The following is a 60,948-nucleotide window of genomic DNA, read 5'->3' as shown; positions in this document are numbered from 1 at the left end:
CAACTTAAAGTAACTTAGCAACAAGGTAAAGGCTGGAGTGGGATGGTAGCCAACCAGAAGAGATCCTTGAACTGTTGGAGGATGGGATCTATAATGAAAGCCTGGAAAATCAACCACTTGCTGAAAACTTAAAGCGTTTGGGTTGTTTATCCCCCAAAAGACTAGATTGGAATGAAATGCAATTGAATGCAAGTATTTTATTTTGCAACAGGAGTCTGGGCCCAAGGTAGATCTTCCTAACAGTGACAAAGGAGGTAAAGAAGGTTGTGACATCCCTGTCCCTGGGAAGTTTAAAACTTAGCTGGCCAGCAAACGTCCCTAGTATGGCCTAGTCTGGGAGTAGGAGACAGAGAAACAAACTCCAGCTGTCCCTCTCAGGACCAGGGACTCTAGTTAGTCCTGGGTATTCTGGGCCAGCTGCAGAGCACTGATTAATTAGGCAGAGAGAACCATCTCTGATCTGCACTAAGCTTTTTATGTTCGGCCGTCACCACCACCAACCACAGCTTTAATTAAATCCGGGGCTTGATTACCACACGCGGTGCTGCCAACACTCTCTCCTGATGACTTTATCTTGGTTCCTGGATGGATGGTGGTGGTGACAGTGTCAAGAGGAGAGGAGAGTCTAAAGAAGCCTGAAGCATGGAATCTGGACACTGGTGATTTGATGGTATGTGAGTTGGTGGGTGGAGCGATCAGCTGTAGGACTCAGCATCTGACCTCAAAGAACTCACAATTTATTGCAGAGTTAAGACCTCTCACTTAGGAGATGGGACAGGATGGTGTGACATAAGCCCCCAAATGAAAGGTGCACACAAATATCCCAGCAACTGAGAGGGGGCAAGGTCCTTTGGGACTGGAGGGGAATCAAGAAAGCTTCATGGAGAGGGAGGATCTACAGGAATTTTAAAGGAAGAACAGGATTAGATAGGCCATCAGGCAGGGAAGAGTGGAGAGAAGAGCATGAATAAAAGTGTGGGGCTTCTCTGGTGGCGCAGTGGTTGAGAGTCCGCCTGCCAATGCAGGGGACATGGGTTCGTGCCCCGGTCCGGGAAGATCCACATGCCGCGGACAGGCTGGGCCCGTGAGCCACGGCCGCTGAGCCTGCGCGTCCGGAGCCTGTGCTCCGCAACGAGAGAGGCCACAACAGTGAGAGGCCCGCGTACCGCAAAAAACAAACCAACAAACCACAAGCTCAGACCTCCTCCTCACAGCCCTGAGAATAAAGCGAAGCCCAGATCATCTCCAGGCACGCCCAGGAATTATTTGAGGAACGGTGAGGCGGAGGGTTACTAACCGGGACTATAAGCAGTAACCCTCCGCTCAGGCTTTGTAATCGTGGTGGCGGCTCCTCGACCACCAGGGGGAGGAATCGCACCGCATTCCGGGCCTCGGGCGGTTTCACACCAAGACGAGGGGCCGTGTAGAGCTCTGAGAATTGTAGGCCTGGGGGGCGGGTCGTAATGTGCCATCTTGCGCGGTGCACCTCGGAAGTTATAGTTCTGGACAGAGAGGCGAGAAATGGTTTTAAGCGCTAATTTCGAGTTCTGGAAACTACAACTACCAAAGGGCCACTGGCTCCTGGGCAGTTTCTCGTTTCCGTAGAGTTGACCATTTGGGTTGCTTCTGAGAGGTCAACTTGACTGGGTAAGTTTGATTGGAGAAAGCTTCTATTCTGGACTGAGGGGGTCTGCAGACTTGCTCACGTTCCAGGCTGGTTTCGGGGAGTTTCTCGTCTTAATCCCAGACTAATCCACATTAGTCTTTTATCTTTTCTGTTTCCTACTGAGACACCCCCAATATCCGCTCTCACCCTTTATTCTCCCACTATCATCTTGCGCTTTCACTCCCGGCGCCCCTGGAATCCCACGGTGAGCTCTCTCGTTCGGAGCCCACAGCCTCACCCCGAGCCCACGGCATCACCTCTCTGAAACGTGGCCTTCTTTGTGCTCCACACTTTTTATGTGCTTCACTCTTACCCTCAGTTTCCTGGTTTTCATACTAGTGAAAGAAGGGCCACCATTCCTTCTTCACAATCCACGGAAGTGCCCAGGACCGGAAGTCAGCAGACCTGTGTTTTATTCCAGCTCTGCAGCTCTCTCGCTGTGTTACCCTAGGCAGATCATACAGCCTCTCTGGGACTCACTCTCTTCAGCTATTATTGAATTGGCCAAAAAGTTCGTTCGGATTTTTCCGTAAGATGGTACAGAAAACCTGAACGAACTTTTTGACCAACCCATAATACGAAATGGAGATGACGATTGCTCTCTCCGTCTTAGCTTGAGGCAGTGTTGTGGAGCCAATAAGCTAATACGTGTGAAAGTGCTTTATAAACTGTAAAGCCTCCACAAGCGAGAGATTATTTTTACTATAATTATTAATGCTCTGAAAAACTCTTATCTTGGCTCCTTTTAATAGCTCTGTCCCCTTGTTGCTCAAACCTGCCCCTTGAGCACTTGGTGTCTCCATTCTCTGAGAGCAGGATGTTAGTTCCTCACTTCCCCAGAGACCACAGACTAATGAGCTTTAAGACTCCAGAGAGCTTTGTCTGGAAGGAAACCCCAGAGAAGTGCTTGTCTTGGACTCTGTCCTGAAATAGCCCGTGATGAAAAGTCCACACAGCTGGCAGAAGGGTGATCCCTGAACACTGGAAACGGGGCCCCAGCAGGAGATGGACAGCTGCAGTGTAAGCCCTATGCGTTCCCTCTGGGCTCTTCTGGGCCTATTTAGTAGACGCTGGTTTTGGGAGGGGTGTCTCAGACTCGAAAAGGCCAGGAGGAAAGAAACCATTTTGTCAAAGGGTTTAATCCAGAAAACGACAAAAATCCCGGAAAAAAAAAAAAAGCTTACCTGGGTATGAGGAAGGAGAGACATAACACTGTTAATTAATTCCTAGCATTTTATGAGCACTTAAAATGTACCAGGCCCTAGGCAATATCACTTTTCTTATTAATTTTCACTTATGAAGTGTCCTCATTTTACTTATAGGGAACTTAGGCTGAGAGAGGTCATGTAGTTTGTTATGGTTATAGTGCCTTCTATATGTCAGGTGCTTTACATACATTCATTTAATCCTCATCAGCAGCTTCATGAGTGATTTATTATTTCTATCATGTGGAGAAGTTATCAGAGGCTTAGAATTGAAGGACCTTGCTCAAGGTCACACAGCCAATTAAGTGATGGAGGTGGAGTTCAGACTGTCACCAAAGCCTTTTTTTCCCCCACTATACCATATAGCCTATTTTTTCGATCAAAAAGACGGAGATTAAAGAATTGAGAGGGTTTAAATCAAAGCCAAATAAAGGAAGCGTTTTTGGGGTCCCTACTATGTGGAGAAAGCATGAGGATAGATGGTTTGGACTCCAAAGAAATGTAAAACACAGTCTACCTCTATAGTATATCTGAAGAGATAAGGCATACATGTGTAAAAAATTAAATAGCATTCATTGGATAAACTGACTGTTGAGACCAGTTATATGCAGGGCACTGCATTAAGCCTAGTAACTGGCAGGAACATGGCCATGGGGATTAAACCAAGTGGTATCACAGTCATTATCATTTCATTAATATGAAAATGGTGGACTGGAATACCATATACACTCAGTAAATATTTGCTGCATGCACACGTCTGAATAAAAGAAAAATCCTGGGTACCATCTGGACCAGAGGTTCTTGAACCTTGGGGATCAGAAAGCTTGGGAAGCTTTATAAACTAATTGACCTCTGGCAATGGGGGCCCTAAAACCTATATTTTTGAAAAGTTTTCCAGTTGATTGTGATAATAGATTCAGGAACTTCTGATCTAGACTCTATGTGGACCACTTATTGGAGGCAAGTTACTGCTTGAAAACTGCTAGAATACGTACTAATTCAAGAGCTGTCCTGAGGCAGCCTGTGATTGGTTATCAGGTGAGGGAGGCAGACAGTACTCAGAGTTGAGAGGAGGGAAGGTTGGAAGGACTTGGAAAGCTTCACAGAGGACCAGAGATTTCACTGGGCTTTGATGGTTGGGACAGGTTTGGATGGGTAGAGAGGCCTTTAGGCAGGCGCCACTGCAAATTGTTTAGATAAGGTGAGCCAAAGAAGGTAGAGACACCTGGGCTGATTTCCTTGGAGAATTCCATGGCGTTTATTAGAAATGACTCTGGATGCTCGGTGTGGGTGTTTCTTAGGCAAAATTTGCAAGTCAGATTGGATTTTCCCATCTTCCCATTCTACTTGTGCGTCAGTCAGTATGAGCCCAGGGAATGCAGATTCATTTTCATGTTAGCCTCACTCTGGCCAATTACCTTCTTTAGTTTTTATTTATTTCCAAATTTAATTTAGTTGATGACCTTCTTCCCAGAAGCTTTCTAGGACTCAGAGAGTTCTGCTTCCCTTCTGTTTGATTGTTCTCAAGTGCCCTCATCCTGATTCCTGTCTCACGTAGTGTTCTCTGTTTGGGTTAAGACCAACATCTCTTCCTATAAGAAGCTACTATCAGGCTTCCCTGGTGGTGCAGTGGTTGAGAGTCTGCCTGCCAATGCAGGGGACACGGGTTCGAGCCCTGGTCTGGGAAGATCCCACATGCTGTGGAGCAACTGGGCCCGTGAGCCACATCTACTGAGCCTGCGCGTCTGGAGCTTGTGCTCCGCAACAAGAGAGGCCACGACAGTGTGAGGCCCGCGCACCGCGATGAAGAGTGGCCCCTGCTCGCCGCAGCTAGAGAAAGCCCTCGCGCAGAAACGAAGGCCCAACACAGCCAAAAAAAACCCAAAAAACAAAAAAACCTTACTTCCTATTTCCCTCATTCTCCCAGTGTAGTAAGTGTAGTTATAGAAAAACAAACAAACAAACAAAAAAACTACTACCATTCTGGTCACCCAGTCTTGAAACCTGACTCATCTTTGGCTCTTCCCTCTCCCATAACTCCCCAGATCCACTTAGTTGCCAGATCCTATTGTTTGTACTTTTCACACAATCAACAAGTATTTCCTGGATACTTCCTAAGAGCCAGATACTACACTAGGTGCTTTCAATGCATTATTTCATTTTATCTCCATAGCAACCTTATGAGGATGGGTAGCATTCCCATTGTACAGATGGGGAATCAGGCTTAGAGTGATCAGGTAACTTGCCCAAGGTAAGAAAGCTAGGCAGCGAAGGAGCTGGGCCTCAAACTTGGGTCTTTCAGACTTTACATGTCTCATGTCTACGACCTCATTTCCAGAGTAGATTCCAACTCCTTAGCCTAGCACTTGAGGGACTGCTACCCTCCAACTCTGGTCACATCTTCCTTTCTCACCTTGCATCCATCACGAACTTCTCGAGGTTTCTCAAGTGTGCTTTCTCACCTCTGTGCCTTTGCTCATACATTCTTCTACTTGAAAGTCAATCTTCCCATCTTCCCCTGCCCTCCACTTCCAAGCTAAAGGAGCTCTCTTTCTTCTTGGAACTCCCACAGTATTTTGTCTGACTCACTTTTATGGCAGTGAGAACTTGCCGCTGCTTCATTGTCATGTGGGTGACGTGTCCTGTGCCCCCTCCCCACCCGCTGTGGGTCCTCTGTACATTTGCCCTCAAGGGGGAAAGGTCAGGGTCTGAGACTAAGCAGCACACATTCAGCTTCCTTTTGGTTGAATAGTCCACTGACTGCATCAGTGGCTTAGCTTCTTTTTAAAATGAATTAGGTTTATTTTTAAATTTGCTTCAGAGAAACAAAATGAAGGAGTCTGTAGTAGAAAGAATATCACTTATTATCTTCCAAATTTAAATAGAATGACAGTAGTATTATTGGTTGTCTGGGGTTTTCCATTAGATCAGATAATTGGAAGTTGGCAGTGAGGAGATCTATGTGTGATAATAGTTCTGGTGACCTCGAGCAGCTCACTTAACCTCTTGAGCAGCTCTCATAACCTCTTAACCTTGATTTCTTCATCAGTAAAGCTCATTTATATACTGGGCTGAGGGGCGTGGTGGTGCAGAGGATGATTGTGAGGAGAAATGATATCTAAGTTCTCTTCTTGCCCAGGCATGCTTTGACCTGAACTTTCTGATCCATCCCAGAGCATCTTAAAGAAAGCAGAATAATGTAATGACTGAAAATGTGGCTCAGGACTCAGTGTATCTGTTTAGGTGCTTTTGGTTCAAGCAATAGAATCTAAACCCAGTTGGTTTAAATAAAAAAGGGGATTTATTGGCTCTTGTAACTAGAAGGTCTAGGACTGGGTCAGGTTTCAGGTACAATCTAATCCAGAGATTCTTAAAGTCTTCACAAATATGACTGTATTTCTCTATGATTCTCTTAGCTCTGCCATCCTCCACAAGTAGCTTCATCCACAAGGTAGCAGAGTGGCTGCAACAGTTCAAGGCTTCATATCCGCACATCACTCTAGCTCAAAACAAGAAAGAACTTTTCCACCCTCAACCATCAAACCAAAGTCCTGGGCTTTACTCTGGTTGGACCAGCTTATGTCATGAGCCCACTCTTCATCCGGATACTGACGGGGATACCAAGGGATGATTGGCCCAACTCTAGAAGTTAGTGAGGCATCAGCCCCACCGAAATCACAAGGCTTCTGTGTAGGAGGGCAGGATAGAGTGGATATCAAGAAGTTTGATCACATTCTCCACTGTCACAGCCACACTGCCCATGATCAAATTCTGGCTCTGCTAGCTATATGTTCTTGGGTAAATTACCTAACTTTATTAAGCATCAGTTTCCTTATCTGTAAGATGAGATAATAATACATATCCCAGAGGATTGTTGTAAGGATTTAATTAAATAATATATGTATGTGAAGCATTTGGTGTAGTTCCTGGCACAGAGTAAGTGTGATGCTGCTGTGATGATGTGATTGAAGAGGGACGGAGAGCAGTGGCATTAACCCCAATTTAAGAAGCAGCCAGGTTACAGGAATGTTTTCTAGTCAGAGTATGCACACCTACCATGTTGAAGGCTCCTGTTTGGTCTCCTGCCCACATTATACTCTTCCGTATCTCTGCCCCTTTCTGCTCTTATATTATGTCCTTTCTAGAAATGCTTTCCTTCTTCTCCCCTGCCTCTAAAATCTTCCTTATATTTCAAGGCCCAGCATAAGTGCCTTTATAGTTAATAGTTTTGGTCAGTGATTTTGTATATATGTAACTGAGTCTCCCCATGAACAGGATCAGTGAGGGTTAGGAGCTCAGGTCTGGATTAGACAGACCCGAGTTTGCCACCTAGAAGCAGTGTGACTTGGGAAAGTTATTCAACCTCTTCATGCCTTAGTTTCCTCATCTGTAAAACAGGGTCTAACCCTCAGACAGTTATTGAGAGATTGAAATGATGCAACGTATGTAAAAAGCTTAGTTCAGTGCTGACACAGTAAATAATTGATGGTAGTAGTTATTGTTATTCTTAGCTTCATGAGGACAAGGTCTGTGTTATAGTCTATGCAGCAGTTACTGCTGTGCTGGGCACATAATCGGTGTTGAATAAACACTTGTTAGTGGGTTTTGAGGAGTATGGAGGCTCTCTTTCCTTTTCATGACCATCTCCTTACCTCTCCACCACCAACAACAGAAAAAGCAGCCCCTAAACCTTAGTAAAGGCAGTGCAGCAAAGTGGATGATGTGGAAGATTGACTGAGTCACCGGCAGGAAGGAGGGGTGATAAGGAGGGGTGGATAGGGGTGGCAGATGACACGAATAAGCAACAGGAAGCTGAGAGGAAACCAGCAAGAGGCTGTTCTCTGTTCCACCCTCCAGCCGTCAAGTTCAGCCACGGCCCAGGTCGTTGTTCAGTTCAACTGGCGATGAAATGGGGGTCAACCAGTCCGTGGGCTTTCCACCTGTCACGGGATCCCACCTCGTAGGCTGTGGGGATGTGATGGAGGGTCAGAGTCTCCAGGTAAGTGTCTCCAGCACGTCTCCGCTGCTTCTGTCTTCACAGGACTTATCGATAGTGAGTCTGATGCTGCAATTCCAGGTGGGGGGAAACTGAGTTAGAGCTGGTCTGGATTTGGTTGTAGAGCCCCTAGGTCTCTTTTCCCTGAACTTTTTCTTCCTCTTTCCAATTAGAAACATCTCAATAGACCAGAGATTATGGGTTCTTTTTCTGGCTCAGAGGAAAAGGGGCCTCTAGCTTCAAAGGTAGCTCTCAGATGTCTTGAGAGCCAATGCCTGATCCTGGGAAGGTTTTGGATCTCATCTTAATCTGAGTGTATGAGAGGAAGAGCAGTGGACCATGTGCCATTGACCTTTGACTCCCTGACCCGGGTAGGAAGACAGTCTCCTTTTTCTCCTCTCCTGCCTTCGTCTATTTCCCTCTGGTACTTTGGTTCGGGACTTTCCCTCCATCAGTTCCTAGGTTATTCTCTGCTGGCCCTTGAACTCCCCCCTCCCTTGTGAGAGGCACATACTTCCTGGTAACCTCTCACCTACTCCCATGTAAAATGAGTGTGCTGCTGTTGCTTCCCAGGGGTCAGCCTGGAGGATTGTCCTGGGTGACACACCAATCCCGCCCCATTCAGCATGAGGGCTAATCCCTCGCTCCTGGGACTCCTCCAGGCCTGGGCTCAGGGCCAGAGTTCAATCTTTTGCTATCTCAAGCATTGGGAATATTGTAGTACCCCTCAGATGTAATTCAAAATACAGTTGGCTGTTTGAAATGACATAAGCCTTACATGTATGCTAAACATAAAATTGCTTCTTTCTGGATTTTCTGAATACAAAATTCAGGTATATGAATTGAAGGTAAAGTTCCCCTGTTTTGGTGCTTTGCTGGTGCCCCAAACACCTGCTGAATGTGTCTGTTGGGAAATGTAGCCATGCTTCTTGCTCTGAGCAGCTGCTCTCTTTTCTTCCTTACAGGGGAGCTTCTTTCGACTCTTCTACCCCTGCCAAGAGGCAGAGGAGACCACAGAGCAGCCCCTGTGGATTCCCCGCTATGAGTACTGCACTGGCCTGGCTGATTACCTGAAGTTTAATAAGCGCTGGGGAGGTTTGCTGTTCAACCTGGCTGTGGGTAAGATTCTCTCCCAGCTGCTTGATTATGTTCCTAGGAGATCCCAAGGCAGACACAGTACATTACAGTTTGCATTGCCCAGCCCTTTTGTAGTGGGGCATCCATTAGCCAGTGTGGTATGGAGAGTTGGAGAGAATTATGTACATAAGAGCTTTGGTTATAGAGTTAGACTGTCTTGGATTCGAATCCAGACTTTATCATTTACTAACTGTGGGGCTTGGGCAAATTACTTAAAATGTGTCTGAATATCTGATACTTTTGCAGGGTTATAGTGTGGGATGTATGTAAAACATGTACTCTAGTGCAGTGCTTGGGATATAGAATGTGTTCCATGGATGGTGGCTATTACTCATTTATCCAACACGTATTAATTCCACTCTGTGCCAGCTATAGTATAGATCAAAGAAACGTTCTTAACTGCCAAGGAGCGTACTGGCTCCTGCACTGGCCTCTCTAGCTCCTCCCTCTTCTGGGTCAGATGACATTGAATCATCCCCTTTCCCCAAAGGCCCCACTGTTAGGAACTCTCCCCACTGCCTTGGCATCTCAGGGACTTACTCTGTAAGTTGTTTAGTACTTCCCCTTTGGATTTATCTGCCCATTTTCTGTTGTGTGTATGCTCCCTAGGGGAGAAAAGGGGAAAGAATAGGTGACTGATTGTCCTGGGCTGCTCGGGCAAAAGGTGGTTCTCCTGAGAGGAGATCCACATGTCCTCATCACACCTGTGCCCAGGCTGCCCTTCGCATTCAGCCGGAGATTCTATAGCCTTTGTCTCTGCTAGGATCTTGTCGCCTGCCTGTTAGCTGGAATGGCCCCTTTAAGACGAAGGACTCTGGATACCCCTTGATCATCTTCTCCCATGGCCTGGGAGCCTTCAGGTAAGAGCTGCTCTGCCCCAGACCTTGTCATATTCCTTGCCTGGTTGCAGCTGCTGAGTCTTAGCTTATTCTCAAAGGGCAGGGAAACGCATATTTCCATTTGCCAGTTTTCTTATCTACCATGTGCTTCATCCCAAGGCACTGGGTCCACCTTCTCTAGAAGGCCTTCCCCCAGGCCCCTTTCACCCAGTGGAGCCTTTTATATCCTTGGCTTCTCATGTTCCAGCATTTATATAAATACTTGCTTTTAGCTTTCTTCCTCTATAACAGCCCAGAAGTACTAGAAGGAGCTTGAGCTTTATGGTCAGAGAGTCATTTAGTCAACCTACACTGAGGACACCTCGGCCTGGGGCACTGGCGTAGTGACGAGGAAGACAGACTCGTTCCTGCTTCCGTGGAGCTCGCAGCCTCAGCTGTAAATCTCAGCCGTACCACTGCACTCTGTGAGCTCGGGACTGTGGTAGAACTCTCTGAGCCTACATTTCCTCATCTGTCAAATGGAATGCTGCTCCCACAGTGTGGGTTATGAGGACTCAGACAGGCACCTAATAGGTGCACACGCCTGCCAGTTTTCCCCTCTGTCTCTCTACGTGGAGGATCGAGGGGTGATGAACTGTAAGATCTCTTTCACCAGATTTCGGGAAACACTGGTCCAAGTTTTACAAGTCAGTACCCATTCAGAATTCTCCCCATGAATTCTGATTTTTACACCTTGGTGTGTTATATACATAGCTTAATAACTGTAGTACATGCGTTCTTATTTAAGCTTGTGAATATTCTCTCTGTATGTTAATTCATCAACATATAAGTCTAGTTTATGTCCCAGAGTGTTACACAAAGGCATCTATTTTTGCCTTTTCACACCTCCCACCCCTACCCAAACCATTGTCTACACTGTAGCCAGGCAGATCTATTTTAAAACCAAATATGATCTTGTCATTCCAGCACCTAGAACAGTGCCTGGCATATTGTAGATGTGCGATAAATATTTGTTGAATGAATGAATGAATGAATGTCACTTCCCTATCTAGATCTTTTTAATGGCCCTTTGAACTTAATTCAGCTCTTGTCATTGGCTTACCTGAATGCAGGTCCAGGACAAAGTTTCCAGCCTTGTTGCTTGCTACTTGCCCTACTCCAGCTCTCCAGACAAATAGCCCTAAAGGCACTATGTTACTTTCTGCATCAGGGATTTCATTTGTGCTGTGCTTTGTGGCTGTTCCCTTTGCCTGGAATACTTGCTGTTCTCCTCTCTTCCTCTTCCTCCTTTTCGTCTTTTGCCTGGCTAATTCCAAATTACCTTCAGGGTCCTAGTTTGGGTGTCACTTTCTTAGGGACACCCATCCTGACCCCTGTATTATATTAGGTTAAGTTTCCCGGTGGTGTGCTTTCATAAGACAATCTGTACCTCTCAGTACTTAACATAATTGTAATGAATTAATTACTTATGTGATTATTCTTTAATGTCTGTCTTTTTAACTGGATTGTAAGCTCCACAAAGGCAGAGACCATGTCTGTCTTCTATCTTTCCCAGTGCCTAGGGCATTACCTGGAAAATAGTAGTTTCCCAATGAATATTTATGTTTTGCTAGGTTCCATACATTCAGCAGGTATCTGTTGAGCACCTGCTCTGTGCCAGCTCCTTGGCATGAAAAGAAGGTGGGACATACAGAAATAAACAAATCAAGGAATTTGCATCCACTGGAGGAGACTGAATATGGATTCACATAACTGTAGCGCATGGCAGGAAGTGGAGAGCAGATGTGGAGATGAGGCTAGAAAGGCAGCAAGATGATTTTCTTTTTTTTTTTTTAATTAATTAATTTTTATTTTTGGCTGCGTTGGGTCTTCATGGCTGCACGTGGGCTTTCTCTAGTTGTGGCCAGCGGGCTTCTCATTGCGGTGGCTTCTCTTGTTGCGGAGCACGGGCTCTAGGTGCACGGGCTTCAGTAGTTGTGGCACATGGGCTCAGCAGTTGTGGCTTGCAGGCTCTAGAGCGCAGGCTCAGTAGTTGTGGTGCACGGACTTAGTTGCTCCGCGGCATGTGGGATCTTCCCAGACCAGGGCTTGAACCCATGACCCCTGCCTTGGCAGGCAGATTCTTAACCACTGCACCACCAGGGAAGTCCAAGATGGTTTTCAATGTTGATTTCTTATTCAGTAAATTTAGTACCTGCTATGTGCTATGCTGGGGTTGGGTATGCAGTAGGGAATAAAATGGAGACGCTGCTTTCAGATTGTAGTCTAGTGGGGAAAAGAAGCTAAGAAATATTATTTCCTAAGCTGACAGGTATTTTATAGAGAGAGCAGGTGAACACATGACTTTAGAGTGGTCTTTTTGGACTAAGAGTCTGTATTGAGGCTTCAGATCTCAATAAACTGGGGTGAATCAGTTATAAATACTCTTCATTAACCATAGTGAAATTCCAAGAAAAGGGGCAGGGAGGTAAAGGGACATGGTTTCCTCTTGTTGCATCTGTGGTTAATTCAGGACCTGAAATCCTTCCCATGAGTCACAGACCTCTGGCTTCCCATCCCAGGGAGGAGTATATATATTTAAACATTACCTAGCCATTTGTAATGTGCCTCTGTCTCCTTTGGTTCCCACACAGTCCTGTGAGGTACATGGGGAGGGGGATGCATATTTTACAGATGAGCAAACAGGCTCTGAAAGGCAGACTTGTCCAAAGTTACAGTTTAAAGTGGGAAGGGATCAGAAATCTCTGGCTCTCAAGTCCAGTTCTTTGCCTCCCTGAGAGAAGTGAGAAGGTGAAAAGAAACTTAAGACACTGACTTTCTGCATCAATTAGGATCTGAGTAAGTTGTATTTCACAGTAAAACCCCAAATAATAGTGACCTAAATAACATAAAATTTATTTTTTGCTCAGATAAAAAGAAAGCTAGGGGCTTTCCTGGTGGCGCAGTGGTTGAGAGTCCGCCTGCCGATGCAGGGGACGTGGGTTCATGCCCCGGTCCGGGAGGATCCCATGTGCTGCGGAGCGTCTGGGCCCGTGAGCCATGGCCTCTGGGCCTGCGCGTCCGGAGCCTGTGCTCTGTGACGGGAGAGGCCACAGCAATGAGAGGCCCGCGTACCGCAAAAAAAAAAAAAAAAAAAAAAAAAAAAGAAAAGAAAGCTAGAAGTACACAGAGCTGATATGATAGTTCTACAAAGCTGTCAGAAAACTAGATGTGTAGCTTCTATTTCTAAGGGTATCTCATGACCCAGGCTGCTTTAGGTCTAACCATTACATCCGCAGTCTATGCAATAGGAAGGGAGAACTCTCCTGAAAGTTCTATATAACACAACTGCTTACATCCCATTGACTAGAGCTGCTCTGTCCATTATCGGTAGCTTCTAACCACATGTGCATATTGAACATTTGAAATATGGCTGGTCCAAACTGAGATGTGCTATAAGTATAAAACACACATTGGATTTCAAAGACTTCATGTGAAAAAAAAAAGAGAATGTAATAAAATATTTCATTAATTAAAAAATTTTGATTTTATATTCAAATGATGATGTTTTGGCTATATTGGGTTAAATAAAAAATATTATTAAAATTAATTCTACCTGTTTCTTTTTACTTTTAAAAATATATCTACTAGAAAGTTTTAAATTACTTAGGAGGATAGCATTATATTTCTATTGCTGGGCTAGAACTTAATCACACAGACAAACCTGGCTGCAGAGAGGCTGGGAAATGTCATATTTTTTTGCATGACAGTGTCTTCAGCTGAAAATTAGGTTCTATTATTAAGGAGGAAGGGAAAAATAGGTGTTTGGAGTAGGCAATTAGCAGTGTCTGCCATATTTTTTCTGGAAAGTTGGAGGACAGACCAAAAAAACCCACATGCTAAATCTCAGATGCATATTTGAATATTAAAGAAATAGCCAGGGCTTCCCTGGTGGTGCAGTGGTTGAGAGTCCGCCTGCCGATGCAGGGGACGTGGGTTCGTGCCCCGGTCCGGGAGGATCCCACATGCCGCGGAGCGGCTGGGCCCGTGAGCCATGGCCGCTGAGCCTGCGCGTCCAGAGCCTGTGCTCCACGACGGGAGAGGCCACAGCAGTGAGAGGCCCGCGTACTGCAAAAAAAAGAAAAAAAAAAAAAAGAAATAGCCAGAGTCCCTGTCCTTAAGGAGCTTACCAACTAATTTGGGAGACATACAATATATAGACAATAAGAATGCAATTGTTTGAAGTAGCCAAACTATTGGGGTTGGGGGTGGAGGAGATGCATCAGTGTATGGGGTTGAAAAACACAGTGGATTGACTTGCACATGCTCCCTGGAGGAGGACACTGGAGCCTTGGTGAGAGCAGGGGTATGCTGGCTGGAAAAAGCTCCTGGGCAAGGGCTGCTGCAAATGAAACTTCCTCCATTCCATCTTTTGAGATGGCTACTAGCAGAGCATGGTTGGACTAGGGGCTAAGGGTAGGCCATTCTTTTGATCACTTCTCTCGGTTCCTTCCTGGATCTTTAGGACACTGTATTCAGCCTTCTGCATGGAGCTGGCCTCCCATGGCTTTGTGGTTGCTGTACCAGAGCACAGGTGAGGGATGACAGTCACAATGAACCATCAGGGGTTGGGTGCCTGCAGTGGGCTAGGGTATAGGCTAGTTCCCTATAGATATATTATTTCTAGTCCTCACAACACTATACAAGGTAGGGGTTATATTCATTTTAAAGGTGAGGAAACCAAGGTTCAAAGATGTTGAATAACTTGCTGAAAGTGACATAGCTGAATTGGGGTTCAAACGCAGGTCAGTCTTCAAAATCCACATTTTTTTCCACATTTTTTTCTACTCTCCTATGTGTGCCCCCGATCTTTTTCCCTATTAGCTAAAGGATAATCTAGAATGTCTTGGCTGAAAAGGAGGATTTGGTAAAGGGGAGAAATAAGTCCAAGTGTCTTCTGGTTTCTCTCTGGTGGCTCATGTGTTGCAGGGATGGGTCAGCTGCAGCAACCTGTTTCTGCAAGCAGCCCCCAGAGGAGAACCAGCCCAACAGCAAGTCACTGGAGGAGGAATGGATCCCCCACCGTCAAACTGAGGAAGGGGAGAAGGAATTCCATGTCCGGAATTGCCAGGTAGGCTTATGCCAGTGCGGAGGGAGAGTTACTAAGCCTGTCCTCCCTATAAAACACTCACTAAGAAGACTTTGAACTAACCTCTCTTAAAATCTTGGTCATAGTGGTTCTGAGCTTGTCACATTAGAGAAATGAGGTATTAATCAAGACTCTTAGAATTGCAAGTGACAGAAACCCAACTTAAGCTTGTTAGGCAAAAAGGAGAATTGGTTGGCTTATATAAGCAGACAAGGGAAGGGCAAGACTGCTAGAACCAGACTCAAATGCCATTGGGACTTGTTTTTCACTCTTATCTCTGTCCCTCTGCTGGTTGGTCTCATCTGCTGACTGGCTTTACCTTATGAGGTTGCACATGTTTGCCCTCACCATCTGAGAGAATAGGGCTGTTTTGGGGTTGTCCCCAGCTTCTACCCCAAGGTGCAAGATGAAAAATCCTGGATAGAGACTCCGAGGCTGGGGAGAAGTACCAAAATACGAAGTTCCCATCCGAAATACATTGCTAAATGTTTTGGGGGAGGGGCAATCCTCAAAAGTCAGGGTTAACAGGAGAAGTAGGGGCAGGTCAGTGCTAGGCAGACAAAAACAATAGACATGTGCTATAAGTGGGCAAGTGGAATCCAGTACTGGGTTGATGATAGGAACACATCTGTGTCCTTTTGTTGTCAAAGTGCTTTCATATGGCACACTGTATACCCATATTATACCCCTCTGTACCATGGGTAGGTAGGTAGAGTCTGAACAGCAGGGCTGACTTCGTTGTGCTTTTATATGGTGCTTACGTGTGTGGCTGTGAGGGAGCTAAGCCTTTCTCAGGGTGTGGGGACCACAGTGCTGGATGAGATGTGCGTGGGCACGTCATCTCTGCGTTCTTCCTTGGCTCTGTAGGGGAGTGAGATCCCCGCTGGATGGTTGTGCGGTATTCCAGCTCCCACGGGGACTGTCTATTGCAGGTGCATCAGAGGGTAAACGAGTGCCTGAGGGTGTTAACTGTCCTGCAAGAGGCCGCTGCTGGGCAGACTGTCCTCAACACCATGCCTGGCGGGTTGGATCTGATGACCTTGAAGGTATGGCAGCAGTTGGTATGACCTGGAGCACATTTTATTCATCAAGACTTTCTTGCTTGCAAATAACAGAAGCCTAACTCACTAGCTTAAACCAAAAGAGAATTTATTGGCCCAACTAAATAGGAAGACTAAAAGCAGATTGGCTTCAGGCCAGTATGGCTAGATCCAGGGTCTCAAACATTGTCATCAAAGCTCTGGCACTCTCTCCCTTCTCCCGGCTCAACTCCACTCTGTGTATATGGGCTTCATTCTCACCAGACTCTCTCCATTAGGCAAGAAAGGTGGTTGCTGGCATATTCCAAGCCTGCATCTCAACTCAGCTCCAGACCTAAAAGGAAAAGAAACTCTGGTAGCTTTCAGCAATCTGGAAAGGCCATGGCCTGCTTGGGTCACATGCCCCTTCCGGGCCAGTCACTGTGCCAGAGGGATAGGGTATTCTGGTTGGCCTGCCTACATTATACACCCACTTCCAGGTCAGGGGAACCTGAGCACCAGGACTGACAGCCCCATGGGGCCGCATGGGTGAGGGAGTGATATTTGTTCCGCAAAGGAAGAACTATGGAGCTGCATACAACGTGTGTTGTCTACTGCAGGCTCATTCCTGCCTTTAAAGGAATCCCAAGAACCCCCCAGGAGGAGAGAAACTGTCCCCCCCATGGAATTTGGTGCCTATGAAGGCACATTTTCCTCCCCTATCCAGTCCTTTCCTCCATAATTTCAAAAGTATCTCAGGCTTTATTTAGAGGACCAAGAAATCACACGAAAGCATGAAGGAAAAAGAAACGAAATTTTTGGATATTTTGATGTTTGTCCTTCCAGTTCTTTTAAGATGCATTTTTTTAAAAACAGTAATGTTACTATTTAATACAAGCTGTTTTGTGGCCTTATTCTTCATTTAGCAGAACAGTATGAATGTCACAGTATGAATGTCTTCTTATTCCAGTTAATATTTTTCTATGGCATGATTTTTTTTTTGAGTTTATTAATTAATTAATTTATTTTTGCTGTGTTGGGTCTTCGTTTCTGTGCGAGGTCTTTCTCTAGTTGTGGCAAGCAGGGGCCACTCTTCATCGCGGTGCGCGGGCCTCTCACTCTCGCGGCCTCTCTTGTTGTGGAGCACAGGCTCCAGACGCGCAGACTCAGTAGTTGTGGCTCATGGGCCTAGTTGCTCCGCGGTATGTGGGATCCTCCCAGACCAGGGCTCGAACCCGTGTCCCCTGCATTAGCAGGCAGATTCTCAACCACTGCACCACCAGGGAAGCCCCTATGGCATGATTTTTAATAGCCATGTAATATTCCATTGTATGAGTGAGAATGGTATATACATATATATATAAAAATATATAATAATTACTCCTTTATGAGGACTTCCTATGATAAGAGCTCTTTTCACAAACAGATGCATTGTTATCTCTTTACATAGAAAGAAACCAAGGATCTAAGAGGCTAAGTATCTGCCCAAGGTTACACAGCTAAGCAAGTGGTAGAGTCAAACTTTAATTTGGGGCTTTTTGCCTATGCAGTGTGCCCCAACGCCTCTTTAGAAAATATCTTTTAAAGGCTCTGGAAAAGTCTTCCAGGAAGAAACATCAGCCTGAATGGCCAAGAGGTAAGGCAGGACCTGAAATCTAGAGAGCTTTGCCCGCTGTATGGTGTATGTCATCAGTCCCCACCAGATAAGCAGGGCCAGGCACCGCAGTTCAGGCCTGTGGGCCTGTGGGCCTGAGACAGACATCGGGGGATGGCTGGCTACGTGTAGTTGGATTAGTTAAGAGGCAGTCTTTTGGAGAAATACAGAATGAAAAAAGCTAAGTGCATTTTCATCTATCAGATTGAGCAAGATCCAAAAATTGATTACTCACCCTGTCGGCAAAGCTGTGGGGAAGTATTCTCTGCTCCGTTGCCAGTGTGAGTGCAGATTGCCCCATGCAGGGCAGTTTGGCAATAGCTCTCAACAGCACGAATGCACGTAGTGTTTGACCCAGCAATGTCCAATTCTGGCAATTTATTTTACACGTCCCTACACACATGTTACATGATGTATGTACAAGGTTATTCATCCCAGTGTTGTTTGTAATAACAAAAGATTGATAGTATCCTAAATGTTCACCCATAAGTGACCACAGCTGGTTTAATAGATTATGGAACAATGGATGTATTATTTTGGATAATGCTAATTGCTATAACACGTAAGCTGCAAATCTCAGTGGCTTAACAAAGAGAAATTTATTTCTCTCCCACATGACGTCCAAAACGGGTGCTTCTATGCAAGCGCTGACTCAGGGATCCAGGCTCCCTTCTTCTAATCGCTCTACCCTCTTCCACCTGTGAAACCCAACTTCACCATGTACATTAAGCCAGGAATGGGAAAGAGCATGGAGGTTTGTATGGAAGAGTTTTTATAGACCATGCCTGTAAATGGAGATAATCACTTTCATATTCTATCACAAGACCACTATCACTCACATCAAGTCACAAGGCCACATCTAACTGCTGGGAAACAGAATCTAGCTTTGTGTCCAGGAAGAAGAACAGTTTTGGTGATCACTAGTTGTCTGTACCATGGTGAAATCACATGTAGCTGTAAAAAAGAATAAGGAAGCTCTTTATGTACTAATATTATTATGTAAAACAAGTAAGATACACTATCACTTGTGTAAAAGGGGGGAAAGTATATATTCATGTTTACCTGTGTAGGCATAAGTAAGCTCTGCAAAGACGCAAGCAACTTACCTGTCTGGGTAGGGAGTGGGCAACTGTGTGGACAGGGAATAGGGTAGGTAGGAGACTTCTCTATATGCTCCTGATTTTAGAGTTATGTAAATATATTAACTTATTAAAAAAGCTGAAGAGACCTTGACCAACCCAAAGGTACTGAGCAAAGAGGGGAGAATTTAGATACACAAACTTGGGATAGAAGTTGGGAAGAGCAAAGGAGAGCATAGGTTCAGGGCAGAGGCTGGGCAGCAAATCCTGGAGAGGTGTTTTGAGCCCCTTAGCAGGCAGCTGCAGTGGTTCTTTATATAACCATGTCCTGAAGGCTTCTGGGGACAACCAGAAATAGATGCTTGCAGAGCACGTTAGAGCCAGCAGGCTCACTTTGCTAGATAAAAGTCAGGACAGATGTCAGAGGAAGTAGAACCTGAGTTGGTTTTGGTACAAGCAGTCCTTGCTTCAGAGCAAAGTGGAGGGGCAGTAGGAGCGCCCCCATTGTGTCCTTGACTTGGTGCACGTGTCATCCATCCCTCTGGTTGGATTGGTTATAAGGCAAGGACCTAAATGAAGTGAGTTCTTATTCTTTTTTTTTTTTTTTTTGGCCGCGCCATGCAGCTTGCGGGATTTTAGTTTCCTGACCAGGAATCAAACCCTGGCCACCACAGTGAAGGCGCTGAGTCCTGACCACTGAACTGCCAGGGAATTCCTGAGAGTTCTTATTCTTAACGTGCTCTTATACTGATAGGTCATATAATTTCTGTTTATCCATTTATTCATAGATATTTGAATATCTACCTCATCCAGATATTATAGGTGGCAAGATTATTAAAATAAAGATGAAAAATGTGGTTTTCAGAATTCCTGCCTACAGAAGGCTGTTCAGTCCAGGGATGGCCTGACCCGTTGCTCTCCAGTGGGCAAGAGGCGCTTAATACCGTGGTTTTGGAGGTCTTGCCCACTGTATTGTGTTTCTGCATCATTGTCTCACTGTTTCTTCCTCTTGCCCTTGAAGAGTTCCTAAAAATGCACCCCTGTGTTTCTGACCTTTCTCAGGGCAGCATTGACACGAGCCGCGTGGCTGTAATGGGACATTCATTTGGAGGGGCCACGGCTATTCTGGCTTTGGCCAAGGAGACCCGATTTCGGTGAGTTTCCCAGTGATGCTGCTGTTAGCTCCACACACCGTACATTCATTCAGCAGGTATTTTGCGCTAGGTACTGTTTTGGGAGGTGGGGATTCAGTGGTGAAGAAGAAAGCAAGGTCTCTGATTTCATGGAATTATGTTTCTGTGGGAGGAGACTAGTAAACAAGTAATCAAATCCCTGGCACCCAAGTGCAACGAAGAAAGTAAAACAGGCTAATAAGCTGGATGGAGTATGTGGACGCTTCCTGGAGAAAGTGACATAAGCTAGACTCAAAGGCAAAGAAGCCAACCACATAAAGGTCTAGGAGAAGGTCATTCTAGGCAGAGGGAACAGCTAAAGGCCCTGAGGTGGAAAGAAACTTGCTGTTTCAGTGTGGGAGGACCATAGTGAGCGAGGGGGAAGCGATTCAAGGTGTGATCAGGGAGATAAACAGGGGCCCCGTCATGGGGCCTTTTGGCCAGTGTAAGGAAGTTAGATTTTATTCTAAGTATGACAGGAAACCATTGAAAGGTTTTAAGTATAGAAAAATCTTATTTACATTTAAAAACCACTATGTGAAGAGTGGGATGTAGCAGGATAAGACTGGAAGCAAGGAGGCTAAGTAGAAGGAGGCTATTTCCGAGTCAAGGTGAGAGATGAGGGATTTGCTTTAAGACGGAGGTAGTGGGATGGAGAGAAGTGAAGGGAGTCAGGATAGGTTTTAGAATTTTCAGGACTTAGTGATGTTTGAGGTGAAGGAAAGAGGAATCAAGGTTTTTCATCTGTGTGTCCATCATTTGAGTGGAAGATGATTGTCCTTTATTGAGATGGAGGACTGGAGGAGCATTGGGGGTGGAGGCCTTAGTTTTGCCCTTGGTGACAGAGATTTCTGCTGGACAAACTGGCCATGACTTTGAGTTGTGGCACCAAAGAGGCTTTCCCTGACGTTCCTGCCACGTATGCTCTGGGCTTACTTAGCAGCTTGTGCAATCAGGGCACTAAACTGTATTTTGCTACCTTGTGTGTTCTATCTCCACTGCTATTCTGGGAGCTCCAGGAGAGCAACAGCTGTGTCATTTATCTCTAGATCCACAGCACAAGGCTAAGCACATAGTAGGTACTTGATGAGGTGAACGAATGAATGAGTAAATGAAGGAAGTGCCATTCTGTGTGACTCAGGTCAGCTGCCTGAGTGTAGATCCAAGAGAAGGAGGAGGTCTGATCCTTGTTTTCAGAGAGTTTAAAAATCTAGAAGGATTTTTGCCGACAGGTAAAAGTGATCTCTATCCAAGATCCTAACTGAAGGGTATGGGCCCTGGTTCCCCTTCCTGGCTTTCTGAGCTTTTTACTCCATTGAAGGGAGAACTACCCTAATTGTTCTTGCTTGAGTTTCTACATGGCAGTTCCACATGTCTGGTCCTGTTCCAGGTGTGCTGTGGCTCTGGATGCTTGGATGTTTCCTCTGGAACATGACTTTTACCCCACGGCCCGAGGCCCTATATTTTTCATCAATGCTGAGAAATTCCAGACAATGGAGAGTGTCAACTTGATGAAGAAGATTTGTGCCCAGCATGACCAATCCAGGATCATAACTGTCCTGTGAGTAAACTCCAAGATCATGATCCCCAGTGTCCGCTGCATTTTCTACTCAGCTGTGGCTCCCGTAGTTTCCTCTAATTTATCCAGAAGTTCTACCCATTGATAGAATACATAAATACCTCCTGAATTTCAAAATCTTAATTCCTTTGGAATTTCATGTCTGTCCTTCTTTTCCACTTAGCTCCACCTACAGTGATTTATTCACAAGTTTATATGACTTTATGACAGGGTATCATGGGATTATGTGTTAGAGAGGAAGAGGTGTGGGTCTGGGTGGACTCCAGGAATCTCTAATCTCATTTGGGAATTTTATTGAGTCTTTTGAAGAGTATGGATGTAGTAGACCTTTGACACTCACGAGATGGATTTTTAGAGACCTTCATGAATACCTAAATTCAGGTATCTTCCATGAACCATCTATTCTCTGCCTGAGAGAAACCACATTCTCTTCACTTCCATCATCAACACTGTCAGATGGTTTGATTTTAGGAGGCATTTTTCACAGAGAGAAGATTTTGAGTGACTTTAAGAAATGAACTTTAGGGCTTCCCTGGTGGTGCAGTGCTTAAGAATCCGCCTGCCAATGCAGGAGACACTGGTTCAAGCCCTGGTCCAGGAAGATCCCACATGCCGCAGAGCGACTAAGCCCGTGCACCACACCTACTGAGCCTGCACCTAGAGCCTGTGGGCCACAACTACTGAGCCCGTGTGCCACAACGACTGAAGCCCACACGCCTAGAGCCCGTGCTCCACAACAAAAGAAGCCACCACAATGAGAAGCCTGCGCACTGCAACGAAGAGTAGCCCCTGCTCGCCACAACCAGAGAAAAGCCCATGTGCAGCAACGAAGACCCAACTCAGCCAAAAATAAAATAAATAAAATAAAATAAATTTATAAAAAAAAAGAAATGAACTTTACATAGGAAGTGGCTTAGAGCTACAGACACAGGACTAAAGTCTCACTGACAAGTCTCTGACTTGGTCCTGCCCTGTACTTGAGCCAAATAGCCCACATGGTTCAAGGATCCCAGGTCCTATTTCAGCAAAATGACAAGTAACTACACGTCATGGACCTATGGACTCATTCAGGTGGTTGAAATGCCAGATCCAAAGCCCGGACTGCTAGGGATCTGCTCAGTAGGCCATGGCTTCTTCCCTTGCCCACCTTGGCCCAGGCTGTCTTCCTTGGGGCCAGCCCCTCTCCTTTCATTTTGATTTCATGGCAGCAGAGGACTGCTTGACAGTTTCCCTAAGCCATTCAGATCCAGGATAACTGTGACCTCTAGAGGGGAGGGAGAGCATTTGGGAAGGGGTACACAAAAACTGCGGATTTAGCTCTTTTTTTTTTTTTTTTTTTTAGTAAATTTATTTTATTTATTTATTTTTGGCTGCATTGGGTCTTTGTTGCTGCACACAGGCTTTCTCTAGTTGTGGAGAGTGGGGACTATTCTTCGTTGCAGTGCACATGCTTCACGTTGCGGTGGCTTCTCTTGTTGTGGAGCACAGGCTCTAGGCATGTGGACTTCAGTAGTTGTGGCACGTGGGCTCAGTAGTTATGGCTCACAGGCTCTGGAGCGCAGGGTCAGTAGTTGTGGCTCATGGGCTTAGTTGCTCCGCGGCATGTGGGATCTTCCCAGACCAGGGATCGAACCCACGTCCCCTGCATTGGCAGGTGGATTCTTAACCACTGCGCCACCAGGGAAGTCCCTGGATTTAACTCATGACAATATATTATTTCTTAAACTGAGTGCTGGATACTCAAGTATCCATTATATTTTTCTTTATACTTTCATATGTGCCTTAGATAATCCCTCTTAAAGTCAGTTTTTCTGCATGATATCAAATAGAGTTTAACATTTAGATCTTCCTTCCCTCATTGAATTGACTAGTAAATTTAGTTATGAGTAATTTAGCTAGAAATGAACCTAGTGAGAATTTCACCTTCAAATTAAGTGCACTTGATGTCAAAGGACTTAAATTCTGATCCAGAAACACTCTTTTACAAGCACTTGCCCTAACTTTTCTGATTACTTAAAGGCAAGTTATTTCTTTTTCCTGTTTACTTTGTGTACAGTTCTGAGCTAAAGATGGAGCTGATAAGTTTTGTGAATGTTCAGAAGTCACTGGGTAAAAACCATGGGGTGATAGTTTATAATAACGTGTGAATGGCAGGTCTGTGATAGTTTATAATAACGTGGGAATGGCAGGTGCTGCAGACCTCGCCTCAATGCCCCATCCTCTCTCCAGCTGACTCCACCTTTTCCCTGCATACTCTGGCCTTATGGTCTAGGAATTGAAGCAGCTTTGAAGCCATGTATACCTCCTTTCAAATCCTAGCTCCATCCCTTACTAGCTGTGTGAACTTGGGCAGATCATTTCTCTCCTCTGGTCTGTCAAAGAGGAAAATACTTCCCTTACAAGATTGTTGTGAAAATTAAGTGAGATAATGCATGTAAAGCACCTTGCACATTGTAGGTGCTTAAATATTTATGTGCCCTAGCCTCCAGAGCCCTACCAGATACTTGTTTTTCTTTTCTTTTAGTGGTTCTGTTCATTGGAGTCAAACTGACTTTCCTTTTGTGGCTGGTAACTGGATTGCTAAATTCTTCTCCGCTCAAACCCATGGGAGCTTGGACCCCTATAAAGGTCAGGAGACTGTGGTGCGGGCCATGTTGGCCTTCCTGCAGAAGCACCTTGGTAAGCAGAGAACTGGGGCTTGTGGGGCAGCTGGGGGGGGGGTGTCTCTTAGATTTCCCTGCACAGTGGTCTATACTGACATGTCTCAGATCAGGGAGATTTATGGCAAAACGTGAATGAAGGAGGGAGTTACATAGAGTTCTAGAAAGAACAGTTAGCTGAAAGTTTGGAGATCCTGATTCTGTCTCTTACCACCTGAATGACCTTGGCCTAGTCATTTAACTTTTCTGAGCCTTGGTTTCCTCATTGCACATGGAACATTCACCTCTCTCTACTCCACTACCTCTGTTCTAACTCATTAGCACTCACCTTATCTGTGTTGTGGAGGAGGTTATGACGATAGATTGTGGAAGTGCTATTTAAAAAAAGAAAAAGCATAGAAGGATGATGACTAATGTCCTAAATCACAGGCCAGCAAATGGCAAGACCTGTAGAGGTCTTTGGTCCAGCCTCCCACCCAGAGAAGACATCCTCTCATATCTTCCCTGCTGTGTGGTCACGCAGCATGGAGCGTGCGCTGCTCTGAGGGTCAGCCCTCTCCGTCACAGGAAACTTCAATAGTTTTAAGAATTGATATTCTAGTTAGGCTTGTTTTGGTCACAAGGACTAGAGATCCACTAATTTACCTCGAGAAGAAAGGAGAGTTTGTTTATGAGAGTACACCTGGCCAGGCAGGGAAGGGAAAAGTTACAGGAGCCGAGGTAGCTTGTAGGACTGACTTCTCTCTGTCTCTCTCTTGGGCTCAGTCTCTCTGTCTCTTCCTCTCATGACATCTCTGTTTCTCTGCTCCGGGCTGCATTTTTCCTCTTTCCGCTCTGAACTTTTACTCTTGCTGAGAGCACCTGCGTATTCACTGTTTCTGCTTCCTTATCACTTCAGTTGGCTTGAACCCCTTGTGGTTTGTCCTCTCTCCCCGTGGCATCCTTTCATCTTCCGCTCCCTCTGTTCACCGCCATACTTCTGGGATTTCTTAGACCAGATTGCCAAGAGAAACAACTGGGTTGTACCAGCTCATGTTTACGGGCCAAAACACGTTGTAGGCCACTGCCCAACCCGGGCCCGGAGCTCTCTTGATCAGATGTCCCTTTCTGATCCAGTCAGAATGGAGTAGGCTACCATTATCTGTGCAAGGCTGGTCCCTAGCAGGTGCTGGGTGTAAGGCAGCTGCCTTCAGAAGGGAAGTTAGGTTTGACCTAACTCTAACCTAAGACCAAGATCTGATTCTTTGTAACTCCTTCCCACTTGCCCTGGGTATCCCCTCAAGAGCTACCCCGAGAAGCCTCAGACCCCTGTACATAGCAGCTCTTTAGATATTTGAAATCACCTGTGGTGTCCTCTCTGAGTTTTCTGTTCATTAAGCTAAATGTGCCTGGTACCTCCACCTGTTCCCTGTGCAGTTTCCCATGGGGCCATTTATTTCCCCCTTTGGATGTGCTGTTTGTTGGTGTGCCTTTTAACATGTGCTGCACTGACTTGAACACGACATGCCAGATGTGGTCTGGCCAGTGCCTGGTACAGCAGAACTGTCACCTCTGAGCTCTGGACCCTAGACTTCTAGTTGGATGGCCTGAGTGTATTAACCTTTCTACCAAGTGCCAAACAAATCTGATTTGGATTGAGTTTGCTTTTAAAATGTATCTGTCCTATTTCGAATGTATTGACTTTTTGAACGTAAATTTACATTTTAATATTTATGCCTGTTCATTTCATCTTGCTCATCATGAGCCGTTGTGCCAGCATGGGTTTAGAGCCTTTAGGGTTAATAGAGACCTTGGAGCATCATTCTTTTTTTTTTTTTTTTGTGGTACGCGGGCCTCTCACTGTTGTGGCCTCTCCCGTTGCGGAGCACAGGCTCTGGACGTGCAGGCTCAGTGGCCATGGCTCACGGGCCCAGCTGCTCCACGGCATGTGGGATCCTCCTGGACCAGGGCATGAACCTGTGTCCCCTGCATCGGCAGGCGGACTCTCAAACACTGCGCCACCAGGGAAGCCCTAGAGCATCATTCTTATCACTTGGTAGGAGAGGAATGGATCCATGTCTCAAGACTTTAACGGGGCCTGATTACATGGTGCTCAGCCCACTTTCCCTGTTTCCTCTTAGGCATCATATCATTAGGGAAGAACTAAAGATGACAGGGGAGCCCACCATGGCATGATTGCTCTCCCTTGAGTAGCAATGTCCATTGAGCTAAGATACTCACTATTGGAGACCAGCAGAAGATTAGGAGAGTCTTAGATTGTAGGAAGATTGTCGAGGACGTGCTTTATGCCAGGCCTTCTGCTAAGTACTTTAGTTACATTAGCATGTATAATCCTGCAGATGGCCCTTTCTGATGGGTGCTTTTATTATTAACTCCATTTTACAGACGAGGATACTAAAGCTTAGAAAATTTAAGTAATTCACCCAAGGTTATCTGGTTAGTAAGTGGCAAAGCCCGAATGCCCCCTAGGCTGTCTGATTCGAAAGCCCAGGTGCTTCATTGCTGCACTGTTCTGGCAGTGGCTCTGCGGACCCAGGGATGCACTGAGTCTTCGGGAGACACAGAGGACAGACCCTAACTCTGACGGAAGGGAAAGGACGGCTAGGAAAGAGGCTCCCTAGACAAAACGATGCTTGTCTTTAATGTTAGAGATGAGTAACGCCCACTAGGCAGGGAGGGGCCAAGGGTCTTCTAAACAGAGGCACAAAGACTAGTGTGGGCTTGGTCAGTTTTGAGAAGCTGTGTTTTGTGTATCTGGAGTTCAGGATAGTGAATTGTTGGAAGATAAAGGTAGAGAAGTGGGCAGAAACCAGATCTAGAAGCCCATGTATTTGCTGAAATAAGTTTGAATTAAAAAAAAATTATTTAATTTATTTTTTATTTATTTTTGGCTGCATTGGGTCTTCATTGCTGCATGTGGGCTTCCTCTAGCTGCCGAGAGCGGGGGCTACTCTTTGTTGCGGTGCACGTGCTTCTCATTGCGGTGACTTTTCTTGTTGTGGAGCAGGGGCTCTAGGTGCACAGGCTTCAGTAGTTGTGGCTCGCGGGCTCTAGAGCGCAGGCTCAGTAGTTGTGGTGCACGGGCTTAGTTGCTCCATGGCATGTGGGATCTTCCCAGACCAGGGATCGAACCCATGTCCCCTACATTGGCAGGCGGATTCTTAACCACTGCACCACCAGGGAAGTCCCATAAGTTTGAATTGGGCTGTGAGTGTCCTTGGTGGGTTCTAAGCAAGGGATTGTCATGATTAGACTTGTGTTTGTAGTCTGGGTGCATCATGGAGGATGGGTGAAATGGGGCAGGTTGAGAGCCTGCCCAGCAAAGAGCCCAGCTAGGAGGCTCTTGCAATATCCAAGTGATTAAGAGATAAGACAGTGAAAAAAGGCAAAGGCTCTCAGCTTGGGGTAATTAGTTTTGCAAAGAGAGAAAAGCTTTTTGGTGGCCATTTCCCACAGTACATTGTCATGTGGGAAACTAAAATAGGTTGTAGGTGGCTCAGGTGAACTTCTCACCACTTCTAAAAAATACCTGTGATCCTAAAAACTACCTCTGAGAGCACATGTTCCGCTGACACAGGGATTGTGTTACCTTCTGTTAAGAAGATTGGCGTTTCTTTCCTATGAACTACATGCAGCTCCTGTCTCCAGCTACTCATCCTCCCTCCCACTCTCCTGGATACCATTTCACACCTTCTTCTTTCTCTTCAAAACTCTAACACCTCCCCCCCATCCTGTCTCTCAGCCGCTTAACTTTGTCTCCCACTTCACTAAGAAAATGGAAGCAGTCAGTACCTCCTCAAAATCCCAACACTGCATCTACCTGCCTTCTTCTTGCACATACTCAGCTTTCCGTCTGCTTCCTAGAGGTTCCTACTCAAGTTGTCTAACTGGGCCAACCCCTCCACCTGCACAGTGGATGTCACCCTCTTTGGTCTGCTCAGGATGATTGTGCCAGCCATTTTTTCCTCTTTACCTTAGATCATCAATTTTTCCCCTCTGCTGGTTTATTTCATGCTGAAATTTCTCTTGAAAAGAATCTGTCTTGACCCACACTTTGCCCCCCAGTTACCACCCTGTTTCCCTGTTCCTCATGATAGCGAACTCCTCACAAGAATGTCTTCACTTTCTCCGATTCTTCTCTTCCCATTCTCTCTTGAACCTACTCCAGTCAGCCTTTTGCATCCCAGTCCTCCATGAAAACTGCCTTTGTCAAGGTCACCGGTGACCTTCACAGCACTAAATCCAGCAATCACTTCTCATTCCTCATCTCACTGGAACCTCAGCAGCTGCTGACAGAGTTGGTGACGCCCTCCTCTGTGAAGCCCTGTCTTTACTTCCAAGACGTCCCCCTGTGATTTCCTCCCCTCTCAGTGTCTGCTCCTCCTCCATCTGCTTTGCTGCTTCCAGGACTCAGGGCTTGGACCGCTTCTCTACCTGTATCTCCTCATGTCATCTAGTCTCATGGCTTTAAATGCCATGTCTGTGCTGACAACTCTCCAGTTTATGTCTCCAGTTTGATCTCGCCCATGAACATCAGATTTATATAACCCACTACGCAACATCTCGACTTCTTAGGGACGTCACACACAAGAATGGCTTTCAACTGCAGTCTTTCCCTCCTCAGTGAATAGTAACTCCATCCTTCTAGTTACTCAAACCAAAGTCCCCATTCTTTTCTCTTACACCTCCCATCTAATCCCTCAGAGAATCCTATTGGCTCTACCTTCAAAATACAAATGGAAAGTAATCACTTGGGTCTTCCCTGGTGGTGCAGTGGTTAAGAATCCGCCTGCCAATGCAGGGGACACAGGTTTGAGCCCCGGTCCGGGAAGATCCCACATGCCGCAGAGCAACTAAGCCCGCACGCCACAACTACTGAGCCTGTTCTCTAGAGCCCGTGAGCCACAACTACTGAGCCTGTGCTCTAGCTCCCACGAGCCACAACTACTGAGCCCACGTGCCACAACTACTGAAGCCTGCGTGCCTAGAGCCCATGCTCCGCAACAAGAGAAGCCACCGCAATGAGAAGCCCGCGCACCACAGCGAAGAGTAGCCCCCACTTGCCACAGGTAGAGAAAGCGCACGCGCAGCAACGAAGACCCAATGCAGCCAAAAATAAATAAATGAATAAATAAATTTATTAAAAAAAAAGAAAGTAATCATTGGTCACCACCCCAACTACCATCCTGTCCAACTCTTCTCGCACTTAAATCACTCTAAGAGTTTCCTAACTGATCTCCCTACCGCCACCCTACACAGTCCTTTCTCAATCAAGCAGCCAGAGTGATTGTTTCAGAAAGGAAACCAGATCTTGTCACTCCACTGTTCAGGATCCTCCAGTGGCTCCCATTTCTCTGAGAGACAAAGCCAACACCCAGCGTCCCTCCTGCGGCTGCTCCCCGGGCCTACTTCGCCGTCGCTGCACAAGCCTCCACACTCCAGGCACACTCTCGCTTCACACCTTTGCACTGCTGTTCCCGCTGCCTCAAATGTTCTTCCCGTGTAGTCTCATGGCTCACTCCCACCTCCACATTTTTGCTCAAATCTCACCTTCCTAGTGAGACTCATGTTGACAACCCTCTTTAAAATATTGTACTGGGACTTCCCTGGTGGCGCAGTGGTTAAGAATCTGCCTGCCAATGAAAGGGACACGGGTTCGAGCCCTGGTCCAGGAAGATCCCACATGCTGCGGAGCAACTAAACCCATGCGCCACAACTACTGAGCCTGTGCTCTAGAGCCTGCGAGCCACAACTACTGAGCCTGCGTGCCACAACTACTGAAGCCCACACACCTAGAGCCCATGCTCTGCAACAAGAGAAGCCACTGCAATGAGAAGCCCACGCACCGCAACGAAGAGTAGACCCCGCTCGCCGCAACTAGAGAAAGCCTGCGCACAGCAAAGAAGACCCAACACGGCCAAAAATAAATAAACAAATTTATTTAAAAAAACAAAAAACAAACCGAAAAACCATTGTACTGTCCCTTCCTCCTGTCACCCCCATCTCCCGGCCACCAGCACTGCTTCTGTCTGGCTCTCATTTTTACCACAGCTCAGCTCACCTTTTCATATCCTATGTAGTTTTTTTTGTTTGTCGTTATCTCTGCCTCCTAGATTGTGAGCTCTGGGAGGATGAGGGTTTCTATTTGTCTGTGGCTGTATTTTTGGCACCAAGAACAAGCTGTGGCACATAGTGGTGTGCTCAGTAATTTTTTTTTTTTTTTGCAGTGTGCGGGCCTCTCACTGTTGTGGCCTCTCCCGTTGCGGAGCACAGGCTCCAGACGTGCAGGCTTAGCGGCCATGGCTCATGGGCCCAGCCGCTCCGCGGCATGTGGGATCTTCCCGGACCGGGGCACAAACCCGTGTCCCCTGCATCGGCAGGCGGACTCTCAACCACTGCGCCACCAGGGAAGCCAGTAATTTTTGTATTAATGAATATGTTCTCTGTTTGTCGAGGACCTGTTCCATGCCAGGTTCTTGGCAGGGCCCTGGGGATCTGAAGATGAAGGAGAGTGGTCGCTGCCTTCTGTCCCAGGTTTTTTGTTTGTTTTGAACAAAAACACCATTTGCCTGCTCAGCTGTGTCCTACTCCCTCAGCCTGTGGCCTTGGACCCTTTCTGACTGTTCTCGCCAAGTCATTAGATCCACCTGCCCGTGGCCCCAGGGCCCTCTCTTGAGTTGTACCCGGTGTTCTGCTGCTTCGTGCTGTTGCTGTCCTATGCCTCCTGCCTTTCACCGACATGGCCCTGCTTCCACATGCACTGGTTGGCGTGTGAAGGATCTGTTCTTGCTCGGCAATATCCATGGGCTTGGAAGTGGGCTTTCCACTTTCTCACCCTTTCTGACCGGGGTTTGAATTCTGTCTATACCACTCACCATCTGTAATGGCTTTGGACAAATCAGGTAGCTTCACTGAGACTCAGTTTCCTCAACTGTGAAATAGGGCCAATATGGTACTTAACACATAGGGATATTATGAAAATTAAATGAAATAATGCATGTTTAGCAAAGTTCCTGGAATGAGTTATCCTTCAATAAATGCTACCTTCTGTTATTATTATCGTTACTGAGTTGTTATGGGTTAAGCAAGTCATTTATGAAGCACAGGTATGAATAGTAGTTATCATTATTTCTCCCACCATCACAGCCACCGTAACCAGTCCTTTTAGTATCCCGGGTGATCCTCTCTCTAGTATGACCCACTAAATCCATGGTAGCTACTCTTTGATCTAACCTTAAAACCATTTACCTAACCTGGTTTTTTTCTCATTCAGACCTGAACGAGGACTATGACCAATGGAACAACCTCATTGAAGGCATCGGACCATCACTAACCCCAGGGGCCCCACACCATCTGTCCAGCCTCTAGGCACAACGGGTCACTTGTGAAAGGTCACTGAGCTGAGTTCCCATTTGGGGCCTGCCCAGGGACACCCATGTCCTCCTATCAGGAAGTGGTCATCATGACCCTTCTGCACAGATTGAGAGGATGTAATCACACTGCTGATTGGATAACCGGGTACTTGGATCTTGGGTCACTCACTGATTGGCAAACTGACTTTCTGGGGACTGAGCCCTGATGGTGTGGGGAACAAGCAGGGGGACGGGGCAAGGGAGGACCCAAGCCCCAAGCTGAGCACTGGGAACGCTATTAACCCAGCCAGCTGACTCCCTCATCCTGGGCCAGTGTGGCTTCTGCAGTGGAAGAAATGGGCCAAAGGATGGAGGGGAAATTCCCACTGTCCGGACCTCTAGCCCAACCTGGTGCTATTTCTTCCTCCCCCTCCCCCTTCTCCCTCCCCAGTGTTGTTTGGTGAGTTCTAAACACTTTAGGTAGCTTTCTAGGATATGGACCACCATCAGATTTTCTGTTTATTTTCAAGCCTTCTCACTGCATGAAACATAGTCTCAGGCATTTAGTCAGGATGAAGTTATACTTGTGAGCCCGTGGAAGGGGCAGACACATTGTCCTGATAGCATAAGAAGAGAGGCTGAGGGACAGCGGGTACCTCAGAAGCTCTTGATGTCTTAGAGTTTTGCTGAAAATGTAGCTTGACAGGAAACAACAGACGTAGGTTGGGGTGGAGAAGGGAGAATAACATTGTTAAGTAGCCATTTGATCAGGCCCTCACCACAAAAGGGAGGGAGCTTGGTCGGTTTGAATTCAGGAAGCCTTCCCTAGAGAGAAGTCTTAGGAACACTTTGGTCTTGCCTCTTACCTCAGATATCGTGAGCCTCCAGCTTGCTCAGAATCAGGGTGCTGTAGTTGTCTTCTGGCTCTGAGGCCTGAGTCTCAAATTTAAGTCAAGATATAGGTTGAATTTCCATTCTGTTCCATTTTTAATATGAATGATATTAATACTCATGTTTGCTTAATGATATGTTTGCCTAGAATATTTTCTGTATTTAAACTGCATTACAGCAAGATGGGGAGCCATCTGGAAGTAACTCTTCCTTCTGTCTTTCTTTGATTGCTTACCACTTGTACCCATGTAGAAAAAAACTTTGAAAGGAAAGGAAGTCTTCCTAGTGATCTAGTTCAAAGCTGTCTGGGAACATCAACCTGAAACACCCCTCTTTAGAGTAGTAAACACTACTCTAAACCTCTCACCTCGGTCCAAGTAGGGGACCCCAGAGGAAGCAAGAGCAAGAGGGAAACGCGTCTCTATGCAACAGGGCCAAGGTCAGTGTCACCAAAGCAAGCTGGGACTGTCTCCCATCTCTCAACAGCTATTCTTTCTCAGAGGTGAAACACCAGATCCATTGAAGCTGTGGACCTACCTGGGGAGGATCTGTGGATTCCAGTGAGACATAGCGTAAGGAGAATATCATTAAAGCCCTGGCTCTAGAGTTCTATAGCGTGGTTTTGAGTCCAGACTTCACTGATAGCTGGGTAAATATGAGCAAATTATGTTCTCTTTTTAGTCTCAGTTCCTGCATTTCTAAAATGAGGATCTGCATTATGAATAGTTAGGAGAATTAAGTGAAAAGATGTATAACCCATGGATTATTTAAAAGTATGTTTCCTACTTTCCAAACATGTGAGATTTTTCTAGTTACCCTATGGCTGTTGTTTTCTAGCTTAATTGCTTTTGGTCAGAGAAAATGACCCACGTGGTTTTCATTCTGAGACTTGCTTGTTGCCTCAGTGTGAGGTCAATTTTGTAAATGTTCCATGTATACTTAATAAGGCTGTACATTCTGAAGTTGTTGGCTCGCTGTTTTTACTCAAGAACACATTATGGATTTCCTTCTATGAGAGCACATACAGATATATTGTAGGGCCTTTTAACCCCTAGACAGGGACCAGAGCCCCTCAGCAATCACAGAACCAGCAGAAGCCATCCCTTGTGCCTGGGGCTGGTTCTGCAGATGCTGAGAAGTCAGTTCTGACAGCATTAGAGCGTGAGACCCAGCTTCTGCCTTAGACCCATAAATAATGCAGGTATATTTTGTAAAGACCTGGACCCTTCCTAGAGAAAGAAGTTGTTCGGAAACTGGATCCATCTCCTCTATTCAGTTCATGTTCTGGTAATGACTCATTTATCTGATGTCATTGGAGTAGGTGAATTTTCCTCACTGAAAATTATCCTTTAAGTCACACAATATTATACTGACTGTAATATTGAAGGGTAATTTACCAAAAAGATAATGCACACACTTCTTAATGTGATCTGACCTCATTTAACTTTTTAGAATGTTTCAATCAGGATAGATTCAATTATACAGTAGTTAACAAACAATCCCAAAAAGCAATAAAAGTTTATTTCTTGCCTATGCTTCTTGTCCTCTGTGGGTCAGCTCGAGACTGTCCTCTGCATCATTTTTTTTTTTTTTTTTTTTTTTTTTTTTTTTTGCGGTACACGGGCCTCTCACTGTTGTGGCCTCTCCCATTGCGGAGCACAGGCTTCGGACGCTCAGGCCCAGCGGCCACGGCCCATGGGCCCAGCCGCTCCGCGGCATGTGGGATCCTCCTGGACCGGGGCACGAACCCATGTCCCCTGCATTGGCAGGCGGACTCTCAACCACTGTGCCACCAGGGAAGCCCATCCTCTGCATCATTTTTATCCTCACTTGGGGAACCAGGCTGGCAGAGCTGCCATTATCTGGAAATGTTGCCATTGGCCATGGTGGAACAGGAAGAGGACATGGTGAAGCACCCACTTAGCCCTTCAAGCTCCTGCCCAGAAGTGACCCTCATTATTTCCATTCACATTTCATTGGCCAAAGCCAGTCATCTGGCCGTACCTAACATTCCATACCATCCCCAGAGAACAAAAACACCTGCGACCAGGTCTAATGCCAGCGCAGTGGCACCCTCTGATCTGTGAAGATATGGAGAGCTCTTTGCATCTACACTACATGGCTCCCAGCTGCTGGCCTCTTAGCTCTTTTCATTGCTTTTCATAGTTTGTGTTGTCTCCCTTGTGGTCAGCCTGCCAGCCATTACCCTTCACTGCCTTGACTGTGCCACCCCCCAGCAGCTCTCCCTGTTCACTTCAAATTTATAACTTCTGATCAGCCACGTTATTTACAACTGTCTCAAGTAAAACTAAATAATCACTGAGAGAGGGCTTTAGGGATGTTCCTGCAACTAGAATGCACTGGCTTTAGTGCTTAGACTTTGTAATCCTTCCTTTGACTGCTCAGAGTGGGTATCACAGGCCTTTGGTCTTTTGTCCCGGTTTTTTGTTAGCTTCCAGGGAATCAAAGGGCACCAGTTAAATGGCCCTTTAAATAAGCAAGGTAACCCTGCATATTAATTGACATGTGCTGATAAATTGCATTCTAGTGAATCCTTTCAAAAAGCAAAGAAGATGTCTTGGGTTTCTTTTGCATCTTCTTGTTCCCCATCCTGTTATAGGACCGTACCTGCGGAGGTGTCCTAGTGGTATAGGTATATTGTGAAGTTTCTGTGCACAGAGTGGTGTGTCAGGAAGGATGGTAAGTAAATACAGGATGGGATGAAATTCCTCATCTCTCCCACTTCCTGGACGTGTCAGGCTAAGACTGATTGGGTTCTTGTTATGCTCCCAGCAGTCCCCAAGCCCCTTGCCAGCATGTGTCCTGATACAGCACCCCTGCTTGCCCTTCTTCAAGAAGACTACTGGGCTCTTGAAATGTCAATTGATGGATTCCAACTCTATGTCTTGGCCTTGTGGGGACCTTCGCCTGCCCCCTTTTTCTTCTGGGGCACCACTTACCCCTGGGCCTGCAAAGTGACTGGGGGACAGGAGAGGCCCATACCCTGTACTTGGGACCTAGGAAGTCAGTAGGAAGCTCACTTCTGTCCCATCACAGCCAGATGCAGAGGTGAAATGTCCCTGGCCATAGCTGCATGGAAAATGGTATCATCATCATCATAAGAGCCAACATTTATTGGGCCCTTACTGTGTGTCCCAGACTGTGCTCAGAGCTTTACGTGCATCATCTCATTTGCTGTTCACAGTAAACCCATGAGGTCAGGTGGTATTAGCCTCATTTTATGTATGAAGAAACAGAGCCATAGAGAAGTGATTTGATCAAGCTCTCACCAGAAGGAATTTGGCAAAACTGGAATTTAGGCATCAAAATCCAAGCTCTTAATCACTGGGCCATATGGCCTAATAGATACACTTGGTTTTGCACCTTCCCCATCTCTTTAAACTGTCAGGTTCTGGACTTCCCTGGTGGCGCAGTGGTTAAGAATCTACCTGCCAATGCAGGGGACACGGGTTGGAGCCCTGGTCCAGATCCCACATGCCGCAGAGCAACTAAGCCCGTGCGCCACAGTTACTGAGCCTGCGCTCTAGAGCCGGCAAGCCACAACTACTGAGCCTGCATGCCACAACTACTGAAGCCCACACGCCTAGAGCCCATGCTCCGCAACAAGAGAAGCCACCGCGATGAGAAGTCCGTGCACCGCAACGAAGAGTAGCCCCCGCTTGTCGCAACTAGAGAAAGCCTGCGTGCAGCAACGAAGACCCAACGCAGCCAAAAAGAAATATAAATAAATAAACAAATTTACAGAAAAAATAAACTGTCAAGTTCTGAGGAGTGTAATTTCATGAGATTGAATCAAGAAGATCAAACTCTCCAGCAATTTCTATATGACTTGTATTGAGATTCAGCAATATCCTTAGTGCTACTGAGAGGTGGGTTTGGGGGAGAGAACTGAGCTTTGCAGAGGACTGTGGGCCAGGTGCTCTGCTGATTTGCCAGATGAGGAAAACAGTTCAGGGACGAAGAACATGGTCAGAAATCAGACAACTCCAACGCTATTAGCCCTGTGACTCTATGCTAACTTGTTAACTTTTATGAGCTTCAACTTCCTCATTTGTAAAATGGGGATTCTGGTAGTATTTACCTCTTAGGGTTGTTGTAATAATTGAACGAAATAATGCATGTTAAGCACTTAACACAGTGTCTATATTAAGGGCTTAATAAACATTAGCCATCACTAGTATTGTTTTATTTGGTCCTCCTTACATACCCATAAGGTTAGGTATAATCTGCCCTTGTGCTGAATGGTCCCAAAAGGTCTTGGTCTAATTCTTATTCCAGCTTCTCCAGTTTCAGTGAGCTTCCTCACATGAAGCTTGCTAACTGCCACTCAGCTACTACTGTCGTAGGAAGGTGGAGCTAGATGGAGAGAGACAGTTTCTCCAATCTTTTCGCTCTGATCTCCCTGCTCCTCACATCAAAAATCAAAATCCAGGGGCTTCCTTGGTGGCGCAGTGGTTGAGAGTCTGCCTGCCTATGCAGGGGACACGGGTTCGTGCCCCGGTCCGGGAAGATCCCACATGCCGCGGAGCGGCTAGGCCCGTGAGCCATGGCCGCTGAGCCTGCGCGTCCGGAGCCTGTGCTCCGCAACGGGAGAGGCCACAACAGTGAGAGGCCCGCGTACCGCAAAAAAAAAAAAAAAAAAAAAAAAAAAATCAAAATCCACACCACAGTTCTAGCGGTGCAAGTTCTCTTCACCACCAGGGAGAGGCTACACTCCTAGGTTCTGGTTTGGGTTTTAATTTCACACCCAATCATCCAAACACACACATCTAAGCACCAGATATAAACTGAGGGTCCTGAAATGTTGAGTGGGAGACTCAGAGAGGTTTGTGTAGAAGTTGGCCAAAGGGACGAGGACCTGGGGATAGGGAGTTTGTTGTAGAGGCTAGTGTATGAATTTTTGTCTGCTGCATTTGAGTCTGAGGTCAGGAGGTTAAAGTGCCCCATGACCTCCTCAGGAGAAACTCCCAGGCCTGAGAATGGCTTGTGAATGACCTCTGCACAGCTCTCTCCCTCGCTGCCATATCCGATTCCTGTGAAGTCCTCTTGTTTCTTCCCTCGCCGTGGTGCTCACGCCCAGCCCATCCTTTCCATTTCACTTGAGTTTAGTTCCTCCATCAACTCACCCTGGAATAGTGTTTACAGCCTCCTGGACTCGAGCCTCTCTTTTCCCTTGCATTCTGCCGCCAGGTCTGCCTGACACACCATTTTTTTGGTTTGTTTTTTGCGGTACGTGGGCCTTCACTCTTGTGGCCTCTCCTGTTGCAGAGCACAGGCTCCGGATGCACAGGCTCAGCGGCCATGGCTCACGGGCCCAGCCGCTCCGCGGCATGTGGGATCTTCCCGGACCGGGGCACGAACCTGTGTCTCCTGCATCGCCAGGCGGACTCTCAACCACTGAGCCACCAGGGAAGCCCGACACACCATTTTTATAACAAAATACCAGCGTGGAAGTGTGGTCTAACAGAAAGATGACCAAACTAATTGTCTGGAGCCCTGGGTTCTTGTCTTGACTCTCTCACTGTCCCTCACTCTGTGACCTGTGTGTATGCTTTCCTCTCATGACTTCAGCTTCCCTATCTGCCAGCTGGGATGTGGGGTGGTGGTCGAGTCTCCGTCAACAAGTTGTCAAGAATCTACAAGATCCCCTTTCCTCTGTAGAATTGCATCTGTGCCCCTCGCTGTCTGTTCTTGCCTTACCTCTCCTGTCCTCTGCTTCTTTACCGTGCATTCTTCTTTTTCCCCTTAATATGCCCACCCATCCCCCATACAAACATGCGTGCCCTTTCTCGTGATGTTTTTGTGCTTGCAGGGCCTCCCAGCCTCCTTTCTGTGCATCCAAACACCACGATTCATTTAGGCCCTTTTCGAGTTCCACATCGTCTATGAGAGCCTTCTTGATTAGATTCAGCTAACATTTGATCTCTTGACCTCCTGCTCCCCAAGAGATATAGATTCTCTGCCATATTTAGTATTTCACTTTATTACATTATTCCAGGAGCAGGACCCATCTGTTGGATGGGAAAAGCATCCTCTTGTTGACTGACATGGGGAGCAGAGATTGCTGTCCCCTCCCCACATGCCCCCAGCAGCAGGCTTCTTGTTCCCCAGCCAGACTTGGGAGCAGCTGGTGTTCGTCCAGCCCTCAGATGTCTCCAGCTGCTCCTGCTTCCTTTTTTTTTTTTTTTTTTTGGTTTTCCCAGATCCCAGCTGTGGGGCCCAGGGCAGAGCCAGTGACAGAGCGGCCAAGGGCAGGTGGAGTAAACTGAGATCCATGGACATGTAGCATTTTGAGAGTTAAAAAGAGGGCAAAACTGAGCACAAATCCCACCAGTGTTGAATGAAGGAAAGTAGTTTGCCAGCTTATTTTTCCCATCTTGCTTTCATCTAAAAAAAGAATCTGCTCAGAAATACAGTCCTCAGCCTGCTAAACCAGATGGTCCCTAGATGCTCAGCCTGCCAAGTGTGCATATATAATTATTCATTTTCATGGTATCACACCCAGGTCTGAATTCAGACTCTGACACTTTCTTTTGCCATTTGATCTAGAGCCAGTGAACCCTTCTGAGCCTTTCTTTCTTTTTCTGTAAAATGGGGTCACTAGGGTCTGCCTTGCCCACCTCAGGATTTTTTGGGGGGAGAGGGTTTCAATATAAAATGTAAGAGCACTTTGTAATTTACAAAGCACTAGACAAGTATATGTTACTGTTAATAATAAAAGGGCCATATTTTGTTTTTGCCATAACGTGCTCCTACTTAATGAGCACTTGTTCTGTGCCAGATACTGTGCTAAGTGTTTTACCTACCTTGTGTCATTTAACCCTAACAACATTCCTGGAAAGAAGTGCAGGAGAGAGAGGTTCACAAAGATTTGCTAGTCCAGCCATAGTCACCGGGCATGTATGTAAGTGCTGGAGCCAGGAACCTAAACTTTTGGGTTCCAAAAGCAGTGCTCTTAATTCCTGTTCATTCCTATCTAACAAAAAGAAAGCAGTTCTTTACCCTATGGAAGCTAAAATACCCCACAGTTTGATCTCCAGTAAATGTCCTAAGCAGTTGGGTCATGCAAAGAGTCATTCCTGTTGAAGACCTGACTGAGTCCTAACAGTATACCTTGAGTTGCTTTTCTAGCAGTAGAGGTAGCCTGGTTCCATCCATCCATCCATCCATCCATCAATCCATCCATCTACTCATATAAAGTTAACAGTTCAGGGAACATATCTATTAGTACTGTACTCTGTAAACAATGGAGCCAACCAGCTGGCAGAAAAAAATTTTTAAGTCTCTAACCCACATATTGTAGATTCATGATTTTCAGCTCTAGATGCACATCAGAATCACTTTGGAACTATATAAAAATACAGATGCCCCGGCCATGTCTCCAGAGACTCAGAGAAGCTCATTCAGAAAGAATAATGTGGGGACCAGGGGTGTGTGTGTGTGTGTGTGTGTGTGTGTGTGTGTGTGTGTGTGATAAACTCCAGGGGTATTTCTGATACGCAAGGGTTTTGAAAACCCTTGCTATGGTTGAACACTATTAGCCTATTTTACCTTCTTTTATGGATCAGGAGTAATTGCTAGCTGGAAATATAGAATCATTAAATTTTAGAATTGGAAGAGCTCTTACATCTTTTTGTCCAAGAGGAAACCAAATCTCAGAAAAATTCATCAGGTAGTTGCCAGACTTTAAAATCCAGATCTTTTGACTTCCAGTCTAGTGCTTTAGATACATCCATGGGTAACAGGGTTTTGTCGAATTATTAAGAAAATCCTCAGGACCCATTCACCATGACATCCATGATTTCCAGCCACCATACCTTGGAGTTTTTGTAGGGTAGGAGCCTGGACTAGACTCAAATGGCCGTTCTCATATGTGTTCATTCATTCTATAAGTGCTTACTGAAGCCTGCATTATGGCTGGCCCTGTCCTCCTGGAACTGGATCTAGAGGGCAAGAAAGGCAAGTCACAGGAGGGCCCCATGTGATGAGTGCTGTAATAGGGAGTGTATCAAGCTCAGAAGTGGCACACGGTGTTTGATTCAACTTCAGCAGAGGAGAGGCTAAAAAGTCTTCACAGAGTATCATATACTTGAACTTGTCATTTGTATTAGTTATCTATTGCTGTATAATAAATACAGCAATATTTGGGGGTAATAAATTTGGGGGTAATAAATACTCCCAAATTTAGCAGCTTAGAACAGCAAACATTATCTCACACTTTATGGCTCAGGAATTCTGGAATGGCTTAGCTGAGTGGTTCTGGCTTAAGATCTCTCATGAGGTTGCAGTCAAGATGTCAGCTGGGATTTCTGTCATCTGAAGGCTTGACTAGGATTGGAGGATCCACTTCCAAGCTGGCTCACTCACATGGCCGTTGGCAGGAGGCCTCAGTTCCTTACCACGTGGAGCTCTCCATAGGGCTGCCGAAGACATGGCAGCTGCCTTCTCCCAAATCAAGTGATCCAAGAGAGGATAAGATGGAAGCTACAAAGTCTTTTATGACCTATCCTTGGAAGTCATACTCCATCATATCCACACAGGTCAGGCCTATTCATTGTGGGAGGGGACCACACAAGGGCATGAATACAACCAGGTGGGGATTATTGGGGGCCATCTTGGAGGCTGGCTGCCTTGTTGTTGAAGATGAATGGAGTTTTCCAGATAGATGAGGGAGAAGAAAGGCCTTCCAGGAAGAGGAAATAACATATAAAGGCACAGAAATGTAAACATTAGAGCAGAGCATGGTCAGGACATCGTAATTGGCTTGGAGAAAACAGGTGAGAAATAGAGATGTAAGGGCACTTACTGAAGAAATCAGAGAAGGCCTTCTATGCCAAGTGAAGGAGTTAGGCCTTTATCAGGTAGACCAGTGGTTTTCAAATGTTTCTGCATATTGGAATCACGTGAGGAAAATTTAAAACTTCCAATGCCAAAGCTGCACCTGTATCAATTAAATAAGAATCTCTGGGAGTGGACCTGGACACCACCAGTTTTTAAAGTTTCTCACTTGATTCCAATATGCAGCCAAAGTTGAGAAGCAGTGCAACCTCTGCTCACCTAGGAAAAGAAATATTAGAACTAGAAAGGCCCTGTCATCAGTACTCACCCCCTCACTCAGGTATTATACGTTTCATCATCTCTTCCAACAAGTAAGCAGAAATATCTAAACTTTAGCAGCCCCGAGTAAGTTCTCAGCATCCTAAATTGCCTGTTATTTATAAACTTCCAAACCTAATGTTGATGCCAATGTTCTTAGATTAACATAAGCACTCTAGAGGGTTTTTTTTTCTCCCCACTTAACACTGTGTCATATATGCATTTCTGCGTGGTCCTCACATCCAACAGTCTGAGGCAGTACAGTGTAAAGGTTAGGGGCACGGCCCTCCGAGTCAGATGGACCTCTGGATTTGAGTCCTAAGGACACCACTTATCAACTTGTTGGGTGATTTAACCTCTCCAGGCTTCAGTGAACGCATCTGAAAGATGGTGATAACGCCTACCTCAAAAGATACTTGAGGATGCTAAATGAGATCATGTGTGTCAAGACCTCTGCCTAGTGCCTGGCAGGTAGTTAGTGTTTAATAAATGCTTGTTATTATTCAGCATTCTAAATGGCATTTTAACATTCTGTTGCATCAACTCTCCCCCGCATCCCCTCCCCCTCCCCGAGTCTGCTTAGCAGTTCTCTCCGTTGCCAGGGTATTTGAGCCATTTCTAGTTGTTTTTAGCTATAATATTATGCATTTCTTTGTAGAAATTGGTGGGGTGTTTTTTTTAAAAGTTATTTCCCTAACTTATTAGGTGTGGAATCTGAAGACTGGAGAGGTAAAGTAACTTGTCAAACAAAGGTCATACTGCTTTTTAGTGGCAGAGCTAGGACTAGGGACCAGGTCCCAGACACCCTGAGTCTTAACCGTTTGTTCTTTCTACCCTGCCACCCAGCCCCGTACTCACTGGAGACTTGAAGACTGGCCCTTCTTGCCTTCTCTTCTCCAGGCTGAATGAGTCAGATGTCCCATTGTATCCTCTGACACCTCCTCTCCTACCCTTTCATCATCTTAGAGGTCCCTCATCATCCCAGTATAATTAGAGCAGCATCTCTGCTTGTCCCCTGGGGAGTGGGAGCAGACGACGACTAATGCTTTGGAGACCCAGACTCATCTCTCGGCCCTTCTGGATCTCTGTTGGTTGATGTTGTGCCGTCAGACGGGGATGGGGATCCTGTCTGCTTCAGACATACCCCTCCCTCCTACCTGGACTGCTGTCTGACTTCATCAAACCCACCTTCTCAGAACAGTAGAGTTTAAAGGGACCAGAGAGACCATTCTCTATCCCAGCCCCTGTTATTTTAAAAAGTGAAGAAACTGAGGTTCAGTGATACGGATTGATCAGTAGCAGGTCTGGGACTGGGACCCGAGCCTCCTGACTTCCAGTGTGGTGTTAGGGAGAGGGCACTGGAGCCAGGCAGGCCGGGGTGTGAGTCCCAACTGTGTGAACTTGGGCAAGTGTGTTAAATGATGCTCAAGTTCCTTTTCTGTAAAATGGCGATACCCAGCTTGAGGATGTTACAAGGGTTAAATGAGATAATGAATGTAGAGAATGGAGCACTGTGCTCAGCAAATGGTAGTTATTAGGTACAGCACAGTAGTTATTAGGTATTAGGATTTAGAGCTTGGGCTTTGGAATCAGGAAACTATTCAAATCCTAGACACCCACTTATCAGCTATGTGGTCTTGGACGACTTGGTTTAACGATATCTTGCTTTAACAAGAGCTAGTACTTACTGAATTTCCTTGTTCCAGGAGTTATGCCAAGTGCCTTAGAGATATTATCTCATGTAACTTTCCCAACAATTTTTTGAGATAGGTAACATCAATATTCTGATTTTATGGATGAAGATACTGAGGCATGAATCAATTTATTTTCTGATTAATCTCTAGTTTGAATTCTTTTCTGCCAAACACACCCCTCTTCTCTCCCTCAATGCCTAAGAATTTTCTCCTGCCTTTGAGCTTTGGAACAGGCTATAGTCTCTCTCTCTCTCTCTCTCCTTTTTTTTGCGTTATGCGGGCCTCTCACTGTTGTGGCCTCTCCCGTTGCGGAGCACAGGCTCCGGACGCGCAGGCTCAGCGGCCATGGCTCACTGGCCCAGCCGCTCCGCAGCATGTGGGATCTTCCCAGACCGGGGCACGAACCCGTGTCCCCTGCATCGGCAGGCGGACTCTCAACCACTGCGCCACCAGGGAAGCCCTCTCTCCTTTTTAAAAAAAAAAAAAAAAAATTTACTTTAGGCTGCGTTGGTTCTTCATTGCTCTAGTTGCAGCAAGTGGGGGCTACTCTTCGTTGCAGTGTGCAGGCTTCACATTGTTGCGGAGCAAGGCTCTAGGCGCGTGGGCTTCAGTAGTTGCAGCACGCAGGCTCGGTAGTTGCGGCACATGGGCTCTAGGGTGCACGGGCTTCAGTAGTTGTGGCACATGGGCTTAGTTGCTCCCTGGCATGTAGGATCTTCCCAGACCAGGGATCAAACCCGTGTTGCCTGCTTGGCAGGCAGATTCGTAACCACTGTGCCACCAGGGAAGTCCCCAGGCTATAGTCTCTTAAATGCCCCCTCACCCCCTTCTCTTCACCGAGTTCTTTTCCTCTACGCTTTCCAGCATTGCTGCTAACTCTCCTCCTCTAAGAATCCTACTCTGTAAGCCTCATACCAGCTGCCCCAGCATCTTCTCTCTCTTGTCTGCTGTCAGCTGTGGATCTATTCCTCAGGTTTGTTAGTTTTACTTTTCTTGGTATGTATCTCCTATCCAGGTCCTCGTGGTGCACCCTGGTTCCCCCTTAACACAAAGCACTTCCCAAGGGACAAATGTCCCTGACCAATGCAATGCAACCAACATCATACCTGCTTGTGTCACTGCTGGACCAGGTGCTGGGTGCTGTCCTGACCCTTTAAGCCAGGCTGACAAATCACATACTGCTTACTCCTGCTCCACAAAAGCGAGACTCAGATTTCACACCCAAAATGTGCAAGTCTGAAAACATGAGTGCTGGCAAAAATGTGGAGCATTGGACCACTCATACCCTTCTGGTGGGACAACCACCTTGGAAATATAGAGTTGAAGATGCTCATATCCTCCAATCAGCAAGTGGCATATGTCTAAAGAAATCCTTGCTCACACATACCCGTGTACAAGGAAACACATACAAAAATGGTTCTTGCAGCATATAAATGTTTCTTCATAACAAAAGTTATTGTTTCCCAGAAAGCTCCAGCTAGAGTTTTTAAAAATAATGAAAATACTGAATTTTTAAAAATCACACTTCATTAAATGTTTTATTGTGGTAAAATATACATAACATAAAATTTACCATTTTAACCATTTTTAAGTGTACAGTTTTTTGATATTAAGTACATTCAGATTGTTGTGGAACCCCCAAATCACGTTTTTTAATGTGCATACGTTTAAATATCTAGATGGTAGAACCTAGTAAATTAGGAAATACCTACGTTATTAACAAAACATTAAATAGCCAATATTTTCATTCATCTTAGCATTTAACTGCCTCTTTTTTCCTGTTGACATAATAGATATGTGTTGTTATTTTTTTTCTTTCTAATCTTTGTGCTTCTATTTCTTCCAACTTTAAATTATGAAAAAATTCAAACAGAGAAAAGTTAAAATAAAAATACAAGGAACACCTTTAAATCCACCACCTGAATTTAATAATATGGAGGCTCTTATTATTCTTCTTCAGTTTATGAAATGCCACCTTCATAAGTCTCTAAGGTTAGTTTCTCTCTTTCCTGTCTCCCATTCAGGTCCATTTCGTGCTGGGATTCCTTTTCCATTTTGCTAGAGTATGCATACTTTTTTGAAACGAAGCATGAGAGGGAAACTTGTAGGACCTCAATCTTGTGTATGCTCATTTGGCTGGGGAAAGAATTCTAGGTTCAAATTCATTGTTTCCCTCAGAACTTTGAAGACCTCACTTTTTTGCCTTCCAGCATACAGTATTGTAGGTAAGAGATCTGATGCCAATCTAAGCCTTGGTCCTTTATTTCCAGAAACTTTGGAGGCTGAACTTTATCCTCAAAGGTCAGAACCTTCACCAATATGTGCCTAGTTATGCATCTCTTTTTGATCGAAAGACATTTATGAATAAAGGACTTGGTTGATTGGTATAAACAGATAGCTGGTTTAGGTTTCCTCTGAAGCATGTAAGTTTTCCTTTCACAGAGGATCTCTTTCCTGAGTGGGAGGTCTGACCGTGGGCTCTGACAAGCGGGCAGGGCCTGTCAATAAGCAGGCTTCTCTTTAGACAGTCTTGGGATCTCCATAAGTGCCAAAATAAAGAGTGGAATAATGTGTTAGGGGTCTGTTTGTTGCAACTGACAGAAAACAGACTTGATCCAGTTTAAGCAAAAAGAATTTATCGGCTTAGGAAGTTTGAAGTGGGGTTGCTGACTGCATGGTGGCAACATGGCTGCCAGCAGGCCCAGATTCCCTTCATCCTTACAGTCCATGACCCTGGAGGAAGATCCTGAAGATGTTCTCTCCAGGGATCATATTGTTAGACCCCATGGAAGGAGGCTGACTCTGCTTGGATTCTGTACCCTCCTCTTGAACCAGTCACTGTGACAGGAGTTAGGTACTGAAATTGGCCAGGCCTGAGCCGTGGCCCACCTCTGATGCCTGGGGCAGGTGTGGCACTGTGACTGACTGTTCACAGACCATGGGATGGCAAAAGGGCAAGCAGCCCCCCAAAGGGCAGAATTCCAGGCAGACGGACCACCCATATCCTCATAGGGATTCTAGGGTATTTCATTCCCAGATGGAGTTGTTTCTTTCTCTTCTGGGACCTCTGGCTTTTTCACTTGGGAATCCTCCCTAAGATCTCTCACTTTGTTTAGAAAGTACTTCCAATACCTTTAGCAGATTTTAAAGCAGCCATTCAACCATGAATGCATTGAAGTAGCACTATTTGTCTGAGGAAATTTACCCTAAAACCCAAATCATTAAATTTGTATATATTTTTTACTATCAAGTGGCACATGCTAAGCAGACATCCTCAATTCCACTCTGAGCCCCAGGCAATGCCAGCTCTCACCTCTGGAAATCAAGGACGGAGTGGGGCTCAGAGACATGGTAGAAGTCAGGAATGGAGTCAAGGTTAATGATGGAATGAAAGTCAGGGGTAGGGTGAGCATCAGATGGAAAGTAAGGGTTGGATATGTCTTTTATAAGCGACTTGATAGTACTTAAATGGTAATTTTATATTCTGACTCAATTCTATCAGAATGTCTCCCATGTCAAAATGTCCCCCGTATCAAATTGGCTTAGCCACACTGCCCTGCTTTGAAGCACAGTTGGACTGAAACTCAGATGGCTGACTCTCAGGCCAATACTCTTATCAGATAGGGCACGGTCCCCTGGCAGATTGGGCTTAGGCCGGGGCAGGACAGATTCCAGGTCCAGACTCTGCCCTCATTTGTCTCCCATAGGTCACTGCCTGAGCAGTTGGCCTGAGCAGATGCTCCACCCATCCTTTGTCTCACTCCCCACACCCCCTTCCTCTCTCTCCTGGGTTGCAGATCTGGAAGGTGAGTGTGGAACAGGTAAGGGTGAGCTAGCTGGCTGCTTCCACTCCCAGCCCCCAGCCCCAGCCCCTGCCACTCAGTCTCTCTAGCCTCCTTGTCTTTGATAAATAAAGCTGAGGCCCAGAGGATGCCCTCACTTTCCTGCTGCACCCAGTTTAAGCTTGGGAGCTGCAGGGCCTGTATGACTTCCTCTAAACTTCTTTGGGTGGCTGGGAAAAGAGGCCACAGCCCCTGGATCCCGGGGCTGGAGCCCAGGTGTAAACAGAACAATTGCCTGCCCAGAGAGCAGTCCCTCTTCACTTGAGGGTTTTAGCCTTGAATCGCTATTTTTATTTAGTTATGTTTTTTGTTTTGATTTCCCTTTGTTTCCCCCGCCCATATATTTTCCCACACCTGCCCAGCACCCCCATTCTTGATTAAAAGATGCTGTCTTAGTCAGTTCAGGCTGCCATAACAAAGTACTATAGGGTGAGAGGCTTAAACAACAGACATTTATTTCTCACAGTTGTGGAGGCTGGAGGTCCAAGATGAAGGTGCCAGCTTATTTGCTTCTGGGTGAGGGTCCCTTCCTGGCTTGCAGACAGCTGCCTTCTCTCTGTGTCCTCACATGGCAGAGAGAGAGAGCGATCTCTCTCTCTCTCTTCCTCGTCCTATAAAATCATTAATTCTATCGTGAGGACTCCACACTCATGATCCCGTCTATACCTGGTTACCCTCCCAAAGGCACCACTTCCAAATACTATCACATTGGGAGTTAGGGCTTCAACATTTGAGGGGAAGGTACAAACACTCAGTCCATAATAGATGCTTATTATAGAAAATTTTGAAAAATACACAAAAATAAAACAGAGGAAAAGCACAAGGTACTCTACCATCAAAAGATAGTGTTAGAAACTTCTAGCATATTTCCTTCAAGTATTCCTCAACACTTACATTATTTTTTATTTATTTATTTATTTATTTATTTATTTTGCGGTACATGGGCCTCTCACTGTTGTGGCCTCTCCCGTTGCGGAGCACGGGCTCTGGACGCACAGGCTCAGCGGCCATGGCTCATGGGCCTAGCCGCTCCGCGGCACGTGGGATCTTCCCAGACCAGGGCACGAACCTGTGTCCCCTGCATCGGCAGGCGGACTCTCAACCACTACGCCACCAGGGAAGCCCTATTTTTTATTTTTTAAAACTATTTATTGGCTTCCTTGGTGGCACAGTGGTTAAGAATCTGCCTGCCAATGCAGTGGACATGGGTTTGAGCCCTGGTCTGGGAAGATCCCACATGCCGCAGAGCAACTAAGTCTGTGTGCCACAACTACTGAGCCCGTGTGCCACAACTACTGAAGCCCGTGCACCTAGAGCCCATGCTCTGCAACAAGAGAAGCCACTGCAATGAGAAGCACATGCACCACAACAAAGCGTAGCCCCCGCTCGCTGCAACTAGAGAATGCCCGCATGCAGCAATGAATACCCAACGCAACCAAAAATAAATACATAAAATAAAAAATAAATTTATATTTAAAAAATATTTATTTAATTTATTTTATGTATTTACTTTGGCTGCGCTGGGTCTTAGTTGTGGCATGCTGGATCTTTAGTTGAGTCACACAAGATCTTTTAGTTGTGGCATGTGGACTTCTTAGCTGTGGCATGTGGCCTTCTTAGTTGCGGCATGCACGTGGGATCTAGTTCCCTGACTAGGGATCAAAACTGGGTCCCCTGCATTGGGAGCTCAGACTCTTACTCACTAGACCAGCAGTTCCCAACCTTTTTGGCACCAGGGACCAGTTCTGTGGAAGACAATTTTTCCATGGATGGGGGGTGGGGTGGGGTGGTTCAGGTGGTAATGCGAGCAATGGGGAGCGACGGGGAGCGATGAGGAGAGGCAGATGAAGCTTTGCTAGCTTGACCGCCGCTCACCTCCTGCTGTGCGGCCCTGTTCCTAACAGGCCTCGGACCTGTACCAGTCCGAGTCCTGGGGGTTGGGGACCCCTGCACTAGACTACCAGGGAAGTCCCAACACTTACTTTAAAATATATATATTATACATAAAACTTTGTGTCTTATAAACATTTTCCCGTATTAAACAATCTTTACATTTTATAATATTTATATATTCACCATTTTAAATGAGTGAATAATATTTTACTCTATAACTGTACTATAATTTATGTAAGCAATCTCCTAATGCTGGATGCTGAAGTTGTTTTACTTTTTTACTGTAAAAATTAACGTTATTTCTTGTGATGGAACTATTCTATGTCTTGACTATGGTGGTGATCCCAAAAATCTACGTGTGATAAAATTGCATAGAACTAAATAAACACAAATGAGTGCACACAAAATAGTGAAATCTGTCGATTGTTTGAATGGTAATTCCTTGATTATGATTATACAAGATGTTATTGCCATAGACTGAATGTTTTTGTCTCCTCAGAATTCATATGTTGAACCTAATCCCCGTTGTGATGGTGTTTGGAGGTGGGGCCTTTTGGAGATATTCAGGAGGGTAGAGCCCTCATGAATGGGATTAGTACCCTTATAAAAAGGACACCAGGGCTTCCCTGGTGGCGCAGTGGTTGAGAGTCCGCCTGCCGATGCAGGGGACACGGGTTCGTGTCCTGGTCTGGGAAGATCCCACGTGCCGCGGAGCGGCTGGGCCCGTGAGCCATGGCCACTGAGCTTGCGCGTCTGGAGCCTGTGCTCCGCAATGGGAGAGGCCACAGCAGTGAGAGGTCCGTGTACCGCAAAAAAAATAAATAATAAAAAAAATTAAAAGGACACCAGAGAGTTCTTCCTCCCCTTCTACTATGTGAGGACACAGTGAGAATACAGCCATCTATGAACCAGGAAAGGGGCTCTTATTAGACATGTAATCTGCTGGTGCCTTGATCTTGGACTTCCTGGTCTCCAGAACTCTGAGAAATAAGGGTTTGTTTTTTAAACCACCAAGTCTATGGTATTTTTGTTCTAGCAGCCCAAACAGACTAAGACAGTTACCACTGGGTTAAACTGGGGAAGGGTATATGGAATCTCTCAATATTATTTTGTAAAACTGAATGTTAATCTAAAAATTAACTCAAAATAAAAAGTTTTTGAAAATCCACTATGATCGACATCTTTTGTATGTACATGTGTACATCTCAACTCCTAATTATTTCCTTAGGGTAGATTCCTAAGAGAGAAATTACTCAAAAGAAAATTGGGTAGAAATAAGAGCTCTCAATCACAGCACATTGAGGTTTATTGGCTATCACCCAAGAAGCTTCATGGGCGTGGAAAACTGATCTGTATGTCAGCAGAGGAGGAGGGGTTAGCCATACTCACAGACTGTTCTACAAACCCTGAATGCCAGCGCACTAATTTACAATGAGAAATGTAAGCGGAGGGGACTAGGCTCTCCTTTTTCTCCCCGTAGACCCTCCACTGGCAGAGCCATGTTATAATCAGAAGATTGGTGATATGGGTGCAGTCAGAGCCAGGGGAATTAGGTGACATGATCCAAATGTTCAAGATATCAGGCCAAGATCTGCTACACATGTCTCCATAGTAGGGCTAAACCACTGCCACCAGGGACACACAAATGGGTTGCTGGGCCAGGGCACCCTTCACTTAGTATGTAGTGCTCGAGTGGGGACATCCTATGTTTGCCTCTGTATCTCTCCACTTCTGTGCTCCCAAGGTTTACTAAGCCCTGTTCTATACACTACATTGTCTCTTTAGTTGTGGGAATATATTCTAGCGAGTTATAGTCAAATTTTGTTGGCCTGGGAAACCATCTGTTTCTTTAAGGCACTTGTCCTTAACCCCTGGCTCAGTGGCCCCCTGGAAGGCTCCAATCCCCTCTGAAATTGTAGGCAAAATTTTGAGTGTATGGTCAAATGTGCATTTTTCTAGAGAGAGAGTTTGTTGTGTTTATCGGATTTTCAGAAAAGGATATTAATTTAATAGTAAATGTCATGTGGTCCCCAGGTTCCAGCCCTGGTACTGAGGGTTTTACATACATTATCTCATTTAATCTCCCCTGAGGTTAAGACACTTCCCCAAGTTATCAGTTTGGGCAAGTTAAAGAACTACTGCTTTAAAGTGAGTTCGTGGGAATTCCCTGACAGTCCAGTGGTTAGGACTCGGCGCTTTCATTGCTGGGGCCTGGGTTGGATTCCTGGTTGGGGAACTAAGGTCCTGTAAGCCTCGTGGCATGACCAAAAAAAAAAAAAGAAAAGTGACTTCATAAATCTCTTCTCTGGTACAGTTAGTGTCTGTGCTGCAGGGAAGTCTTATCTGCACACCCACCCCCCTTATCTTCCTAAATGAAAAAAAAGTTATTGGCAATCCATGCCAAACAAAGCTGTGGAATGGCTTTGTTGATTCTTCCTAGAGACTGAGCTCTGTTGTCCGCCCAGCATCTCTAGTTACCTGTTTTATTTTCTTACACACAGATCCCTGTGTGCACTCAAATTAACTTGTGAACTAGCACCTCATATCTGCATCTCACCCACTTTGACAGCTTGGATGCCAATTTCTCCTATAAATGCCTTTTTTTCCAAAAAGCAGACCCGCTGTCTGTTTATTCTGTCGGAGTCTAGAACCTTCAGGTTTTCTAAAGGACCATTGGGTTGCTTTTTATCAAAAGTGGAAGGCATTACTGCCCACTTTCCAATAGAAAGTCAGGCAAGAAGTTCAACATTCACTTATTCACTGAATAATTCACTCATTTTCCAGACACTGTTCCTAGGCGCTAGGGATATGGATAAAAATCTTTGCCTTCATAGAGTGTAGGTTGTATGGGAAGGAAACAGACAATAAGCAAATAAACAAGGAAAGATACAGTAGGCCAGATGCTTTTAAGTGCTGAGAAGAGAAAGAAAATAGGGGGACTTACCTGGTGGTCCAGTGGTTAAGACTTCGCCTCCCAATGCAGGGGGTGCGGGTTCAATCCTGGTCGGGGAGCTAAGATCCCACATGCCTTGTGGCCAAAAAAACCAAGAAAACATAAAACAGAAGCAATATTGTAACAGATTCAATAAAGACTTAAAAAAAAATGGTCCACATCACAAAAAAAGCAACCTTGAAAAAAAGAAAGGAAATAGCGACAGGGCATAGAGAGCCCCAGGAAGGAGGCAGTGCGTGTTTACTCTGGGGGGTCAGAGAAGGCCTCACTGAGAAGTGGCAACTGAGCAAAGATCTCTGTGGTGTAACAGAGAAAATGTGGGTTTGGGGGGTCAGACAGGCCTAAGTTCAGATCTTGGCTCTGTGCTTTTTATTGTGTGACCTTGGGCTATACACTTACCCTGAGCTTTAGTTTCTCTATTTACAGCAATGCAAGTAAAAGTACCTACTTTATGACGATGTTGGAATGAAATAATATATATAAAGGATATGGCTCCAACACTATACATGGGAACCACTGTCATAGTATTTGCTAGATGACAATGAGAGTCCATTCAGTCCAGGATTCTCTTAGTTTTGGAGGGTCTCACTTGGGTCTGAAGGACCAAGGAGTGGGGCTAGAGTCTCCTTCCCTTCCTGAGTCCTGCACCAAGATGGGGTCTAAATTTTTTCCAGGGATGATTTAGATGAAAGGCACTCTGCAGCCATATGAACACTCCTCTCTGAAAAAAGAAGCTCTTCATTTGTAAGAAAGACTCCTCATATTTCTCTCTTCTCTCTCTCTCTGAGAAGGGTGTGGTCTCCAATCTAGTTCACTGATTGCAAAAACCTGGGTTGATTCAACACACTTGATCTCTTTTCATCTCTCTACCACTTGCTTAAAATAAGAGCTCATTGCTATTCTGCCCACGGCTGCATCTAAATCATAACTAGGTTGGGTGTTGAATACATTTTTCTCTCTTCTGTTAAATACCATTTTCATCTGTGCTGAGCCCACAAGCCCTCAGACGACAGTGTCTGCTTTAGCGGCCCACACGTGGGCCTGAGGGAATACACGGGTGTTGAAGGAACCCTTGCTAGCTCAGAGTGAGACCCCCTCCTAAGACCTGTTTGTCTCCCACTGAAAATCCTCCTATACCTGCAGCTAGCCAAAGCCACCTTCCAAGCTGTCACCAGGTCCTCCTGCTGTCACTATCTTTCATTCCTTGGTGAGGGTAAGAGGGCTTTGTGAGCCTTTGAGTCTCTAGTTTCTCCTGCAAAGGCTTGAATCTAAGCACCCGCTGGACTCGTCTCCCCTTTTTTTGACTCTTGTTATAGGAGATGGAAAATTAGCAAAATGAGGAATTCAAGGAACTCCAAAAAGCAGTTTCATAAACATGAATTAAAAGAGACACGACTTCTAAAAAGAGTGATGTCATACTCTAAATTCAGCCTGAAACTCATGCTTTTTCATCTCTATTCCTCTCTCTTCCGAGCTTTAACTCCTCCCACATACTTCCTCTCCTCCTTCTTCCCATGAAAAGGGTCAGCATTATTGCCATCATTTTAACAGACAATCACATCAGCCCCACTGGGGAGGGAGTCAGTGACTTGGCCCAGATTAGGATGTGAGGCTTCCCTGAGGACCAACAGGATCCTGAAGTGTCCCTTGACTGCCTCATCATTTTAATCACTGTGAATTTTTCCTTTTCAGTCAGCCTCCATGCACTTGTATTAAGAAATCCTTGGGCTTCCCTGGTGGCGCAGTGGTTGAGAGTCCACCTGACGATGCAGGGGACACGGGTTCGTGCCCCAGTCCGGGAAGACACCACATGTCGCGGAGTGGCTGGGCCGGTGAGCCATGGCCGCTGAGCCTGCGTGTCCGGAGCCTGTGCTCTGCAACGGGAGAGGCCACAACAGTGAGAGGCCCGAGTACCGCAAAAAAAAAAAATCCTTGCCCCACCATTGCAGACATCAGGTATAAGGAAAGGAAAAGGATAAGTGGCTCATTCTGCTTTGAGAGAACTGAAGGTAACTGGGAAAGCCAAGGGTAAGGGCCCCAGAGAGAGTCAGGAATACAGGAGAGAGGATCAGGAGCAGCCTCTGCCTCTCAGCTGGAGAAGTGGCACTATGAAGGAAAGGGTTTCCAGCAGTGGAGGTGGATGGCATTGAGCCAACTACAAAAATGGCAAGAAAACAGACTCTGAAGCTAGTCATCCTCTATGCAATCCTGATTCTGCTATTTCCTAGCTGTGTTGTCCTAGACAAGTTACTTTGCCTTTCTGAGCCTCAGTTTCCACATCTGTAAAATGGGAATGATATCATCTCTACCTTGTAGAGTTGTTGTAAGGAATACATGAGATGATACATAAGAAAGTGCCTAGCACAGTATACAATAAACGGTAGCTATAATTATTAAATGTCTACCGTGTGCTAGACACTGTGCCAGTTACTGGAAATACTTGAATAAAGCAGATTCCTCACCTCTGAGGAGTTTATTTTGTGGATAGGACGGGCAAGTAAATATTTACCAAACAGTGCAATAGGAGCGGCACTGTCTATAGCTTTGGAATAGATCTCCCTGTCTCTAGGTGAAGTTAATTGTGTGGGAACAAAGACTGAACTCATGACCTTAATAATGGGAACATTAAAAAATAATAATAATAGCAGATAGCAACTGGCTATTTCCAGGGAGAGGGTATAAAATGTCACAGTAGTCAGCCATTTCATTTTATGCTCTGGAAGGCCTTATAATATTTGAATAACTGAAGAGGTGAGTGTGGCTTTTCTGGAGCCTTAATAAAAGTAATTGTCCCTAAGGCCCTATGCATACCAACCCCTACCCCAATAAAGACCAGCAGGGTCGGGACTGGTATGTTACAGACCTCCCACCCACCTCTTAGAGGGGAAAATAAGTAGCAAAATGGCCAAAGGGTAATCTGGGAAGAGGCTGCTGGCCAGAATCTGGTGAATCTATTACCTACCAGTAAGTAGATCATTTTTATGAGGTCAAGGAATTTAGGAAAATGCCTTTTTGCAGGTTTAGATTGAAGTGAAACCCTTTACCCTGCCCTTTCCCCAGCTGGCTATAGGGCAGTGACAGGAAAGGCAGGAATGATATGACAGAGGGCAGCTTGTGCCAGTGACTTCTGCTTAAACATAGAGCTCCGAGGCCATGTCCTGGCACAGGTCTGAACTTGAGGCCTTGTCCACCTTGCCTTGTATTTGCCATGTCATTTTTGTCTTTCCCCTCGTATACGTATGACACTTTAACAGAGAATAAATTCTTTTACGCCCTGGATGGCCACAGATTCTATAATCGCCCTGTGAAGCCGACACATGCCACTTCTTAGGAACTGAGGCTCAGAGAAAGTAAATGACATACCCAAGATAAAATAGCTAGAAAGTGGAAACCCCAAGACTGGAGCCCAGCTCTGCTGGCTCTGGGCCCAGTGCTTCCACAGTTTCAGATGCCTTCTTCCCTGGGCTGTGGATTTGGGCTTTTGCTAAGAAGGAAAGGTTCCCCCCAAAGGACCAAAGGATCCTTAGCCTCAAGCTCTCTTCCTTTTCCTGACATCCCTTTTCATGTGGGACATGAGGAAGCCAGTGGTGGCAGTGGAATGAGCTCCAGCTCCAGAGTCAGGAGGTCAGAACTCTCCTATGACTCTGTGCCATCTCTCCTGTGACCTTGAGCAGGTCACTGTACCTCTCAGCATCTTGGAGTCCTTGTCTACCAAAGGGAGTCATATTCCTCTCCATGCCTACCTCTTGGGTATGATGAGAATCAAAGTAACAAACAATGTCAGAAATGCTTTGAGAGCATTAAAAACATGCTAACAAATGCAAGGCATGATTCTGAACATCTTCACACAAAAATGCGGGCTGGCGGCCCTCAGATTGTCTCTTTCATTCATTCACTCAATGCTGGAAAAGTGTTTATTGAATACTTCCCCTGTGCTAGATACTGTGTTAAGTACTGGGGACCCAAGAAAATCCCCAGGCTATGAGGAATTCAAAGGGAGGAGAGACAGATCTAAACAAATAATTGGCACATAGACGTGAGGGCTTTTAAAAAGATGTCCACAACTGGGGAGACCTTTTACTGAGGTGTCCAGAGGTGCTATGAAGTTTAGAGAGTGGTACGGTGAGCAACAATTAGAGCCAGAGAAGGTTCCACATAAGGAGAATAAGAAGGAGCGTTCTAGGGGTGGGGATGGAGGGAGAAGGGCAGAGGATGGCACGGGGGAGTATAGTTTAGTGTAGCTGGAGCACAGGGTATTGGAGGGAAGTGTGGTGGCTGTTTCTCATTGTTCGGATGCAGCCTAGCAATCACCCTGGTGTTCTCTTAGGTGTATATGTCTGTGTGTATTGGCTGCAGGAAGAAGCCCACGTAAATAAAATTCAGTGATGGAACTTTGTTATGAGATTCCACGGGGAGAGGAGAGAGTTTTAGGAAACAATCTCAGCTACTAGCTGGACACGCTCTGGATCCCTAACCTTCCAAGTCAGTGCAGAGCTATTCAGGTTACAACCTGAGCTCCAGGGTCCCACCCTCTCCATGAGCACCTCGTGTTGGTTGTTGGTGGTTCCTGAGAGACAGAAGGTCCAGTTGTATTGGTTTGCTTCTGACCGACGTAACGCCCCATCAGGCAGAGTTTTGAGCCCAGCCACCATGGTACGAGTTGGTTTCCATACTCGGGCCCAGCATACATCAGGTCATCCCATCCTTGGTCCAAGCAGAATTGGTTTTAATCATAATCCACTACAAACTTATGCAGAGAGAACTCCTCAGGACACCTTCCTCATGGGTACTGTGAGTGGGGCAGGTACTCAGCTTTCCAGAACTCACCTCCTGGGTGGCATTTAATCTGCATAGACTGCATTGTCTATTCTCCGAGCCCTTTTCAGTTGTGACATTACAGTCTGTTGCTGCCATTTCATGACTTTTTCTCTTCCTTAATTTATCTTGATTTTGATCCAATTTCCCCTACAAGAGCTTTGTGGATTTCTCCCTGAGACAGAGAGAGTGGGAGCTAAAGAGGAGACTTTAGTGATCACAAGTCCAACTTACTTCACCCATGGGGAGAGTGAGGCCCAGAAAAGGCAACAGACTTGCTCAAAGCCGCGCAGCAAGTTAACTGCAGGGCTAGGCCTAGAACAAGTCCCTTGACTCAAGTCAGATTTTTTGGCTGGTACATAAAGGTACTTCTGTGCTATTGAGGTGTTCAGGAACCCACCTGCTGTGTACGAGGCAGTGTGCTGGATCCTGGGAAGAGGCAGCCATATAATCCCTGTCCTCTAGGAAGCTTATAGCCAGGGTTTCAGGAGCACAGATAGAAAAAGATAGCTGTCCAATTAAAAATGGCCCTGGAGGAAGCCAGGCAAATTAGGAAGTTAGGCAAATTTTATTATGTCCAAGGGAGAGGTCTGTAAACCTCTGAATACCTGCCTGACCCTCCATGACGTTCTGAGAAAGGTGATCATCAAGATTTTTTATGATTCAGGCTTGTGATAACCAGACAGGCGACAGAAGGCCTCCTGGACCCAGCCACAGGCCAGCAAAGAGCAGTGAGGAGCCTGAGGGAATGGAAAGGAGTAAGATTGTGGACCTGGGTGCAAGTGACCTGTCCCTTAAGCCATCTCTTTTTGCAAATCCCTACTAGCAGCCCAGAGCAACTAGGGAGAGGGACGGGGTCTTTGAAACACAAATCACCAGTGATTACAAGGCCATTGGGCGTGTCTTTCCTCTCTCCAAGGGGATAAGATTTATAAAGGGTAAGTAGTGTGTTTTTTCTAGCCGGCCCAGGGTGCCTCCCATGCAATGGCTAGAGGATGCTGTCAGAGGCTCCTGCGAGTGGCAATTGACTGGTTTCCAGAAAGATAAACTAAAACCCAGCTCCAAGGTAAGCTCTGGAGCTTGGACCCTGGCAAATTAGTCTTTTGGCCTGGTTGCCATGGAGACAGACAGGCAGCAGCTGCGCCGGAAGAGGGACCAGCAGCTTCACCAACATCTAGGATTGAGACAGCCATGGTGGGGGAGGGGCTCGGCACCGCCCTCTCTCCCCCAGATACAGAGGTTCCTGTCTGCCCCCCAACATCCAGACTCGCAGGATCTGGTGAGTTGCCAGGGTCACAAAAGGAGACATGGCAGCGCTGGCTCCTGAAGCCCCGGTTTTCTGCTTCCAGGCCAGTGCCCTCCCGCTGCCCCACAGTTGCCTCCTGCTCAGCTTTTGGAGCAAACAGATCTTCCAGCGCTGAGCTCCTGGGCCCCGGGAGGGTCCCCAAGCTCCCTCTTTGGAGGGGATAAGTCATTGGAGGTGAATCCCAGAGTGTTCACCACCAGAGGCCAATTTGGCCCCGTGCTCTGTTGCTGTCTCTCTGGAAAACCTGGCAGGGGCTGTGACCAGCCAGCCATTGTCTGGGAAAGGAGCTTGAAGCTGAGCCCAGAGGGAACTCGGTAAATGATGGGGTTTATTGTTCCCTCATTTGACACTACACTGATATCATTAATTTGTGGCTTCAATCCCTGTCCTCCCTAGCCAGGAGGAAAGAGTCCTGGCTCTCCCCTCCTATGGGTTATTTCTGGAAATTGAAGGTAGGAGAGAGGGGGCCTGGGATCCAGATTGCCCGAGTCCACATTTCCTGCAGAGCTGCCAGGAGGTCGTGTCTCAGCGTCTCGGTTTCCTCAGAGGAGAAACGAGGCTGGTGTCCTGGTGTCATCTGGGGCTTTGCGCTCCTGGGCATTGCACGTGAGCAGGGTGGTCACCTGAGAATAGAGCCCTAGTGTGGAGGGACAGCAGAGAGCTGGGGAAATGCAGAGGCTACTGCCTACCAGGAGGGCTTTTGATATTGCTGTTTTAATTATGGAGGTAGTTCATGGGTGGGCATAATTAAAGAAAATGTCAATGCCAAGGTATATAAAGTAAATTGAGAAAATGACCCATCACCTTAAGTCCCAATCCCTCATCCCTGCTGGAAACTACTGATAATTTTGTTGTGTATCTTTTCAGGTCTTTCTCTATGCTTATACGTTTCCCCCTGTTATTATTATTTTTTAAATCACATGAATGATATGAGAACACATTTTATAAAAGATGCAAACACCACAGATAAATGTAAAGTCAAAAGGGAAAGTGTTCTTTTTGTGTATTCCCTTCGCCAGAGGCAGTTATTGTTAACAATTTAATGTCCTGCATATATTTATGTCCAAACACAGAGTTTCAGCTTTCCTTTCTTTAGCATAAATGCAGTCATAACATCCATATTGTTCTCCAAGTTGCTTTCCCTGCCACAATAATATGTTACTCTGCAGATTTTTTTTAATGTTGGTTTACCTACCCCATTCTCCATAACTGCTGCTTCATATTCTGCATTATGGATGTCCTGTACTTATTGAAGTGGTCTCCTTCAATAGATGCTTGAGTTGTTTATGATCTTTTGTTATTAATAATAACACTTTGCAAACTTGTGCATCTATTTATGCAGGGTTTATTTCTAGAAGTAGAATTGTTGGGTTAATATGTCTGTATATCTTTCATTTTTCTAAATACTGTGGGGATTTATTCTTAAATTTTGTTTTTTAAAGATTATCTAAGACATAGATGCCCATTGCAAAAAAGTGGGTAAGTATACAAAGCTATATAGGGGGGAACAAAGTCACTCACAGTCCCTCCACCCAGCAGTCATGACTGTCTACTTTTCAGCAATTATTGTCTATGCCTGCTATTGTTACAGTGATCAGAGCATATTGCACAGATAATTTTCTACTTGGGTGTTTTTTTTTAATGTAATGCTATAAGCATTCTCCTACGTCACTAAAATATTTTTGTAAACACCCTTTCTGTGATTTTATGACAGTATTATATGTACATACCATAATTTTCTTTTCTCTGTTGTTGGACTTTTTTTAAAAAAAATAAATCTATTTAGGGCTTCCCTGGTGGCGCAGTGGTTGGGAGTCCGCCTTCCACTGCAGGGGACGCGGGTTCGTGCCCCGGTCCGGGAGGATCCCACGTGCTGTGGAGCGGCTGGGCCCGTGGGCCGTGGCCGCTGGGCCTGCGTGTCCGGAGGCTGTGCTCCGCAACGGGAGAGGCCACAACGGTGAGAGGCCCGCGTACCACAAAAAAAATAAATAAATAAAAAATAAAATAAATAAATCTATTTATCTATTTATTTTTGGCTGCATTGGGTCTTGGTTGCTACTCACGGGCCTTCTCTAGTTGCGGCGAGGGGGGACTGCTCCTCGTTGCAGTGTGTGGGCTTCTCATTGTGGTGGCTTCTCTTGTTGAGGAGCACAGGCTCTAGGCACACAGGCTCAGTAGTTGTGGCACACAGGCTCAGTAGTTGTGGCTCGCGGGCTCTAGAGCACAGGCTCAGTAGTTGTGGTGCTCGGGCTTAGTTGCTCCGCGGCATGTGGGATCTTCGCGGACAGGGATTGAACCTGTGTCCCCTGCACTGGCAGGAGGATTCTTAACCACTGCGCCACCAGGGAAGTCCCCTGTTGTTGGACTTTTAAGTTGCCTACATTTTTCTCACTATGATCACACCTCAATGAATATATTTTTGCATAAATCTTTGTCTGAAATCTAATAATTTTCTTAAGCTAGATTCCCAAAAGGAGAATTATTGGGTCTAGAGGTCGGAATTTTAGTGAATCTATATTTTTAAGTTGAATTTTGAATTGCTAATACGTACACATGCTAAAAGTTGCAAAGGTACTAAAGATTACACAATGAAAAAAATGTCTTTCTCCTAATTGGTCCCTCGGCTGTGGTTTTCCTTCTTAAAGGCAACACTATTACCTGTTTGTGTATCTTTCTTCTGGAAAAAAAAAAAAAATATATATATATATATATATTCCTCTTTCCATATAAAACTTGTAGCACATCACATACATACTTTTTTCTCTTTTCACTTAATATTTCTTGATGATTGTTCCATATGTAAAATAGAGAACTGCCTTATTTTCTAGAAATACTACATAGAATTTCCTTAAATGGAAATGGTTAATCAATTGGTACATTGGTACATTTTTAGGTTGTTTCCCATCTGTTGCTATTCAAGCAGTGCAGTAATGAATGTCCTTCCATATATA

General features: G+C 45.8%; 1 protein-coding gene across 2 annotated transcripts; it reads left to right on the top strand.

The window, feature by feature from the left end:
• The first annotated feature begins 1,594 nt into the window (after positions 1-1,594).
• On the top strand, positions 1,595-36,494 carry PAFAH2 (platelet activating factor acetylhydrolase 2). Of its 2 annotated transcripts, XM_082612561.1 has the most exons (11): positions 1,595-1,647; positions 7,729-7,870; positions 8,833-8,986; positions 9,768-9,864; positions 14,348-14,416; positions 14,812-14,953; positions 15,904-16,017; positions 19,786-19,877; positions 21,286-21,456; positions 23,999-24,153; positions 31,408-36,492. In XM_082612561.1, exons 2-11 carry the CDS (start codon positions 7,781-7,783, stop codon positions 31,500-31,502), a joined length of 1,179 nt encoding a protein of 392 aa, XP_082468687.1. In that variant the 5' UTR covers positions 1,595-1,647; positions 7,729-7,780; the 3' UTR covers positions 31,503-36,492. The 2 variants fall into 2 exon arrangements, with proteins under 2 accessions (XP_082468687.1, XP_082468688.1); XM_082612562.1 differs by lacking the exons at positions 1,595-1,647; positions 23,999-24,153 and having other exon boundaries at positions 7,696-7,870; positions 31,408-36,494.
• Positions 36,495-60,948: the final 24,454 nt, after the last annotated feature.

This window comes from Mesoplodon mirus (genome assembly GCF_964341445.2).
Source record: "Mesoplodon mirus genome assembly, chromosome: 3".
Taxonomy (NCBI): Eukaryota; Metazoa; Chordata; class Mammalia; order Artiodactyla; family Ziphiidae; genus Mesoplodon; species Mesoplodon mirus.
The sequence above is the reverse complement of the archived record's forward strand: the minus strand, read 5'-3'. Positions and strand labels throughout refer to the sequence as shown.

Bases quoted from the DNA above. Each gene is read 5' to 3' on its own strand.
- PAFAH2 (XM_082612561.1), top strand. From the start codon at position 7,781: ATGGGGGTCAACCAGTCCGTGGGCTTTCCACCTGTCACGGGATCCCAC. The intron at 14,417-14,811 runs GTGAGGGATGAC...CATGTGTTGCAG, and splicing joins GTTGCTGTACCAGAGCACAG to GGATGGGTCAGCTGCAGCAA. The intron at 19,878-21,285 runs GTGAGTTTCCCA...GTCCTGTTCCAG, and splicing joins GCCAAGGAGACCCGATTTCG to GTGTGCTGTGGCTCTGGATG.